This window comes from Procambarus clarkii, chromosome 45, assembly GCF_040958095.1.
Source record: "Procambarus clarkii isolate CNS0578487 chromosome 45, FALCON_Pclarkii_2.0, whole genome shotgun sequence".
Classification (NCBI taxonomy): domain Eukaryota; kingdom Metazoa; phylum Arthropoda; class Malacostraca; order Decapoda; family Cambaridae; genus Procambarus; species Procambarus clarkii.
In genome coordinates, this window is record NC_091194.1 from 30163785 (window position 1) to 30235873 (window position 72089).

Below are 72089 nucleotides of genomic sequence, written 5' to 3' on the forward strand. Positions count from 1 at the left end.
TTAAAGCGGTTTTACGTGTACATCTTCCATCGGTAATATAAACGGAAAATCAGGAACATTTTAGTTAATTCTAATGAAAACACTCTGGTTTTTATCATTTGTATTGGAAACAACATTGTCATATGTCTTTTCTTGGATCTAAATAATACAAAACCTCGCACTATGATTTGAAGTTAAAATCCTCAAATATGGCAAAATAGTGACTTTTTTCACGTTTTTCATGTAGTTTGATATTACGTAAATATATTAATTTTTACCAATATTTCGATACTATTTCATGTAGTATCACGATATGTGATTTGGCCTTCAAATCTCAGAATTTCGCATAATATTGCATTTTAAGCAAGTTTTCTTGCATTTTGTTTCGTACGAAAAATCATCGAATTTAGCAATATTTTGACGTTTATCATCCCCTTTTCCTTTATGTGATTTAAACAAAATATCATCGAATTAGGCAATATTTTGCCGTTTTTCCACGCTTTTGTGAATTTTCAGTTTATGGGTATTGATTCATTATATATACGATAAAAATGATGCAAACACATAATTGATTAGATAATAAGCTTAAATACTTCCTTTTCAATCAACTATTTGTTTCTCGTTAAAATACTAAGTAAGATATTGAAAAGGGGAGAAATTCTGTTTTTATTGCATATATCGACGTTTCAGCCGGAATTGAGCGGTTTTCGTGTACATCTTCTATCGGTAATATAAACGGAAAATCAGGAACATTTTAGTTAATTCTAATGAAAACACATTGTTTTTTATCATTTGTATTGGAAACACCATTTTCATATGTCTTTTCTTGGATCTAAATAATACGAAACCTCGCTCTATGATTTCAAGTTAAAATCCTCAAATATGGTAAAATAGTGAATTTTTCACGTTAATCATGTTGTTTGATATTACGTAAATATATTCATTTTTACCAATATTTCGATACTATTTCATGTAGTATAACAATATGTGATTTGGCCTTCAAATCTCAGAATGTCGTATAATATTGCATTTTAATTCTAATGAAAACACATTGATTTTTATCATTTGTATTGGAAATAACATTTTTATATTTCTTTTCTGTGATCTAAATAATACGAAACCTCGATTTATGATTTGAAGTTAAAATCCTCAAATATGTGGTGTGACTTCACGTGAATATATTCGTTTTTACCAATATTTCGATACTATTTCATGTAATATCACGATATGTGATTTGGTCTTTAAACATCAGAATTTTGCATAATATTGCATTTTAAGCAAGTTTTCTTGCATTTTGTTTCGTACTAAAAATCATCGAATATAGCAATATTTTGACGTTTATCATCCCCTTTTCCTTTATGTGATATAAACAAAATATCATCGAATTAGGCAATATTTTGCTGTTTTTCCACGTTTTTATGAATTTTCAGTATTAATTCATTATATATACGATAAAAATTATGCAAACACATAATTGATTAGATAATAACATTAAATATTTAATTTTCAATCAACTATTTGTTTCTCGTTAAAATACTGAGTAAGATATTGAAAATGGGAGAAGTTCTGTTTTTATTGCATATATCGACGTTTCAGCCGGAATAGAGATGTTTTCGTGTACATCTTCCATCGGTAATATAAACGGAAAATCAGGAACATTTTAGTGAATTCTAATGAAAACACATTGATTTTTATCATTTTTATTGGAAACAACATTGTCATATGTCTTTTCTTGGATCTAAATAATACGAAACCTCGCTCTATGATTTGAAGTTAAAATCCTCAAATATAGTTATATAGTGACTTTTTTCACGTTTTTCATGTAGTTTGATATTACGTATATATATTCATTTTTACCAATATTTCGATACTATTTCATGTAGTATTACGATATGTGATTTTGCCTTCAATTCTCAGAATTTTGCATAATAAAGCATTTTAAGCAAATTTTCTTGCATTTTGTTTCGTACGAAAAATCATCGAATTTAGCAATATTTTCACGTTCATCATCCCCTTTTCCTGTATGTGATATAAACAAAATATCATCGAATTAAGCAATATTTTGCCGTTTTTTCACGTTTTTGTGAATTTTCAGTTTATTGTTATTAATTCATTAAATATACGATAAAAATGATGCAAACACATAATTGATTAGAAATTAACCTTAAGTACTTTATTTTCAATCGACCATTTGTATCTCGTTAAAATACTGAGTAGGATATTGAAAAGGGGAGAAGTTCGGTTTTTATTGCATATATCGACGTTTCAGCCGGATTAAAGCGGTTTTACGTGTACATCTTCCATCGGTAATATAAACGGAAAATCAGGAACATTTTAGTTAATTCTAATGAAAACACTCTGGTTTTTATCATTTGTAATGGAAACAACATTGTCATATGTCTTTTCTTGGATCTAAATAATACAAAACCTCGCACTATGATTTGAAGTTAAAATCCTCAAATATGGCAAAATAGTGACTTTTTTCACGTTTTTCATGTAGTTTGATATTACGTAAATATATTAATTTTTACCAATATTTCGATACTATTTCATGTAGTATCACGATATGTGATTTGGCCTTCAAATCTCAGAATTTCGCATAATATTGCATTTTAAGCAAGTTTTCTTGCATTTTGTTTCGTACGAAAAATCATCGAATTTAGCAATATTTTGACGTTTATCATCCCCTTTTCCTTTATGTGATTTAAACAAAATATCATCGAATTAGGCAATATTTTGCCGTTTTTCCACGCTTTTGTGAATTTTCAGTTTATGGGTATTGATTCATTATATATACGATAAAAATGATGCAAACACATAATTGATTAGATAATAAGCTTAAATACTTCCTTTTCAATCAACTATTTGTTTCTCGTTAAAATACTAAGTAAGATATTGAAAAGGGGAGAAATTCTGTTTTTATTGCATATATCGACGTTTCAGCCGGAATTGAGCGGTTTTCGTGTACATCTTCTATCGGTAATATAAACGGAAAATCAGGAACATTTTAGTTAATTCTAATGAAAACACATTGTTTTTTATCATTTGTATTGGAAACACCATTTTCATATGTCTTTTCTTGGATCTAAATAATACGAAACCTCGCTCTATGATTTCAAGTTAAAATCCTCAAATATGGTAAAATAGTGAATTTTTCACGTTAATCATGTTGTTTGATATTACGTAAATATATTCATTTTTACCAATATTTCGATACTATTTCATGTAGTATAACAATATGTGATTTGGCCTTCAAATCTCAGAATGTCGTATAATATTGCATTTTAATTCTAATGAAAACACATTGATTTTTATCATTTGTATTGGAAATAACATTTTTATATTTCTTTTCTGTGATCTAAATAATACGAAACCTCGATTTATGATTTGAAGTTAAAATCCTCAAATATGTGGTGTGACTTCACGTGAATATATTCGTTTTTAGCAATATTTCGATACTATTTCATGTAATATCACGATATGTGATTTGGTCTTTAAACATCAGAATTTTGCATAATATTGCATTTTAAGCAAGTTTTCTTGCATTTTGTTTCGTACTAAAAATCATCGAATATAGCAATATTTTGACGTTTATCATCCCCTTTTCCTTTATGTGATATAAACAAAATATCATCGAATTAGGCAATATTTTGCTGTTTTTCCACGTTTTTATGAATTTTCAGTATTAATTCATTATATATACGATAAAAATTATGCAAACACATAATTGATTAGATAATAACATTAAATATTTAATTTTCAATCAACTATTTGTTTCTCGATAAAATACTGAGTAAGATATTGAAAATGGGAGAAGTTCTGTTTTTATTGCATATATCGACGTTTCAGCCGGAATAGAGATGTTTTCGTGTACATCTTCCATCGGTAATATAAACGGAAAATCAGGAACATTTTAGTGAATTCTAATGAAAACACATTGATTTTTATCATTTTTATTGGAAACAACATTGTCATATGTCTTTTCTTGGATCTAAATAATACGAAACCTCGCTCTATGATTTGAAGTTAAAATCCTCAAATATAGTTATATAGTGACTTTTTTCACGTTTTTCATGTAGTTTGATATTACGTATATATATTCATTTTTACCAATATTTCGATACTATTTCATGTAGTATTACGATATGTGATTTTGCCTTCAATTCTCAGAATTTTGCATAATAAAGCATTTTAAGCAAATTTTCTTGCATTTTGTTTCGTACGAAAAATCATCGAATTTAGCAATATTTTCACGTTCATCATCCCCTTTTCCTGTATGTGATTTAAACAAAATATCATCGAATTAAGCAATATTTTGCCGTTTTTTCACGTTTTTGTGAATTTTCAGTTTATTGTTATTAATTCATTAAATATACGATAAAAATGATGCAAACACATAATTGATTAGAAATTAACCTTAAGTACTTTATTTTCAATCGACCATTTGTATCTCGTTAAAATACTGAGTAGGATATTGAAAAGGGGAGAAGTTCGGTTTTTATTGCATATATCGACGTTTCAGCCGGATTAAAGCGGTTTTACGTGTACATCTTCCATCGGTAATATAAACGGAAAATCAGGAACATTTTAGTTAATTCTAATGAAAACACTCTGGTTTTTATCATTTGTATTGGAAACAACATTGTCATATGTCTTTTCTTGGATCTAAATAATACAAAACCTTGCACTATGATTTGAAGTTAAAATCCTCAAATATGGCAAAATAGTGACTTTTTTCACGTTTTTCACGTAGTTTGATATTACGTAAATATATTAATTTTTACCAATATTTCGATACTATTTCCTGTAGTATCACGATATGTGATTTGGCCTTCAAATCTCAGAATTTCGCATAATATTGCATTTTAAGCAAGTTTTCTTGCATTTTGTTTCGTACGAAAAATCATCGAATTTAGCAATATTTTGACGTTTATCATCCCCTTTTCCTTTATGTGATTTAAACAAAATATCATCGAATTAGGCAATATTTTGCCGTTTTTCCACGCTTTTGTGAATTTTCAGTTTATGGGTATTGATTCATTATATATACGATAAAAATGATGCAAACACATAATTGATTAGATAATAAGCTTAAATACTTCCTTTTCAATCAACTATTTGTTTCTCGTTAAAATACTAAGTAAGATATTGAAAAGGGGAGAAATTCTGTTTTTATTGCATATATCGACGTTTCAGCCGGAATTGAGCGGTTTTCGTGTACATCTTCTATCGGTAATATAAACGGAAAATCAGGAACATTTTAGTTAATTCTAATGAAAACACATTGTTTTTTATCATTTGTATTGGAAACACCATTTTCATATGTCTTTTCTTGGATCTAAATAATACGAAACCTCGCTCTATGATTTGAAGTTAAAATCCTCAAATATGGTAAAATAGTGAATTTTTCACGTTAATCATGTTGTTTGATATTACGTAAATATATTCATTTTTACCAATATTTCGATACTATTTAATGTAGTATCAGTGTACTTAATTAATTACTTAATTAATGTAGTACAATATGTGATTTGGCCTTCAAATCTCAGAATGTCGTATAATATTGCATTTTAATTCTAATGAAAACACATTGATTTTTATCATTTGTATTGGAAATAACATTTTTATATTTCTTTTCTGTGATCTAAATAATACGAAACCTCGAATTATGATTTGAAGTTAAAATCCTCAAATATGTGGTGTGACTTCACGTGAATATATTCGTTTTTACCAATATTTCGATACTATTTCATGTAATATCACGATATGTGATTTGGTCTTTAAACATCAGAATTTTGCATAATATTGCATTTTAAGCAAGTTTTCTTGCATTTTGTTTCGTACTAAAAATCATCGAATATAGCAATATTTTGACGTTTATCATCCCCTTTTCCTTTATGTGATATAAACAAAATATCATCGAATTAGGCAATATTTTGCTGTTTTTCCACGTTTTTATGAATTTTCAGTATTAATTCATTATATATACGATAAAAATTATGCAAACACATAATTGATTAGATAATAACATTAAATATTTAATTTTCAATCAACTATTTGTTTCTCGTTAAAATACTGAGTAAGATATTGAAAATGGGAGAAGTTCTGTTTTTATTGCATATATCGACGTTTCAGCCGGAATAGAGATGTTTTCGTGTACATCTTCCATCGGTAATATAAACGGAAAATCAGGAACATTTTAGTGAATTCTAATGAAAACACATTGATTTTTATCATTTTTATTGGAAACAACATTGTCATATGTCTTTTCTTGGATCTAAATAATACGAAACCTCGCTCTATGATTTGAAGTTAAAATCCTCAAATATAGTTATATAGTGACTTTTTTCACGTTTTTCATGTAGTTTGATATTACGTATATATATTCATTTTTACCAATATTTCGATACTATTTCATGTAGTATTACGATATGTGATTTTGCCTTCAATTCTCAGAATTTTGCATAATAAAGCATTTTAAGCAAATTTTCTTGCATTTTGTTTCGTACGAAAAATCATCGAATTTAGCAATATTTTCACGTTCATCATCCCCTTTTCCTGTATGTGATTTAAACAAAATATCATCGAATTAAGCAATATTTTGCCGTTTTTTCACGTTTTTGTGAATTTTCAGTTTATTGTTATTAATTCATTAAATATACGATAAAAATGATGCAAACACATAATTGATTAGAAATTAACCTTAAGTACTTTATTTTCAATCGACCATTTGTATCTCGTTAAAATACTGAGTAGGATATTGAAAAGGGGAGAAGTTCGGTTTTTATTGCATATATCGACGTTTCAGCCGGATTAAAGCGGTTTTACGTGTACATCTTCCATCGGTAATATAAACGGAAAATCAGGAACATTTTAGTTAATTCTAATGAAAACACTCTGGTTTTTATCATTTGTATTGGAAACAACATTGTCATATGTCTTTTCTTGGATCTAAATAATACAAAACCTCGCACTATGATTTGAAGTTAAAATCCTCAAATATGGCAAAATAGTGACTTTTTTCACGTTTTTCATGTAGTTTGATATTACGTAAATATATTAATTTTTACCAATATTTCGATACTATTTCATATAGTATCACGATATGTGATTTGGCCTTCAAATGTCAGAATTTCGCATAATATTGCATTTTAAGGGGGCGATAGTTAGGGTTCATAAAAGTTGTTCTAGTGCAATGAAAATTTATTGACGTGTTACACGTGAAGAGGGCTGCAAGTGGTCCAAGTTTCAGCATCGCAGCCTAAATAGAGAGGGAGAAAAAAAAAAAAAACTTTTTTTAACCATTTTTTTACATGTTTTAAAGTTGATATAACAAATACAAATATCAACTGATATTATTTCTATGATACTCAGCTATCACAATACTATATAATAAAGGTTGTCTAGTGGCATTATTATCCCAAACCTATTTAGTGCAATAATACAAATTTTCAAAGTTCACCCAAAAAATTATGCAACAAAATGATGTTTATAAATATATATAAAATCAATAAATGATCTTAGGGGAAATATATAACTTGAGTTTTTAGAGGCACAGACTCTACATATAATGTGCAAGTTCCATGTAAATTGAATAATAAATAAAAAAGTTATTCAACCATATAGTTGCAAATTAGTTACCTGTAAAAAATGAAGGTCAAAGTTCAGCCACCTTTGGCTGAGGTTGATGAACTACCAATTTCAATCAAAATTACCACCCTTGTAGATTGGCATTCCTTCAGTAAGGTGTGTAAGTTCCATGAAGATTGCCTGATAAAAAAAAAAAAAAAAAAATATTAAAAAAAAAAAATTAAAAAAAAAAAATAAAAAAAATTAAAAAAAAGACAGCAGCTTTATATTTACAATTATTTATGATATAGTATCAAGATATAAAACATAATACATACTAACCTAATATAATTGGTCTGAAATATGCAACATCTTGCAACATCAAGAGGGAGAACGTCTTGAGTTGCAGGTCTAAGATCTTGAGTGGCAGGTGCCGCAGGTGGTGTGGCAGGTGCCGCAGGTGGTGTGGCATGTGCAGCAGGAGGTGTGGCAGGTGCCACAGAGGTGTGGCAGGTGCCACAGGAGGTGTGGGTGCCTGGGTGTGAGGCGAGGTAGTGTGTTGTGGGGGCGGGAGGCTGCCCTCTCTCTTCACTCAAGGGAACTCTTGTTTTGCCTCAGTGTGGCTTTACGCTCCTTCTTTACTTGGCTAACGCGTAGAGCTCTTGCCTTTAGAGCTTTCTTCTTGTCCGATACTATATCCATTGTGCAGTATATGCAAGAAAATACGATCTGTGCGAGCGCGTCAGGCATGCGACCGCCGGCACAGACACTGAGAGGGTGACTAAGCCAGTAAATCGGATTATAGCCCCTCCCTCTCACAGAAGACAGTTGCCAGCGAGTGTGTTTATAATTTGTATATGCATAACAAGATATTCTCCACTCTATTGCGAAATACTAGACGCTTACAACGTATGACGCATCACCCTACGGCGCACCCGAGCCGCGAGGACCAGATTTCGGGCAATTGCGGCTGGAAAATTTGCTGTAATTACGTTATTTATTATCATAACATTAAACGGTTTGCACCACGGTGTTGCCAGAACGTTGTAGTATTTTTATAAATTTTTCGTGTTTGGCCGAATTTTTTCGGCCAAACAATGATAACGCCCTCTTAAGCAAGTTTTCTTGCATTTTGTTTCGTACGAAAAATCATCGAATTTAGCAATATTTTGACGTTTATCATCCCCTTTTCCTTTATGTGATTTAAACAAAATATCATCGAATTAGGCAATATTTTGCCGTTTTTCCACGTTTTTGTGAATTTTCAGTTTATGGGTATTGATTCATTATATATACGATAAAAATGATGCAAACACATAATTGATTAGATAATAAGCTTAAATACTTCCTTTTCAATCAACTATTTGTTTCTCGTTAAAATACTAAGTAAGATATTGAAAAGGGGAGAAATTCTGTTTTTATTGCATATATCGACGTTTCAGCCGGAATTGAGCGGTTTTCGTGTACATCTTCTATCGGTAATATAAACGGAAAATCAGGAACATTTTAGTTAATTCTAATGAAAACACATTGTTTTTTATCATTTGTATTGGAAACACCATTTTCATATGTCTTTTCTTGGATCTAAATAATACGAAACCTCGCTCTATGATTTGAAGTTAAAATCCTCATATATGGTAAAATAGTGAATATTTCATGTTAATCATGTTGTTTGATATTACGTAAATATATTCATTTTTACCAATATTTCGATACGATTTAATGTAGTATAACAATATGTGATTTGGCCTTCAAATCTCAGAATGTCGTATAATATTGCATTTTAATTCTAATGAAAACACATTGATTTTTATCATTTGTATTGGAAATAACATTTTTATATTTCTTTTCAGTGATCTAAATAATACGAAACCTTGCTTTATGATTTGAAGTTAAAATTCTCAAATATGTGGTGTGACTTCACGTGAATATATTCGTTTTTACCAATATTTCGATACTATTTCATGTAATATCACGATATGTGATTTGGTCTTTAAACATCAGAATTTTGCATAATATTGCATTTTAAGCAAGTTTTCTTGCATTTTGTTTCGTACTAAAAATCATCGAATATAGCAATATTTTGACGTTTATCATCCCCTTTTCCTTAATGTGATATAAACAAAATATCATCGAATTAGGCAATATTTTGCTGTTTTTCCACGTTTTTGTGAATTTTCAGTATTAATTCATTATATATACGATAAAAATGATGCAAACACATAATTGATTAGATAATAACATTAAATATTTAATTTTCAATCAACTATTTGTTTCTCGTTAAAATACTGAGTAAGATATTGAAAATGGGAGAAGTTCTGTTTTTATTGCATATATCGACGTTTCAGCCGGAATAGAGATGTTTTCGTGTACATCTTCCATCGGTAATATAAACAGAAAATCAGGAACATTTTAGTTAATTCTAATGAAAACACATTGATTTTTATCATTTTTATTGGAAACAACATTGTCATATGTCTTTTCTTGGATCTAAATAATACGAAACCTCGCTCTATGATTTGAAGTTAAAATCCTCAAATATAGTTATATAGTGACTTTTTTCACGTTTTTCATGTAGTTTGATATTACGTATATATATTCATTTTTACCAATATTTCGATACTATTTCATGTAGTATCACGATATGTGATTTTGCCTCCAATTCTCAGAATTTTGCATAATAAAGCATTTTAAGCAAATTTTCTTGCATTTTGTTTCGTACGAAAAATCATCGAATTTAGCAATATTTTCACGTTCATCATCCCCTTTTCCTGTATGTGATTTAAACAAAATATCATCGAATTAAGCAATATTTTGCCGTTTTTTCACGTTTTTGTGAATTTTCAGTTTATTGTTATTAATTCATTAAATATACGATAAAAATGATGCAAACACATAATTGATTAGAAATTAACCTTAAGTATTTTATTTTCAATCGACCATTTGTATCTCGTTAAAATACTGAGTAGGATATTGAAAAGGGGAGAAGTTCGGTTTTTATTGCATATATCGACGTTTCAGCCGGATTAAAGCGGTTTTACGTGTACATCTTCCATCGGTAATATAAACGGAAAATCAGGAACATTTTAGTTAATTCTAATGAAAACACATTGATTTTTATCATTTTTATTGGAAACAACATTGTCATATGTCTTTTCTTGGATCTAAATAATACGAAACCTCGCTCTATGATTTGAAGTTAAAATCCTCAAATATAGTTATATAGTGACTTTTTTCACGTTTTTCATGTAGTTTGATATTACGTATATATATTCATTTTTACCAATATTTCGATACTATTTCATGTAGTATCACGATATGTGATTTTGCCTTCAATTCTCAGAATTTTGCATAATAAAGCATTTTAAGCAAATTTTCTTGCATTTTGTTTCGTACGAAAAATCATCGAATTTAGCAATATTTTCACGTTCATCATCCCCTTTTCCTGTATGTGATTTAAACAAAATATCATCGAATTAAGCAATATTTTGCCGTTTTTTCACGTTTTTGTGAATTTTCAGTTTATTGTTATTAATTCATTAAATATACGATAAAAATGATGCAAACACATAATTGATTAGAAATTAACCTTAAGTATTTTATTTTCCATCGACCATTTGTATCTCGTTAAAATACTGAGTAGGATATCGAAAAGGGGAGAAGTTCGGTTTTTATTGCATATATCGACGTTTCAGCCGGATTAAAGCGGTTTTACGTGTACATCTTCCATCGGTAATATAAACGGAAAATCAGGAACTTTTTAGTTAATTCTAATGAAAACACTCTGGTTTTTATCATTTGTATTGGAAACAACATTGTCATATGTCTTTTTTTGGATCTAAATAATACGAAACCTCGCTCTATGATTTGAAGTTAAAATCCTCAAATATGGCAAAATAGTGACTTTTTTCACGTTTTTCATGTAGTTTGATATTACGTAAATATATTCATTTTTACCAATATTTCGATACTATTTCATGTAGTATCACGATATGTGATTTGGCCTTCAAATCTCAGAATTTCGCATAATATTGCATTTTAAGCAAGTTTTCTTGCATTTTGTTTCGTACGAAAAATCATCGAATTTAGCAATATTTTGACGTTTATCATCCCCTTTTCCTTTATGTGATTTAAACAAAATATCATCGAATTAGGCAATATTTTGCCGTTTTTCCACGTTTTTGTGAATTTTCAGTTTATGGGTATTAATTCATTATATATACGATAAAAATGATGCAAACACATAATTGATTAGAAATAACCCTTAAATACTTTATTTTCAATCAACCATTTGTTTCTCGTTAAAATACTGAGTAGGATATTGAAAAGGGGAGATGTTCGGTTTTTATTGCATATATCGACGTTTCAGCCGGATTAGAGCAGTTTTACGTGTACATCTTCCATCGGTAATATAAACGGAAAATCAGAAACATTTTAGTCAATTCCATTGGTTTTTATCATTTGTATTGGAAACAACATTGTCATATGTCTTTTCTTGAATCTAAATAAAATGAAATCTCGCTCTATGATTTGAAGTTAAAATCCTCAAATATTGGTAAATAGTGATTTTTTCACGTTTTTCATGTAGTTTGATTTTACGTAAACACATTAATTTTTACCAATATTTCGATACTATTTCATATAGTATCACGATATGTGATTTGGCCTTCAAATCTCAGAATTTCGCATAATATTGCATTTTAAGCAATATTCTTGCATTTTGTTTCGTACGAAAAATCATCGAATTTAGCAATATTTTGACGTTTATAATCCCCTTTTCCTTTATGTGAATTAAACAAAATATCATCGAATTAGGCAATAATTGCTGTTTTTCCACGTTTTTGTGAATTTTCAGTATTAATTCATTATATATGCGATAAAAATGATGCAAACACATAATTGATTAGATAATAACATTAAATACTTCATTTTCAATCAACTATTTGTTTCTCGTTAAAATACTGAGTAAGATATTGAAAAGGGGAGAAGTTCTGTTTTTATTGCATATATCGACGTTTCAGCCGGAATAGATATGTTTTCGTGTACATCTTCCATCGGTAATATAAACGGAAAATCAGGAATATTTTAGTTAATTCTAATGAAAACACATTGATTTCTATCATTTTTATTGGAAACAACATTGTCATATGTCTTTTCTTGGATCTAAATAATACGAAGCCTCGATCTATGATTTGAAGTTAAAATCCTCAAATATAGTGACTTTTTTCACGTTTTTCATGTAGTTTGATATTACGTATATATATTCATTTTTACCAATATTTCGATACTATTTCACGATATGTGATTTGGCCTTCAAATCTCAGAATTTCGCATAATAATGCATTTTAAGCAAGTTTTTTTGCATTTTGTTTCGTACGAAAAATCATCGAATTTAGCAATATTTTGACGTTTATCATCCCCTTTTCCTTTATGTTATTTAAACAAAATATCATCGAATTAGGCAATATTTTGCCGTTTTTCCACGTTTTTGTGAATTTTCAGTTTATTGTTATTAGTTCATTAAATATACGATAAAAATGATGCAAACACATAATTGATTAGATAATAACCTTAATACTTCATTTTCAATCAACCATTGGTTTCTTGTTAAAATACTGAGTAGGATATTGAAAAGGGGAAAAGTTCAGTTTTTATTGCATATATCGACGTTTCAGCCGGATTAGAACGGTTTTACGTGTACATCTTCCATCGGTAATATAAACGGAAAATCAGAAACATTTTAGTTAATTCCATTGGTTTTTATCATTTGTATTGGAAAAAACATTGTCATATGTCTTTTCTTGGATCTAAATAATACGAAACCTCGCTCTATGATTTGAATTTAAAATCCCCCAAATACGGTAAAATAGTGACTTTTTCACGTTTTTCATGTAGTTTGATATTACGTAAATATATTCATTTTTACCAATATTTCGATACTATTTCATATAGTATCACGATATGTGAGTTGGCCTTCAAATCTCAGAATTTCGCATAATATTGCATTTTAAGCAAGTTTTCTTGCATTTTGTTTCGTACGAAAAATCATCGAATTTAGCAATATTTTCACGTTTATTATCTTTTTTTCCTTTATGTGATTTAAACAAAATATAATCGAATTAGGCAATATTTTGCAGTTTTTCCACGTTTTTGTGAATTTTCAGTCTATGGGTATAAATTCATTATATATACGATAAAAATGATGCAAATACATAATTGATTAGATAATAACCTTAAATACTTCATTTTCAATCATCTATTTGTTTCTCGTTAAAATACTAAGTAAGATATTGAAAATTGAAGTTCAGTTTTTATTGCATATATCGACGTTTCAGCCGGATTAGACCGGTTTTACGTGTACATCTTCCATCGGTAATATAAACGGAAAATCAGGAACATTTTAGTTAATTCCATTGGTTTTCATTATTTGTATTGGAAACAACATTGTCATATGTCTTTTCTTGGATCAAAATAATACGAAACCTCGCTCTATGATTTGTAGTTAAAATTCTCAAATATGGTAAAATAGTGACTTTTTCACGTTAAATATTTAGTTTGATATTACGTAAATATATTAATTTTACCAATATTTCGATACTATTTCATGTATTATCACAATATGTGATTTGGCCTTCAAATTTCAGAATGTCGCATAATATTGCATTTTAAGCAAGTTTTCTTGCATTTTGTTTCGTACGAAAAATCATCGAATTTAGCAATATTTTGACGTTTATCATCTCCTCTCCCTTTATGTTATTTAAACAAAATATCGTCTAATAAGGCAATATTTTGCCGTTTTTCCACGTTTTTGTGAATTTTCAGTTTATTGTTAATAATTCATTATATATACGATAGAAATGATGCAAACACATAATTGATTAGAAATTAACCTTAAATACTTTATTTTCAATCAACCATTTGTTTCTCGTTAAAATACTGAGTAAGATATTGAAAATTGGAGAAGTTCGGTTTTTATTGCATATATCGACGTTCCAGCCAGAATAGAGCTGTTTTCGTGTACATCTTTCATCGGTAATATAAATGGAAAATCAGGAACATTTTAGTTAATTCTAATGAAAACACATTGATTTTTATCATTTGTATTGGACACAATGTCATATGTCTTTTCTTGGATCTAAATAATACGAAACCTCGCTCTATGAATTGAAGTTAAAATCCTCTAATATGGTTAAATAGTGACTTTTTTCACGTTTTTCATGTAGTTTAATATTACGTAAATATATTCATTTTTACCAATATTTCGATACTATTTCATGTAGTATCAAGATAAGTGATTTGGCCTTCATATCTCAGAATTTCGTATAATAATGCATTTTAAGCAAGTTTTCTTGCATTTTGTTTCGTACCAAAAATCATCGAATTTAGCAATATTTTGACGTTTATCATTCCCTTTTCTTTATGTTATTTAAACAAAATATCATTGAATTAGGCAATATTTTGCCGTTTTTCCACGTTTTTGTGAATTTTCAGTATCATTTTCTCAAACATTGGTAAATAGTGATTTTTTCACGTTTTTCATGTAGTTTGATATTACGTAAATACACTAATTTTTACCAATATTTCGATACTATTTCATGTAGTATCACGATATGTGATTTAACCTTCAAATCTCAGAATTTCGTATAATATTGCATTTTAAGCAATATTCTTGCTTCTTGTTTCGTACGAAAAATCATCGAATTTAGCAATATTTTGATGTTTATTATCCCCTTTTCCTTTATGTGAATTAAACAAAATATCATCGAATTAGGCAATATTTTGCTGTTTTTCCACGTTTTTGTGAATTTTCAGTATTAATTCATTATATATACGATAAAAATGATGCAAACACATAATTGATTAAATAATAACATTAAATACTTAATTTTCAATCAACTATTTGTTTCTCGTTAAAATACCGAGTAAGATATTGAAAAGGGGAGAAGTTCTGTTTTTATTGCATATATCGACGTTTCAGCCGGATTAGAACGGTTTTACGTGTACATTTTCCATCGGTAATATAAACGGAAAATCAGAAACATTTTAGTTAATTCCATTGGTTTTTATCATTTGTATTGGAAATAACATTGTCATATGTCTTTTCTTGGATCTAAATAATACGAAACCTCGCTCTATGATTTAAAGTTAAAATCCTCAAATATGGTAAAATAGTGACTTTTTCACGTTTTTCATGTAGTTTGATATTACGTAAATATATTCATTTTTACCAATATTTCGATACTATTTCATGTAGTATCACGATATGTGAGTTGGCCTTCAAATATCAGAATTTCGCATAATATTGCATTTTAAGCAAGTTTTCTTGCATTTTGTTTCGTACGAAAAATCATCGAATTTAGCAATATTTTGACGTTTATTATCTTTTTTTTCCTTTATGTGATTTAAACAAAATATCATCGAATTAGGCAATATTTTGCCGTTTTTCCACTTTTTTTGTGAATTTTCAGTCTATGGGTATAAATTCATTATATATACGATAAAAATGATGCAAATACATAATTGATTAGATAATAACCTTAAATACTTCATTTTCAATCACCTATTTGTTTCTCGTTAAAATACTGAGTAAGATATTGAAAATTGGAGAAGTTCGGATTTTATTGCATATATCGACGTTACAGCCGGATTAGAGCGGTTTTACGTGTACATCTTCCATCGGTAATATAAACGGAAAATCAAGAACATTTTAGTTAATTCTAATGAAAACACATTGCTTTTTATCATTTGTATTGGAAACACCATTCTCATATATCTTTTCTTAGATCTAAATAATACGAAACCTCGCTCTATGATTTGAAGTTAAAATCATCATATATGGTAAAATAGTGACTTTTTCACGTTAATCATTTAGTTTGATATTACGTAGATATATTCATTTTTACCAATATTTCGATACTATTTCATGTAGTATCACAATAAGTGATTTGTACTTCAAATCTCAGAATGTCGCATAATATTGCATTTTAAGCATGTTTTTTTGCATTTTGTTTCGTACAAAAAATCATCGAATTTAGCAATATTTTGAGGTTTATCATCTCCTCTTCTTTTATGTGATTTAAACAAAATATCATCGAATTAGGCAATATTTTGCCGTTTTTCCACGTTTTTGTGAAATTTCAGTTTATTGTTAATAATTCATTAAATATACGATATAAATGATGCAAACACATAATTAATTAGATAATAACCTTAAATACTTCATTTTCAATCATCTATTTCTTTCTCGTTAAAATACAGAGTAAGATATTGAAAAGGGGAGAAGTTCTGTTTTTATTGCATATATCGACGCTTAAGCCGGATTAGAGCGTTTTTCGTTTACATCTTCCATCGGTAATATAAACGGAAAATCAGGAACATTTTAGTTAATTCTAATGAAAACACATTGATTTTTTATAATTTTTATTAGAAACAACATTGTCATATGTCTTTTCTTGGACCTAATAATACGAAACCTCGCTCTATGATTTGAAGTTCAAATCCTCATATATGGTAAAATAGTGATTTTTTTCACGTTTTTCATGTAGTGTGATTTTACGTAAATATATTCGTTTTTACCAATATTTCGATACTATTTCATGTAGTATCACGATATGTGATTTTGCCTTCAATTCTCAGAATTTTGCATAATAATGCATTTTAAGCAAATTTTCTTGCATTTTGTTTCGTACGAAAAATCATCGAATTTAGCAATATTTTCACGTACATCATCCCCTTTCCTGTATGTGATTTAAACAAAATATCATCGAATTAAGCAATATTTTGCCGTTTTTCCACGTTTTTGTGAATTTTCAGTTTATTGTTATTAATTCATTAAATATACGATAAAAATGATGCAAACACATAATTGATTAGAAATTAACCTTAAGTACTTTATTTTCAATCAACTATTTGTATCTCGTTAAAATACTGAGTAGGATATTGAAAAGGGGAGAAGTTCGGTTTTTATTGCATATATCGACATTTCAGCCGGATTAAAGCGGTTTTACGTGTACATCTTCCATCGGTAATATAAACGGAAAATCAGGAACATTTTAGTTAATTCTAATGAAAACACTCTGGTTTTTATCATTTGTATTGGAAACAACATTGTCATATGTCTTTTCTTGGATCTAAATAATACGAAACCTCGCTCTATGATTTGAAGTTAAAATCCTCAAATATGGCAAAATAGTGACTTTTTTCACGTTTTTCATGTAGTTTGATATTACGTAAATATATTAATTTTTACCAATATTTCGATACTATTTCATGTAGTATCACGATATGTGATTTGGCCTTCAAATCTCAGAATTTCGCATAATATTGCATTTTAAGCAAGTTTTCTTGCATTTTGTTTCGTACGAAAAATCATCGAATTTAGCAATATTTTGACGTTTATCATCCCCTTTTCCTTTATGTGATTTAAACAAAATATCATCGAATTAGGCAATATTTTGCCGTTTTTCCACGTTTTTGTGAATTTTCAGTTTATGGGTATTAATTCATTATATATACGATAAAAATGATGCAAACACATAATTGATTAGATAATAAGCTTAAATACTTCCTTTTCAATCAACTATTTGTTTCTCGTTAAAATACTAAGTAAGATATTGAAAAGGGGAGAAATTCGGTTTTATTGCATATATCGACGTTTCAGCCGGAATTGAGCGCTTTTCGTGTACATCTTCCATCGGTAATATAAACGGAAAATCAGGAACATTTTAGTTAATTCTAATGAAAACACATTGTTTTTTATCATTTGTATTGGAAACACCATTTTCATATGTCTTTTCTTGGATCTAAATAATACGAAACCTCGCTCTATGATTTGAAGTTAAAATCCTCAAATATGGTAAAATAGTGAATTTTTCACGTTAATCATGTAGTTTGATATTACGTAAATATATTCATTTTTACCAATATTTCGATACTATTTCATGTAGTATAACAATATGAGATTTGGCCTTCAAATCTCAGAATGTCGTATAATATTTTATTTTAATTCTAATGAAAACACATTGATTTTTATCATTTGTATTGGAAATAACATTTTTATATTTCTTTTCTATGATCTAAATAATACGAAACCTCGCTTTATGATTTGAAGTTAAAATCCTCAAATATGTGGTGTGACTTCACGTGAATATATTCGTTTTTACCAATATTTCGATACTATTTCATGTAGTATCACGATATGTGATTTGGTCTTTAAACATCAGAATTTTGCATAATATTGCATTTTAAGCAAGTTTTCTTGCATTTTGTTTCGTACTAAAAATCATCGAATATTGCAATATTTTGACGTTTATCATCCCCTTTTCCTTTATGTGATATAAACAAAATATCATCGAATTAGGCAATATTTTGCTGTTTTTCCACGTTTTTTGTGAATTTTCAGTATTAATTCATTATATATACGATAAAAATGATGCAAACACATAATTGATTAGATAATAATATTAAATATTTCATTTTCAATCAACTATTTGTTTCTCGTTAAAATACTGAGTAAGATATTGAAAATGGGAGAAGTTCTGTTTTTATTGCATATATCGACGTTTCAGCCGGAATAGAGATGTATTCGTGTACATCTTCCATCGGTAATATAAAAGGAAAATCAGTAACATTTGAGTTAATTCTAATGAAAACACATTGATTTTTATCATTTTTATTGGAAACAACATTGTCATATGTCTTTTCTTGGATCTAAATAATACGAAACCTCGCTCTATGATTTGAAGTTAAAATCCTCAAATATAGTTATATAGTGACTTTTTTCACGTTTTTCATGTAGTTTGATATTACGTATATATATTCATTTTTACCAATATTTCGATACTATTTCATGTAGTATCACGATATGTGATTTTGCCTTCAAGTCTCAGAATTTTGCATAATAAAGCATTTTAAGCAAATTTTCTTGCATTTTGTTTCGTACGAAAAATCATCGAATTTAGCAATATTTTCACGTTCATCATCCCCTTTTCCTGTATGTGATTTAAACAAAATATCATCGAATTAAGCAATATTTTGCCATTTTTTCACGTTTTTGTGAATTTTCAGTTTATTGTTATTAATTCATTAAATATACGATAAAAATGATGCAAACACATAATTGATTAGAAATTAACCTTAAGTATTTTATTTTCAATCGACCATTTGTATCTCGTTAAAATACTGAGTAGGATATTGAAAAGGGGAGAAGTTCGGTTTTTATTGCATATATCGACGTTTCAGCCGGATTAAAGCGGTTTTACGTGTACATCTTCCATCGGTAATATAAACGGAAAATCAGGAACATTTTAGTTAATTCTAATGAAAACACATTGATTTTTATCATTTTTATTGGAAACAACATTGTCATATGTCTTTTCTTGGATCTAAATAATACGAAACCTCGCTCTATGATTTGAAGTTAAAATCCTCAAATATAGTTATATAGTGACTTTTTTCACGTTTTTCATGTAGTTTGATATTACGTATATATATTCATTTTTACCAATATTTCGATACTATTTCATGTAGTATCACGATATGTGATTTTGCCTTCAATTCTCAGAATTTTGCATAATAAAGCATTTTAAGCAAATTTTCTTGCATTTTGTTTCGTACGAAAAATCATCGAATTTAGCAATATTTTCACGTTCATCATCCCCTTTTCCTGTATGTGATTTAAACAAAATATCATCGAATTAAGCAATATTTTGCCGTTTTTTCACGTTTTTGTGAATTTTCAGTTTATTGTTATTAATTCATTAAATATACTATAAAAATGATGCAAACACATAATTGATTAGAAATTAACCTTAAGTATTTTATTTTCCATCGACCATTTGTATCTCGTTAAAATACTGAGTAGGATATCGAAAAGGGGAGAAGTTCGGTTTTTATTGCATATATCGACGTTTCAGCCGGATTAAAGCGGTTTTACGTGTACATCTTCCGTCGGTAATATAAACGGAAAATCAGGAACTTTTTAGTTAATTCTAATGAAAACACTCTGGTTTTTATCATTTGTATTGGAAACAACATTGTCATATGTCTTTTTTTGGATCTAAATAATACGAAACCTCGCTCTATGATTTGAAGTTAAAATCCTCATATATGGCAAAATAGTGACTTTTTTCACGTTTTTCATGTAGTTTGATATTACGTAAATATATTCATTTTTACCAATATTTCGATACTATTTCATGTAGTATCACGATATGTGATTTGGCCTTCAAATCTCAGAATTTCGCATAATATTGCATTTTAAGCAAGTTTTCTTGCATTTTGTTTCGTACGAAAAATCATCGAATTTAGCAATATTTTGACGTTTATCATCCCCTTTTCCTTCATGTGATTTAAACAAAATATCATCGAATTAGGCAATATTTTGCCGTTTTTCCACGTTTTGGTGAATTTTCAGTTTATGGGTATTAATTCATTATATATACGATAAAAATGATGCAAACACATAATTGATTAGAAATAACCCTTAAATACTTTATTTTCAATCAACCATTTGTTTCTCGTTAAAATACTGAGTAGGATATTGAAAAGGGGAGATGTTCGGTTTTTATTGCATATATCGACGTTTCAGCCGGATTAGAGCAGTTTTACGTGTACATCTTCCATCGGTAATATAAACGGAAATTCAGAAACATTTTAGTCAATTCCATTGGTTTTTATCATTTGTATTGGAAACAACATTGTCATATGTCTTTTCTTGAATCTAAATAAAATGAAATCTCGCTCTATGATTTGAAGTTAAAATCCTCAAATATTGGTAAATAGTGATTTTTTCACGTTTTTCATGTAGTTTGATTTTACGTAAAAACATTAATTTTTACCAATATTTCGTACTATTTCATGTAGTATCACGATATGTGATTTGGCCTTCAAATCTCAGAATTTCGCATAATAATGCATTTTTAGCAAGTTTTCTTGCATTTTGTTTCGTACGAAAAATCATCGAATTTAGCAATATTTTGACGTTTATCATCCCCTTTTCCTTTATGTTATTTAAGCAAAATATCATCGAATTAGGCAATATTTTGCCGTTTTTTCCACGTTTTTGTGAATTTTCAGTTAATTGTTATTAATTCATTATATATACGATAAAAATGATGCAAACACATAATTGATTAGAAATAACCCTTAAATACTTTATTTTCAATCAACCATTTGTTTCTCGTTAAAATACTGAGTAGGATATTGAAAAGGGGAGATGTTCGGTTTTTATTGCATATATCGACGTTTCAGCCGGATTACAGCGGTTTTACGTGTACATCTTCCATCGGTAATATAAACGGAAAATCAGAAACATTTTAGTCAATTCCATTGGTTTTTATCATTTGTATTGGAAACAACATTGTCATATGTCTTTTCTTGAATCTAAATAATATGAAATCTCGCTCTATGATTTTAAGTTAAAATCCTCAAATATTGGTAAATAGTGATTTTTTCACGTTTTTCATGTAGTTTGATTTTACGTAAACACATTAATTTTTACCAATATTTCGATACTATTTCATATAGTATCACGATATGTGATTTGGCCTTCAAATCTCAGAATTTCGCATAATATTGCATTTTAAGCAATATTCTTGCATTTTGTTTCGTACGAAAAATCATCGAATTTAGCAATATTTTGACGTTTATAATCCCCTTTTCCTTTATGTGAATTAAACAAAATATCATCGAATTAGGCAATAATTGCTGTTTTTCCACGTTTTTGTGAATTTTCAGTATTAATTCATTATATATGCGATAAAAATGATGCAAACACATAATTGATTAGATAATAACATTAAATACTTCATTTTCAATCAACTATTTGTTTCTCGTTAAAATACTGAGTAAGATATTGAAAAGGGGAGAAGTTCTGTTTTTATTGCATATATCGACGTTTCAGCCGGAATAGATATGTTTTCGTGTACATCTTCCATCGGTAATATAAACGGAAAATCAGGAATATTTTAGTTAATTCTAATGAAAACACATTGATTTCTATCATTTTTATTGGAAACAACATTGTCATATGTCTTTTCTTGGATCTACATAATACGAAACCTCGATCTATGATTTGAAGTTAAAATCCTCAAATATAGTGACTTTTTTCACGTTTTTCATGTAGTTTGATATTACGTATATATATTCATTTTTACCAATATTTCGATACTATTTCACGATATGTGATTTGGCCTTCAAATCTCAGAATTTCGCATAATAATGCATTTTAAGCAAGTTTTTTTGCATTTTGTTTCGTACGAAAAATCATCGAATTTAGCAATATTTTGACGTTTATCATCCCCTTTTCCTTTATGTTATTTAAACAAAATATCATCGAATTAGGCAATATTTTGCCGTTTTTCCACGTTTTTGTGAATTTTCAGTTTATTGTTATTAGTTCATTAAATATACGATAAAAATGATGCAAACACATAATTGATTAGATAATAACCTTAATACTTCATTTTCAATCAACCATTGGTTTCTTGTTAAAATACTGAGTAGGATATTGAAAAGGGGAAAAGTTCAGTTTTTATTGCATATATCGACGTTTCAGCCGGATTAGAACGGTTTTACGTGTACATCTTCCATCGGTAATATAAACGGAAAATCAGAAACATTTTAGTTAATTCCATTGGTTTTTATCATTTGTATTGGAAAAAACATTGTCATATGTCTTTTCTTGGATCTAAATAATACGAAACCTCGCTCTATGATTTGAAGTTAAAATCCCCCAAATACGGTAAAATAGTGACTTTTTCACGTTTTTCATGTAGTTTGATATTACGTAAATATATTCATTTTTACCAATATTTCGATACTATTTCATATAGTATCACGATATGTGAGTTGGCCTTCAAATCTCAGAATTTCGCATAATATTGCATTTTAAGCAAGTTTTCTTGCATTTTGTTTCGTACGAAAAATCATCGAATTTAGCAATATTTTCACGATTATTATCTTTTTTTCCTTTATGTGATTTAAACAAAATATAATCGAATTAGGCAATATTTTGCAGTTTTTCCACGTTTTTGTGAATTTTCAGTCTATGGGTATAAATTCATTATATATACGATAAAAATGATGCAAATACATAATTGATTAGATAATAACCTTAAATACTTCATTTTCAATCATCTATTTGTTTCTCGTTAAAATACTAAGTAAGATATTGAAAATTGAAGTTCAGTTTTTATTGCATATATCGACGTTTCAGCCGGATTAGACCGGTTTTACGTGTACATCTTCCATCGGTAATATAAACGGAAAATCAGGAACATTTTAGTTAATTCCATTGGTTTTCATTATTTGTATTGGAAACAACATTGTCATATGTCTTTTCTTGGATCAAAATAATACGAAACCTCGCTCTATGATTTGTAGTTAAAATTCTCAAATATGGTAAAATAGTGACTTTTTCACGTTAAATATTTAGTTTGATATTACGTAAATATATTCATTTTACCAATATTTCGATACTATTTCATGTATTATCACAATATGTGATTTGGCCTTCAAATTTCAGAATGTCGCATAATATTGCATTTTAAGCAAGTTTTCTTGCATTTTGTTTCGTACGAAAAATCATCGAATTTAGCAATATTTTGACGTTTATCATCTCCTCTCCCTTTATGTTATTTAAACAAAATATCGTCTAATAAGGCAATATTTTGCCGTTTTTCCACGTTTTTGTGAATTTTCAGTTTATTGTTAATAATTCATTATATATACGATAGAAATGATGCAAACACATAATTGATTAGAAATTAACCTTAAATACTTTATTTTCAATCAACCATTTGTTTCTCGTTAAAATACTGAGTAAGATATTGAAAATTGGAGAAGTTCGGTTTTTATTGCATATATCGACGTTCCAGCCAGAATAGAGCTGTTTTCGTGTACATCTTTCATCGGTAATATAAATGGAAAATCAGGAACATTTTAGTTAATTCTAATGAAAACACATTGATTTTTATCATTTGTATTGGACACAATGTCATATGTCTTTTCTTGGATCTAAATAATACGAAACCTCGCTCTATGATTTGAAGTTAAAATCCTCTAATATGGTTAAATAGTGAATTTTTCACGTTTTTCATGTAGTTTAATATTACGTAAATATATTCATTTTTACCAATATTTCGATACTATTTCATGTAGTATCAAGATAAGTGATTTGGCCTTCATATCTCAGAATTTCGTATAATAATGCATTTTAAGCAAGTTTTCTTGCATTTTGTTTCGTACCAAAAATCATCGAATTTAGCAATATTTTGACGTTTATCATTCCCTTTTCTTTATGTTATTTAAACAAAATCTCATTGAATTAGGCAATATTTTGCCGTTTTTCCACGTTTTTGTGAATTTTCAGTATCATTTTCTCAAACATTGGTAAATAGTGATTTTTTCACGTTTTTCATGTAGTTTGATATTACGTGAATACACTAATTTTTACCAATATTTCGATACTATTTCATGTAGTATCACGATATGTGATTTAACATTCAAATCTCAGAATTTCGTATAATATTGCATTTTAAGCAATATTCTTGCTTCTTGTTTCGTACGAAAAATCATCGAATTTAGCAATATTTTGATGTTTATTATCCCCTTTTCCTTTATGTGAATTAAACAAAATATCATCGAATTAGGCAATATTTTGCTGTTTTTCCACGTTTTTGTGAATTTTCAGTATTAATTCATTATATATACGATAAAAATGATGCAAACACATAATTGATTAAATAATAACATTAAATACTTAATTTTCAATCAACTATTTGTTTCTCGTTAAAATACCGAGTAAGATATTGAAAAGGGGAGAAGTTCGGTTTTTATTGCATATATCGACGTTTCAGCCGGATTAGAACGGTTTTACGTGTACATCTTCCATCGGTAATATAAACGGAAAATCAGAAACATTTTAGTTAATTCCATTGGTTTTTATCATTTGTATTGGAAATAACATTGTCATATGTCTTTTCTTGGATCTAAATAATACGAAACCTCGCTCTATGATTTGAAGTTAAAATCCTCAAATATGGTATAATAGTGACTTTTTCACGTTTTTCATGTAGTTTGATATTACGTAAATATATTCATTTTTACCAATATTTCGATACTATTTCATGTAGTATCACGATATGTGAGTTGGCCTTCAAATATCAGAATTTCGCATAATATTGCATTTTAAGCAAGTTTTCTTGCATTTTGTTTCGTACGAAAAATCATCGAATTTAGCAATATTTTGACGTTTATTATCTTTTTTTCCTTTATGTGATTTAAACAAAATATCATCGAATTAGGCAATATTTTGCCGTTTTTCCACTTTTTTTGTGAATTTTCAGTCTATGGGTATAAATTCATTATATATACGATAAAAATGATGCAAATACATAATTGATTAGATAATAACCTTAAATACTTCATTTTCAATCACCTATTTGTTTCTCGTTAAAATACTGAGTAAGATATTGAAAATTGGAGAAGTTCGGATTTTATTGCATATATCGACGTTACAGCCGGATTAGAGCGGTTTTACGTGTACATCTTCCATCGGTAATATAAACGGAAAATCAAGAACATTTTAGTTAATTCTAATGAAAACACATTGCTTTTTATCATTTGTATTGGAAACACCATTCTCATATATCTTTTCTTAGATCTAATTAATACGAAACCTCGCTCTATGATTTGAAGTTAAAATCATCATATATGGTAAAATAGTGACTTTTTCACGTTAATCATTTAGTTTGATATTACGTAGATATATTCATTTTTACCAATATTTCGATACTATTTCATGTAGTATCACAATAAGTGATTTGTACTTCAAATCTCAGAATGTCGCATAATATTGCATTTTAAGCATGTTTTTTTGCATTTTGTTTCGTACAAAAAATCATCGAATTTAGCAATATTTTGAGGTTTATCATCTCCTCTTCTTTTATGTGATTTAAACAAAATATCATCGAATTAGGCAATATTTTGCCGTTTTTCCACGTTTTTGTGAAATTTCAGTTTATTGTTAATAATTCATTAAATATACGATATAAATGATGCAAACACATAATTAATTAGATAATAACCTTAAATACTTCATTTTCAATCATCTATTTCTTTCTCGTTAAAATACAGAGTAAGATATTGAAAAGGGGAGAAGTTCTGTTTTTATTGCATATATCGACGCTTAAGCCGGATTAGAGCGTTTTTCGTTTACATCTTCCATCGGTAATATAAACGGAAAATCAGGAACATTTTAGTTAATTCTAATGAAAACACATTGATTTTTTATAATTTTTATTAGAAACAACATTGTCATATGTCTTTTCTTGGACCTAATAATACGAAACCTCGCTCTATGATTTGAAGTTCAAATCCTCATATATGGTAAAATAGTGATTTTTTTCACGTTTTTCATGTAGTGTGATTTTACGTAAATATATTCGTTTTTACCAATATTTCGATACTATTTCATGTAGTATCACGATATGTGATTTTGCCTTCAATTCTCAGAATTTTGCATAATAATGCATTTTAAGCAAATTTTCTTGCATTTTGTTTCGTACGAAAAATCATCGAATTTAGCAATATTTTCACGTACATCATCCCCTTTCCTGTATGTGATTTAAACAAAATATCATCGAATTAAGCAATATTTTGCCGTTTTTCCACGTTTTTGTGAATTTTCAGTTTATTGTTATTAATTCATTAAATATACGATAAAAATGATGCAAACACATAATTGATTAGAAATTAACCTTAAGTACTTTATTTTCAATCAACTATTTGTATCTCGTTAAAATACTGAGTAGGATATTGAAAAGGGGAGAAGTTCGGTTTTTATTGCATATATCGACATTTCAGCCGGATTAAAGCGGTTTTACGTGTACATCTTCCATCGGTAATATAAACGGAAAATCAGGAACATTTTAGTTAATTCTAATGAAAACCCTCTGGTTTTTATCATTTGTATTGGAAACAACATTGTCATATGTCTTTTCTTGGATCTAAATAATACGAAACCTCGCTCTATGATTTGAAGTTAAAATCCTCAAATATGGCAAAATAGTGACTTTTTTCACGTTTTTCATGTAGTTTGATATTACGTAAATATATTAATTTTTACCAATATTTCGATACTATTTCATGTAGTATCACGATATGTGATTTGGCCTTCAAATCTCAGAATTTCGCATAATATTGCATTTTAAGCAAGTTTTCTTGCATTTTGTTTCGTACGAAAAATCATCGAATTTAGCAATATTTTGACGTTTATCATCCCCTTTTCCTTTATGTGATTTAAACAAAATATCATCGAATTAGGCAATATTTTGCTGTTTTTCCACGTTTTTGTGAATTTTCAGTTTATGGGTATTAATTCATTATATATACGATAAAAATGATGCAAACACATAATTGATTAGATAATAAGCTTAAATACTTCCTTTTCAATCAACTATTTGTTTCTCGTTAAAATACTAAGTAAGATATTGAAAAGGGGAGAAATTCGGTTTTATTGCATATATCGACGTTTCAGCCGGAATTGAGCGCTTTTCGTGTACATCTTCCATCGGTAATATAAACTGAAAATCAGGAACATTTTAGTTAATTCTAATGAAAACACATTGTCTTTTATCATTTGTATTGGAAACACCATTTTCATATGTCTTTTCTTGGATCTAAATAATACGAAACCTCGCTCTATGATTTGAAGTTAAAATCCTCAAATATGGTAAAATAGTGAATTTTTCACGTTAATCATGTAGTTTGATATTACGTAAATATATTCATTTTTACCAATATTTCGATACTATTTCATGTAGTATAACAATATGAGATTTGGCCTTCAAATCTCAGAATGTCGTATAATATTTTATTTTAATTCTAATGAAAACACATTGATTTTTATCATTTGTATTGGAAATAACATTTTTATATTTCTTTTCTATGATCTAAATAATACGAAACCTCGCTTTATGATTTGAAGTTAAAATCCTCAAATATGTGGTGTGACTTCACGTGAATATATTCGTTTTTACCAATATTTCGATACTATTTCATGTAGTATCACGATATGTGATTTGGTCTTTAAACATCAGAATTTTGCATAATATTCCATTTTAAGCAAGTTTTCTTGCATTTTGTTTCGTACTAAAAATCATCGAATATTGCAATATTTTGACGTTTATCATCCCCTTTTCCTTTATGTGATATAAACAAAATATCATCGAATTAGGCAATATTTTGCTGTTTTTCCACGTTTTTTGTGAATTTTCAGTATTAATTCATTATATATACGATAAAAATGATGCAAACACATAATTGATTAGATAATAATATTAAATATTTCATTTTCAATCAACTATTTGTTTCTCGTTAAAATACTGAGTAAGATATTGAAAATGGGAGAAGTTCTGTTTTTATTGCATATATCGACGTTTCAGCCGGAATAGAGATGTATTCGTGTACATCTTCCATCGGTAATATAAAAGGAAAATCAGTAACATTTGAGTTAATTCTAATGAAAACACATTGATTTTTATCATTTTTATTAGAAACAACATTGTCATATGTCTTTTCTTGGATCTAAATAATACGAAACCTCGCTCTATGATTTGAAGTTAAAATCCTCAAATATAGTTATATAGTGACATTTTTCACGTTTTTCATGTAGTTTGATATTACGTATATATATTCATTTTTACCAATATTTCGATACTATTTCATGTAGTATCACGATATGTGATTTGGCCTTCAAATCTCAGAATTTCGCATAATAATGCATTTTAAGCAAGTTTTCTTGCATTTTGTTTCGTACGAAAAATCATCGAATTTAGCAATATATTGACGTTTATCATCCCCTTTTCCTTTATGTTATTTAAGCAAAATATCATCGAATTAGGCAATATTTTGCCGTTTTTTCCACGTTTTTGTGAATTTTCAGTTTATTGTTATTAATTCATTATATATACGATAAAAATGATGCAAACACATAATTGATTAGAAATAACCCTTAAATACTTTATTTTCAATCAACCATTTGTTTCTCGTTAAAATACTGAGTAGGATATTGAAAAGGGGAGATGTTCGGTTTTTATTGCATATATCGACGTTTCAGCCGGATTAGAGCGGTTTTACGTGTACATCTTCCATCGGTAATATAAACGGAAAATCAGAAACATTTTAGTCAATTCCATTGGTTTTTATCATTTGTATTGGAAACAACATTGTCATATATCTTTTCTTGAATCTAAATAATATGAAACCTCGCTCTATGATTTGAAGTTAAAATCCTCAAATATTGGTAAATAGTGATTTTTTCACGTTATTCATGTAGTTTGATTTTACGTTAAAACATTCATTTTTACAAATATTTCGATACTATTTCATGTAGTATCACGATATGTGATTTGGCCTTCAAATCTCAGAATTTCGCATAATATTGCATTTTAAGCAATATTCTTGCATTTTGTTTCGTACGAAAAATCATCGAATTTAGCAATATTTTGACGTTTATATTCCCTTTCCCTTTATGTGAATTAAACAAAATATCATCGAATTAGGATATATTTTGCTGTTTTTCTACGTTTTTGTGAATTTTCAGTATTAATGCATTATATATACGATAAAAATGATGTAAACACATAATTGATTAGATAATAACAATAAATACTTCATTTTCAATCAACTATTTGTTTCTCGTTAAAATACTGAGTAAGATATTGAAAAGGGGAGAAGTTCTGTTTTTATTGCATATATCGACGTTTCATCCGGAATAGATATGTTTTCGTGTACATCTTCCATCAGTAATATAAACGGAAAATCAGGAACATTTTAGTTAATTCTAATGAAAACACATTGATTTTTATCATTTTTATTGGAAACAACATTGTCATATGTCTTTTCTTGGATCTAAATAATACGAAACCTCGATCTATGATTTGAAGTTAAAATCCTCAAATATTGTGACTTTTTTCACGTTTTTCATGTAGTTTGATATTACGTATATATATTCATTTTTACCAATATTTCGATACTATTTCACGATATGTGATTTGGCCTTCAAATCTGAGAATTTCGCATAATAATGCATTTTAAGCAAGTTTTCTTGCATTTTGTTTCGTACGAAAAATCATCGAATTTAGCAATATTTTGACGTTTATCATCCCCTTTTCCTTTATGTGATTTAAACAAAATATCATCGAATTAGGCAATATTTTGCCGTTTTTCCACGTTTTTGTGAATTTTCAGTTTATGGGTATTAATTCATTATATATACGATAAAAATGATGCAAACATATAATTGATTAGAAATAACCCTTAAATACTTTATTTTCAATCAACCATTTGTTTCTCGTTAAAATACTGAGTAGGATATTGAAAAGGGGAGATGTTCGGTTTTTATTGCATATATCGACGTTTCAGCCGGATTAGAGCGGTTTTACGTGTACATCTTCCATCGGTAATATAAACGGAAAATCAGGAACATTTTAGTCAATTCCATTGATTTTTATCATTTGTATTGGAAACAACATTGTCATATGCCTTTTCTTGAATCTAAATAATATGAAATCTCGCTCTATGATTTGAAGTTAAAATCCTCAAATATTGGTAAATAGTGATTTTTTCACGTTTTTCATGTAGTTTGATTTTACGTAAACACATTAATTTTTACCAATATTTCGATACTATTTCATGTAGTATCACGATATGTGATTTGGCCTTCAAATCTCAGAATTTCGCATAATATTGCATTTTAAGCAAGTTTTCTTGCATTTTGTTTCGTACGAAAAATCATCGAATTTAGCAATATTTTGACGTTTATCATCCCCTTTTCCTTTATGTGAATTAAACAAAATGTCATCGAATTAGGCAATAATTGCTGTTTTTCCACGTTTTTGTGAATTTTCAGTATTAATTCATTATATATGCGATAAAAATGATGCAAACACATAATTGATTAGATAATAACATTAAATACTTCATTTTCAATCAACTATTTGTTTCTCGTTAAAATACTGAGTAAGATATTGAAAAGGGGAGAAGTTCTGTTTTTCTTGCATATATCGACGTTTCAGCCGGAATAGATATGTTTTCGTGTACATCTTCCATCGGTAATATAAACGGAAAATCAGGAACATTTTAGTTAATTCTAATGAAAACACATTGATTTTTATCATTTTTATTGGAAACAACATTGTCATATGTCTTTTCTTGGATCTAAATAATACGAAACCTCGGTCTATGATTTGAAGTTAAAATCCTCAAATATAGTGACTTTTTTCACGTTTTTCATGTAGTTTGATATTACGTATATATATTCATTTTTACCAATATTTCGATACTATTTCACGATATGTGATTTGGCCTTCAAATCTCAGAATTTCGCATAATATTGCATTTTAAGCAAGTTTTCTTGCATTTTGTTTCGTACGAAAAATCATCGAATTTAGCAATATTTTGACGTTTATCATCCCCTTTTCCTTAATGTTATTTAAACAAAATATCATCGAATTAGGCAATATTTTGCCGTTTTTCCACGTTTTTGTGAATTTTCAGTTTATTGTTATTAATTCATTAAATATACGATAAAAATTATGCAAACACATAATTGATTAGATAATAACCTTAATACTTCATTTTCAATCAACCATTGGTTTCTTGTTAAAATACTGAGTAGGATATTGAAAAGGGGAGAAGTTCAGTTTTTATTGCATATATCGACGTTTCAGCCGGATTAGAACGGTTTTACGTGTACATCTTCCATCGGTAATATAAACGGAAAATCAGAAACATTTTAGTTAATTCCATTGGTTTTTATCATTTGTATTGGAAAAAACATTGTCATATGTCTTTTCTTGGATCTAAATAATACGAAACCTCGCTCTATGATTTGAAGTTAAAATCCCCCAAATATGGTAAAATAGTGACTTTTTCACGTTTTTCATGTAGTTTGATATTACGTAAATATATTCATTTTCACCAATATTTCGATACTATTTCATATAGTATCACGATATGTGAGTTGGCCTTCAAATCTCAGAATTTCGCATAATATTGCATTTTAAGCAAGTTTTCTTGCATTTTGTTTCGTACGAAAAATCATCGAATTTAGCAATATTTGGACGTTTATTATCTTTTTTTCCTTTATGTGATTTAAACAAAATATAATCGAAATAGGCAATATTTTGCCGTTTTTCCACGTTTTTGTGAATTTTCAGTCTATGGGTATAAATTCATTATTTATACGATAAAAATGATGCAAATACATAATTGATTAGATAATAACCTTAAATACTTCATTTTCAATCATCTATTTGTTTCTCGTTAAAATACTAAGTATGATATTGAAAATTGAAGTTCAGTTTTTATTGCATATATCGACGTTTCAGCCGGATTAGAGCGGTTTTACGTGTACATCTTCCATCGGTAATATAAACGGAAAATCAGGAACATTTTAGTTAATTCCATTGGTTTTCATTATTTGCATTGGAAACAACATTGTCATATGTCTTTTCTTGGATCAAAATAATACGAAACCTCGCTCTATGATTTGTAGTTAAAATCCTCAAATATGGTAAAATAGTGACTTTTTCACGTTAAATATTTAGTTTGATATTACGTAAATATATTCATTTTTACCAATATTTCGATACTATTTCATGTAGTATCACAATATGTGATTTGGCCTTCAAATTTCTGAATGTCGCATAATATTGCATTTTAAGCAAGTTTTCTTGCATTTTGTTTCGTACGAAAAGTCATCGAATTTAGCAATATTTTGACGTTTATCATCTCCTCTCCCTTTATGTGATTTAAACAAAATATCATCTAATAAGGCAATATTTTGCCGTTTTTCCACGTTTTTGTGAATTTTCAGTTTATTGTTAATAATTCATTATATATACGACAGAAATGATGCAAACACATAATTGATTAGAAATTAACCTTAAATACTTTATTTTCAATCAACCATTTGTTTCTCGTTAAAATACTGAGTAAGATATTGAAAATTGGAGAAGTTCGGTTTTTATTGCATATATCGACGTTTCAGCCAGAATAGAGCTGTTTTCGTGTACATCTTTCATCGGTAATATAAATGGAAAATCAGGAACATTTTAGTTAATTCTAATGAAAACACATTGATTTTTATCATTTGTATTGGACACAATGTCATATGTCTTTTCTTGGATCTAAATAATACGAAACGTCGCTCTATGATTTGAAGTTAAAATCCTCTAATATGGTTAAATAGTGACTTTTTTCACGTTTTTCATGTAGTTTAATATTACGTAAATATATTCATTTTTACCAATATTTCGATACTATTTCATGTAGTATCAAGATAAGTGATTTGGCCTTCATATCTCAGAATTTCGTATAATAATGCATTTTAAGCAAGTTTTCTTGCATTTTGTTTCGTACCAAAAATCATCGAATTTAGCAATATTTTGACGTTTATCATTCCCTTTTCCTTTTTGTTATTTAAACAAAATATCATTGAATTAGGCAATATTTTGCCGTTTTTCCACGTTTTTGTGAATTTTCAGTATCATTTTCTCAAACATTGGTAAATAGTGATTTTTTCACGTTTTTCATGTAGTTTGATATTACGTAAATACACTAATTTTTACCAATGTTTCGATACTATTTCATGTAGTATCACGATATGTGATTTGGCCTTCAAATCTCAGAATTTCGTATAATATTGCATTTTAAGCAATATTCTTGCTTCTTGTTTCGTACGAAAAATCATCGAATTTAGCAATATTTTGATGTTTATTATCCCCTTTTCCTTTATGTGAATTAAACAAAATATCATCGAATTAGGCAATATTTTGCTGTTTTTCCACGTTTTTGTGAATTTTCAGTATTAATTCATTATATATACGATAAAAATGATGCAAACACATAATTGATTAGATAATAACATTAAATACTTAATTTTCAATCAACTATTTGTTTCTCGTTAAAATACTGAGTAAGATATTGAAAAGGGGAGAAGTTCAGTTTTTATTGCATATATCGACGTTTCAGCCGGATTAGAGCGGTTTTACGTGTACATCTTCCATCGGTAATATAAACGGAAAATCAGGAACATTTTAGTTAATTCCATTGGTTTTCATCATTTGTATTGGATACAACATTGTCATATGTCTTTTCTTGGATCAAAATAATACGAAACCTCGCTCTATGATTTGTAGTTAAAATCCTCAAATATGGTAAAATAGTGACTTTTTCACGTTAAATATTTAGTTTGATATTACGTAAATATATTCATTTTTACCAATATTTCGATACTATTTCATGTAGTATCACAATATGTGATTTGGCCTTCAAATTTCAGAATGTCGCATAATATTGCATTTTAAGCAAGTTTTCTTGCATTTTGTTTCGTACGAAAAATCATCGAATTTAGCAATATTTTGACGTTTATCATTCCCTTTTCCTTTATGTTATTTAAACAAAATATCATTGAATTAGGCAATATTTTGCCGTTTTTCCACGTTTTTGTGAATTTTCAGTATCATTTTCTCAAACATTGGTAAATAGTGATTTTTTCACGTTTTTCATGTAGTTTGATATTACGTAAATACACTAATTTTTACCAATATTTCGATACTAATTCATGTAGTATCACGATATGTGATTTGGCCTTCAAATCTCAGAATTTCGTATAATATTGCATTTTAAGCAATATTCTTGCTTCTTGTTTCGTACGAAAAATCATCGAATTTAGCAATATTTTGATGTTTATCATCTCCTCTCCCTTTATGTTATTTAAACAAAATATCATCGAATAAGGCAATATTTTGCCGTTTTTCCACGTTTTTGTGAATTTTCAGTTTATTGTTATTAATTCATTAAATATACGATATAAATGATGCAGACACATAATTAATTAGATAATAACCTTAAATACTTCATTTTCAATCAACTGTTTGTTTCTCGTTAAAATACTGAGTAAGATATTGAAAAGGGGAGAAATTCTGTTTTTATTGCATATATCGACGTTTCAGCCGGAATAGAGATGTTTTCGTGTACATCTTCCATCGGTAATATAAACAGAAAATCAGGAACATTTTAGTTAATTCTAATGAAAACACATTGATTTTTATCATTTTCATTGGAAACAACATTGTCATATGTCTTTTCTTGGACCTAATAATACGAAACCTCGCTCTATGATTTGAAGTTTAAATCCTCATATATGGTAAAATAGTGACTTTTTTCACGTTTTTCATGTAGTGTGATTTTACGTAAGTATATTCGTTTTTACCAATATTTCGATACTATTTCATGTAGTATCACGATATGTGATTTTGCCTTCAATTCTCAGAATTTCGCATAATATTGCATTTTAAGCAAGTTTTCTTGCATTTTGTTTCGTACGAGAAATCATCGAATTTAGCAATATTTTTACGTTTATCATCCCCTTTTCCTTAATGTGATTTAAACAAAATATCATCGAATTAGGCAATATTTTGCCGTTTTTCCACGTTTTTGTGAATTTTCAGTTTACTGTTAATAATTCATTATATATACGATAGAAATGATGCAAACACATAATTGATTAGAAATTAACCTTAAATACTTTATTTTCAATCAACCATTTGTTTCTCGTTAAAATATTGAGTAAGATATTGAAAATTGGAGAAGTTCGGTTTTTATTGCATATATCGACGTTTCAGCCGGAGTAGAGCGGTTTTACGTGTACATCTTCCATCGGTAATATAAACGGAAAATCAGAAACATTTTAGTTAATTCCATTGTGTTTTATCATTTCTATTGGAAAAACAACCCGTTCTCACACAAGACAGCACATATATGAATTAGTGCTTAAAGTCAATATGTGGAATGTGATTTAGTACATATGTGATATATTCCCAGTTAACTTTTTTGCCAAGGCTCAAACTCCTCCTCACGTACCAATTTACGTCTCACAGTACTCGTCCATCAACGTAGATAGCTGAATAGTCATGATTGGTTCAATTATAACGAAAATTGTAGTTTTCAGGTCCCACATGGGTTGTGAAATTTACCTACTATTGTCCATGCTCTTATAATATTACAGATCAGCTACATCCTATTGAAGGCTCGTAGTTTTGTTTTGAGAAATATTAGTTGTTCTTAGTAAATTATAATAAGCACAATAAATTATTACATAGAATAACAGTGCTTCACCAATCAATATTATATACCATAGTTTGTGCTTTAGAAATCTTTAAAGAATGTTTTGTAGGAACGCTAACAGAAAACGATGTTATTTTGGAATGTATATAGGGTAAACTACTGCAAACAGGATGGTATGGTGTGGATTATAGGAAACTATAGGATTAGTATAGGGTCCACTACCACCTGTTAGGTGGGTAAGGGGTCCAATAACACCCGCAGGATGAGTATGGGGGTCACATCCACCCACAGGAATGGTATGGGGATCACTTCCACCCACAGGAAGGGTATGGGATCCAATACCATCCACTGGATGTGTATGGCGTCCACTACCACCGACAGGATGGGTATGGGCTCACAACCACCCACAGGATGGGTATGGGGTCCAATACCACCCACAGGATGAGTATGGGGTCCACTATAACCCACAGGATGGGTATGGGGCTCTAACCACCCACAGAATAAGTATGGGGTCCAATAACACCCACTGGATGTGTATGGCGTCCATTGCCCCCACAGGATGACTATAGGGTACAGTATCGCCCACAGGATTAGTATATAGGGTTCACTGCCGCCCACAGGGTCGGTATGGGGTCCACCGCCACCCACAGGGTCGGTATGGGGTCCACTACCGCCCACAGGGCCGCTATGAAGTCAACTACCGTCCACAGGGTCGGTAGGGGTCCACTACCGCCCACAGGGTCGGTAGGGGGTCCACTGCCACCCACAGGGTCGGTAGGGGGTCCACTGCCGCCCACAGGATCGATAGGGGGTCCACTGCCGCCCACAGGGTCGATAGGGGGGGGGTCCACTACCGCCCACAGGATCGATAGGGGGTCCACTGCCGCCCACAGGGTCGGTAGGGGGTCCACTGCCGCCCACAGGTTCGGTAGGGGTCCACTGCCGCCCACAGGGTCGGTAGGGGGTCCACTGCCGCCCACAGGGTCGATAGGGGGTCCCTTACCGCCCACAGGGTCTCTATGAAGTCAACTACCGCCCATAATGTTTGTATAGTGTCCACTATCGCCCATAGTGTTATTATGGGGTCCACTACCCCTCATAGGGTCGGTATGGGGGTCCATTACTACCCACAGGGTGTGTCTGGGGTCTATTTTGGCAATACTGCTTTTCCAATCTCATTTGTTGTTCAATGTAAAATATTTATTGCTCGACTTGCAACAATTTATATATATATTTATATATATATATATATATATATATATATATATATATATATATATATATATATATATATATATATATATATATATATATACATATATATATATATATATATATATATATATATATATATATATATATATATATATATATATATATATAGTATAGTGCCTTTGCAATAATGTACCAATGTGTGTATTTTCATAACTCGTTTTAAATTGTTGAAAAATAAATAACTTCATTGTGAATGCAAGTCAATGTTTACATGCTAAATCAGAGTTGCCAGATTCCGCTTAAAATAGCAAATTGTGCTTATTTTCAAAGCTTGAGAATTTAGCTTTAAAGTAGTTAAAGCTACGAATTTCGCCATTTGCTATGTACTTTAGTGTACTATTTTAAAATAAGGTTGGTTTTTAAGCTGCAAGTCATATGAATCTCAAAAAAGTATATTATTAACAATCTTATCTCCATAGTTCACTAGTTTCTGTAAATCAGATCTGGTAACTGTAGGCCAAGTACTGGAAGACTCAAGACACAATGTGTGTGGAAGCTATTAGTCTCTTTGAAGAAGTCATCTCGACAGGATCTTCCAGCTCCAGCTATAAAACTTCACACATGGATCTACCGGGTACATCAAACGGTAAGAAATTACTAAACTGTACAAAGTTTTATGCTCGAACATTTGTTACAGTCCCCTGTTCAATGTGTACTCCATCACATAGTGACGGAGTATGTGGGAATAATTTTGTTGACACTGTCCATTTTGTCAATTCTACAACAGCAGATAATACGAATTCCCAGATATATTTGTAACTTGAGATACTTGGTTTGGTTTGGTTAAGTTAGGTTAGGTTAGGTTAGGATAGATTAGGTTATGTTAGGTTAGGTTATGTCAGCCTAATCTAACATATCATATTTATTCATTACTAACGTATTGCCAGGAATTTTCGTGAAGCTTGTGTAGCTTGTGGTAGCTTGTGGTAATTAGACGGACCCCTTGTAACCTTGTGGAAAATTGAAACAGAAATTTCCTTAAGTACTTTCATATATTAATACATGACTTCTTCTGAATGAAGATGTATTAATATAAGGAAATTTGTTTCAATTTTCCTCCGTGGTCTGACACTGTCATATATATATATATATATATATATATATATATATATATATATATATATATATATATATATATATATATATATATATATATATATATATATATATATATATATATATATATATATAACTGAAAACTCACACCCCAGAAGTGACTCGAACCCATACTCCCAGAAGCAACGCAACTGGTATGTACAAGACGCCTTAATCCACTTGACCATCACGACCGGACAAAATGAGGTGATAGCCGAGGCTATATGAACCACCCCACCGCCGGCACTCGGATAGTTATCTTGGGCATAGCATTTTACCAAATCACCTCATTCTTAGGGGCACACGTGAGGAACACAAATGCGAACAAGCCAGAATGGTCCAAATGAGTTTTCAGTTGCATTTGGACCATTCTGGCTTGTTCGCATTTGTGTTCCTCACGTGTGCCCCTAAGAATGAGGTGATTTGGTAAAATGCTATGCCCAAGATAACTATCCGAGTGCCGGCGGTGGGGTGGTTCATATAGCCTCGGCTATCACCTCATTTTGTCCGGTCGTGATGGTCAAGTGGATTAAGGCGTCTTGTACATACCAGTTGCGTTGCTTCTGGGAGTATGGGTTCGAGTCACTTCTGGGATGTGAGTTTTCAGTTGCATATTGTCCAGGGGACCATTCTGGCTTGTTCGCATATATATATATATATATATATATATATATATATATATATATATATATATATATATATATATATATATATATATATATATTATATATATATGAGGGGTACCCCCTCTGGTGCAAGTGTAGGGACCCATAGCCTCGGAGAAGAAAATAAAGAGTACTCAAAGACCTTGTGGATCCTCACTGAACACTTTCATATTTTCTTCTCCTACCACCCCTATTCTTTTGGTATGTGTGTATATTTATCTAACTTTATTTGAAAACGTCATTACACAAAAAAAGTTACAATATTGATTATATATATATATATATATATATATATATATATATATATATATATATATATATATATATATATATATATATAATTTTTTTTTTCTTCCAATAATATAGTATTCGCTTGAAATTAACAGCCTGGTCAATCAGGCTGTTGGATGCAACTCCTCTCAGTTTTGTTATACGAGTTACAGCATGGTTAATCACATCCAAAATTAAAGTTATTTCCAGATGCAGTCCTAAAATTTTTAACATTGCTCTCACTAGTGTTAATGTAGATTATTTCATAATTTAAATAATATATTTAATTACTGTAGTACATTTTAACAACAATTTAACTTATAATTTTTGCAGCATAGGTCATTTGAATATAAGTATTTTATTAGAAATTATTTCCTTCACCTCTTCAGGGAAAATTCTTGAGGAGATGCACAAACTGCAAACAATGTGTGCATGTCCGAAGCAATGTTTGCAAGTTCTGCCAGTGTGACTTCCGAAACAGTAGAGAATTAATGAAGAAAGAAGAGGAAGCCCGTTTTCTACTTAAAGGCAAGAAGGCTTTAGAACGAAATACAGCAAGCCGGGTTCTACGAAGGATTGAAAATCAGGTATTGAAGTTTGTCTACATCTGTTGTATTCATTTGTATTCTTCTTATGCTGAACTTGCTTGATAAGGTATAGAATCAACATGAATAATACTGTACAGTACTTACATACTATTTGTTTATTTATTTATATACAAGATAGCACACTGGGATTATGAGAGTACATAGCATTGATGTTTTTACATTCTTGTAAAGCCACTAGCACACATAGTGTTTTGGGCAGGTCCTTAATCTAACATATAATTTTAAATAGGCAATTTAAAGCAAAAATGGAAAAAATTGGCTGGTACATTGTAAGAAAGTATCACAAAGATTACTATGTACATTAAAGTAAAATTTGAGGGTTATCAACATATAAATTGTAGCATAATTTGAGGAATATTTCAAGGTATAATATAGTAAGATATGCATTCAATATAACAGTCATGATATAAGGTGATAGCAATGATTACAATGGAAAAGTTGTATGGTTTAGGCACATATATTCTGGCATTGGATTTCATAAGATACAGTGCGAGTTTAATGCACTAGTTAGGAAACTATCAAGATAAAATTAGGTACTTTTTGGTTTTATTTTTTAAAACGGCAGAAGTTGGACAGTTTTTAAATTTGTTAGCGAGTGAGTTCCATAGACAAGGTCCCTTTATTTGCATAGAGTATTTACACAGAATAACTTTGACTCTGGGGATATCAAAGATATTTATTTCTGGTATTGTGATTCTATTATGGGTTCTATTGTACATGCCCAGCTATGCTTCAAACATTTATTTTGTTGCATTTTCCCAGATAGTGTTATTGTTTAAATATTATTTGCTTTTCAGCTAACATATCTGCGTGGCTGTGGGTATGAATCAATCGTTATCTATTACAAGAAAGGACCAGCACGGGTGACACATGGTATCCTACCAAAAAACGTAATACAAGAAGAGGACAAGAAGATCTTCACCACTAACTTCTTTTTGTGTAAGTAGTTCACATAATATATAAATATATCACCACCTATTATTTTCTCTCATATATATATATACATATATATATATATATATATATATATATATATATATATATATATATATATATATATATATATATATATATATATATATATATATATATATAATTTCAATTCAATCATTTCTGTCGTTGATGTATATGGCAAAAAGTGTGTGGCCCAATACAGCACTATGTCTTAACGTAATGGGTCCAAGGGCCCATAAGGTCTCGACAGCATTAAGGGCCCTTTAGCAAACCAGTGTGCTGGGGCCCCTATGACACCCATGATGTCTTTGTATCATTTCAAGTTTGTACATGTACTTCTTAAGATATGGGCACCATACAACTGCTGCATATTCTAGCTTTTGTCTAAAAAAATCATGAACAATTTATTTATTATTTATCCATGAATGCCAGAACTAAACCCTGTGGTACTCCACTCGTGACATTTCTCCAGTCCAATACATTGCCTCTGATTACTGCCCTCATTTTTCTATCAGTTTGAAATTTTTTAATCCATGTTAGAAGCTTACCTGTCACCCCTCCAATATGTTCCAGTTTCCAGAACAAACTCTTATGTGGAATTCTGTTGAATGCCTTTTTAGGTCCAGATAGATGCAGTCAACCCAACCATCTCTTTCCTGTAAAATTTCTGCGGCTCGATCATAGTAACTGATTAAATTTGTTACACAGGATCTTCCATTTCGAAATTTTTTATTTTTTATTTTTATTTTTTTTTCCAGCACGCACAAGGAAGCTTGATGCAGATAAACTTACATTAGGATCAGAAGGTGATAGCGATAATGACCTGGAAAAAAATCATGACGACCTACAAGTGCAGCAGGTGCATCAAGTCCAAAAAGTACCGCAGGTGCAAGAAATTCAACAAGTACAAAAAGTTCCGCAGGTGGAACATTTACAAAAAGTTCCGCAGGTGCAACAAGGGCTACCATTATCAATCATTCAGAAACAGCAAGAAGTTCAAGTAGTAAAATTTGAACCACAGGGAACTACACCAGGAAAACAGTGTAGTAACAACGGAATGGGAATTTTAAAATACCTGAGGAAACAGGTAAAAAAGGACAAACAATAGAAATGGTTCCTTACACCTTATTATTTGGTAGTTTATAGGTATTTTACTTATAATACTTTATATTATGTCTACAGTTTATAATTTAGTTTACAGTTAATTTACTTTTCAACTTCCATATCTTACATGAAGGATTTTTACTGTTTCTCATTTTTAAAACCTTATTAGTATCATTTATAGTTTAGTGTCAATTCACTTATAATACAATATATGGAATAATTTACTAAATTCATTTAACTATAATAAATTTAAATAAACATTTTTACCCCAGGATGAGTTTCAGTCACCCTACCCAAAAAATTAATGTTTCTTTATTACTAATCTTGTGAGAGGTAGCTTATTGTGCAGCCCATACTCATTCTGTGAGTGTTAGTTTATTGTGCACCCCATAGTCATCATGTCACCCAAGCCTGCTGCAGCTGCACCTGAGGGGTGGTGTAGGGAACCATTAGTGTACTATTATGATTTGAGAGAGAGAATGCTCTGTGGACAGAGCATCAATATGGCTTAAGGCATTGAGCTTTGCCTCAAGATGAAGCTTGGGCTGATCTCTGATTTGCTTCTTGGGAGTCTTCATTTACGTGCACCCCATACTCAACCACTTTGTAGTAATTAATTGTGCAACCCATACTCATCCTGTTACCAGTAGCTTGTGCAACCCATACTTATCCTGTGATCCCTATCCCTCTACTTCAAGTCCCTCAAGGGGCGCACGAATTCAGTTTGGCATACTTCATCCTGCCTTCCCATCCCTAGCTACTGACCCATCACAATATTTTATTTTATTTTATTTATATATATACAAGTAGGTACATTGGGTTTGTGAGAATACATTGAATAGTACAGTATTTACAATCTTGTAAAGCCACTAGTATGCGCAGCGTTTCAGGCAGGTCCTTAATCTAACAGATAATTTTAAGTAGGTAATTTCTATCAGAATTGATAAATGATAATAAATACATTGTTTACATACATACATTACAAATACATACATATAAGCTCAAAAGCTTCATTGAAGGTTGTAACAGAACCCATGAGCACCACACCAGAAATAAATACAGTTTTGATATTCCAAGAGTACGACTTAATCAAACTAGAAATGCTCTACAAATCAAGGGACCCAGAATGTGGAATGATCTTCCCAACCATGTTAAAGACTGTACCTCTCTCAACCAGTTTAAGATAAAAACTAAACACTACCTAATAAATTCACTAACCTACCTTACCCCTCTATTGTCAACCCATCTCTGTTATTTTTTTTTTTTTTTAATCGACACTGTTTGTCAACCTATTGTATTTGTGCTGCTTTTTCAGTCATGTTCCCCCTTTTTTTTATCTTTATTTGTATTTGTTCTCAACACATTTTATTCTTTATGCTCAATTAGTATTAAGTTCTAGATATTAATGTTTTTCCTGCCCGAAACGCGTTGCGTAATAGTGGCTTTAGGCATTGTATGTACTAGCTCTATCTATATATCGATCCATTAATGTAACATTACTTGTATGTATGTACCTTACCTGAATAAACATATTTATTTATTTATTTATTTATTTATACAAGTTTAACTCTGGGGATATCAAAGAGATATTTATTTCTGGTGTGGTGATAATGGATCCTATTACATCTGTCCAGGAAGAGTTTCAGAGCAGGATTTGCATTTAAGAACAGGGTTTTGTAAATGTAGTTGACACAAGAGAATTTATGGAGTGAGATTATGTTTAGCATGTTTAGGGAGTTAAACAAGGGGGCTGAGTGTTGTCTGAAAGCAGAATTTGATATTATTCTGATAGCAGATTTTTGCTGGGTGATGATGGACTTGAGATGGTTTGCAGTGGTTGAACCCCATGCACAGATACCATAGTTGAGATAGGGATAGATTAGTGTATAATATAGAGAGATGAGAGCAGGGTTAGGTACATAATAACTGATTTTGGAGAGTATACCAACTGTTTTAGAGACTTTCTTAGTTATGTGTTGTATGTGGGTACTGAAGTTGAGTCTCTTGTCTAAGAATAGACCAAGAAACTTTCCATCATTGTTATTGCTAATGTTTACATTGTCATCTGAAGCTGAATTGCATTTGTAGATTTGCTTCCAAATAAGATGTAGTAGGTCTTTTCTATGTTAAGTGTTAGTTTGTTGGTTAACATCCATAAGTGGACTTTTTTTAGTTCATTATTAACAACATTACAGTATTTAGTGTATGTGGGTTGGGGTTGGAGTAGATGAGTGTAGTATCATCAGCAAACAATATAGGTTTCAGAATGTTAAGAACATATACATCCTGCCTTCCCATCCCTAGCTACTGACCCATCACAATATACATCCTGCCTTCCCATCCCTAGCTACTGACCCATGACAATATACATGTAGTAGAGTGTTTTCTGTAGGCAATTTTCTAATTATACAATCATATGTTGCCCTCAGCTCTCCTATTTCATACATACTTTTTTTCTTTTGCAAGGGAGTAATTACTACATCTACATTACAATCCTCCCATGGTGGTGTGAATTTTCTCTTGGACACAGCAATACACTCTGTAATAACATCATACTTAATAACATTAGAACATAAGGTATTCATATATGCTCTTTTCTTCATCATACATTGTTCAGTACTTCCCACCTTTTGAACTGAGAGGACCAATTCATTAGGTCCCCCACCTCTCATTAATCTAATGGCAGAAGCTACATTTATCTCTGCAATTCTATCCCCAATACTCTGCAGATTCAACTCCATCCTCATTTTCTCAATCATAGCATTTCTTGGGCATCCTAAGATAATTCTCATGGCTTCATTTTGTACCTTCTCCAACTTGCCCATCCTACCTTTACTAAAACAAGAAATAACAGGTGCAGCATAATCAATAAGAGATCTTACAGTACTCAAGTATATCATTCGTAGCACAGGGACTCCCACTCCCTTTCCACAGCATGCCAAGGCCTTCAGAGGTTGTAATCTCTTTCGACATTGACCCAACAGTCTGTTCATCTCAGCTTCCAAACTCTCATGGGTATATCCAACATATATGCCTAAATATTTATATATATTAACACACTCTATATTTTTACCGTTTATTTTCAATATAATGGGCCTCCGACTTCTACATTCAAACTTAGTTTTGTCTTCATTAACAACCAGTCCCATATGGTGACACAGGTTTCCGAACTTATCCACCACTAGTTTATAAAGCCACTGGTTTGCCTTGTAAAGCAAACTAGTGGCTTTAAAAGATTGTAAACACATCATGTTATGTACTTTCATAAACCCAATGTAACTTATTGAATATATATATAAATAAATAAATAAATAGTTTCTTGTGTAATCCATACTCATCCTATATGTGTGGTATTTCATGTGTACTCCATATTCATCATCAAGAAGTGTATTCTACCAGCATGGTAATATAAATTAAGAAAAAAGACTTCATTTTATTACGGACCCATAATCAAAATAAGAGCCATCACTAATTATCATGACAAATGGCCTATATAGGCTCCACTTCCGCGTTCGACAAGCAGCCGCCGGATGTGTGTTGTTTATTGCGCACTCCGGCACCCCCAGCCCTGGGAAGGGGGGCATTGAAATGTGGACATGTGCGCTCGCAATACTGAAAAGTTTATACTCTTTTTCGGTCTGCTGACCTTAATTAATTTTGGTATCAATTTGTTCGCAAGGAAATGCTCTAGAAATGCCCCTATCTTGTGTGTGTATACTCACCTAGTCTCACCTAGAATATCTTGTGTGTAAGTACTCAACTAGTACTCACCTAGTATACCTTGTGTGTGTGTATTCACCTAGTATATCTTGTTTCTGGGTGTACTAACCTAGTATATGTTGCGTGTGTGTGTATACTCACCTAGTCTCACCTAGAATATCTTGTGTAAGTACTCAACTAGTACTCACCTAGTATACCTTGTGTGTGTGTATTCACCTAGTATATCTTGTTTCTGGGTGTACTAACCTAGTATATGTTGTGTGTGTGTGTATACTCACCTAGACTATCTTGTGTGTGTATACTCACCTAGTCTCACCTAGAATATCTTGTGTGTAAGTACTCAACTAGTACTCACCTAGTATACCTTGTGTGTGTTTATTCACCTAGTATATCTTGTTTCTGGGTGTACTAACCTAGTATATGTTGCGTGTGTGTGTATACTCACCTAGTCTCACCTAGAATATCTTGTGTGTAAGTACTCAACTAGTACTCACCTAGTATACCTTGTGTGTGTTTATTCACCTAGTATATCTTGTTTCTGGGTGTACTAACCTAGTATATGTTGCGGTGTGTGTATACTCACCTAGACTATCTTGTGTGTGTATACTCACCTAGAATATCTTGTGTGTGAGTACTCACCTAGTATACCTTGTGTGTGTGTACGATCATATGTGGCATTCTTCCAAGAAAAGGAGTTGGAAATGAAACGGTATAATCAGATCCTTTTATACAACACATTGAGAAAGAATAAAGGTTAAGTGTGGTATCAGTAAGATTTACACACTAGTCCACACTTGCGTGGTATACAATATGTGTGTGTACAATGTAAGTGGAGGCAGAGTTGGAGGGAGGGAAATGTAGTTGGTGGACCTGTGGTCAGGGTGGCTCCAGAGGTAGGGTGTCAAATTTCAGTGTTTATGGCAGGGTAAGGGAATGGTCGTCGGTGGTCTTGTGATTCAATATTTTCTTGTTGTCGCTAAGTTACACTTTTTCAGGTCTATATAGTACAATGGCCAGTCCTCATGTACCTAGTAATCCTTATTTCTTTATTGTGTATTATTCTAATCTGCTTTTGTGTCAAAATTTTCTTCAATGTACCTGTAAACATTTTTTGTCAATTTTTTTTGTTAATTTATCTAAAATTTTCTGTTAGTTTAAGGACTTGCCCGAAACGCTATGCGTGCTAGTGGCTTTTAGAATGTAAATTCAACTTCATTTCTATATTCTCTGTTAACCCCAATGTATATATTTCTTGTATATAAATAAATAAATACAGTATTCTCTGTGGTTATAGTGTCAGTTGGGGGTTAATGGGCCAGGCCGAGCGTGCCTGTGCCCCACAAATATCACCCTTATTGCTGACTAGTTGGTATAACGGCTTTTCCCAAACCTCTCTCTCGCCAGAATTATACTGGCATGTGAATATCTTTGGCAGTTGATGAATCCTAAATATAAATAATAAATTAATAAATGTTTATTTAGGTAAGGTACATACATACAAGAAATTTTTACAAAGATTGGTGGACTTATAGATAGATTCATACGTTCATTTAGCTAAGCAAATAACAATGTTTGACGCTAGTTACAAAATTATTAATGTTGTATACACATGTACATACACACTCATACATACATATATATATATATATATATATATATATATATATATATATATATATATATATATATATATATATATATATATATATGTATATATATACATATACATATATATATATATATATATATATATATATATATATATATATATATATATATATATATATATATATATATATATATATATATACCAGTATAATCTAATAATATATACTGGTCTAATAAAATAATTAGACCAGTTAATACTCTCACTCGTTGTGTTAGGATATGTTAGCTTGATAAAACTGACTGTTCATTGTTGAGAAATGTGTTAACAAACAATATATCTGACTTATCAAGACTGCAGCTTGCTTAGCAAAAGGAACTTTTTTTAAATTTGGGTTCAGTTTAACTACCGCTCAAGGGATGAGTAATTGGGGCATAATAAAGGAACTAAGCTGATAAAATGAAAGATGGGAAAACAACATTAGAAAGATAAACTCGAGAGACGTTTTCATGTTAACCCGAAAATTATTTGAGGAGCAAGACAGACTGCGGGTCAAGCAATTGGTCTTTATGCTATCGTGATGGGGGATCAGCCATTACACGTGTTAATGACTCTTGTATAGTTGTGTAGTTAAGGACATCAGGGTAAAGGGGTAATGGGCATTGTGGTTGATTGTTCTACCTGGGAATCCTCCACTGTTTTATATCTTATGTATGTATGTATGTACTAACCTAGTTGTGGTTGCAAGGGTTGAACTTTGGCTCTTTGGTCCCGCCTCTCAACCGTCAATCAACTGATGTACAGATTCCTGAGCCTACTGGGCTCTGTCATATGTACACTTGAAACTGTGTATGGAATCAGCTTCCACCACATTACTGCCTAAAGCATTCCATTTATTAACTACTCTGACACTGAAAAGTTCTTTCTATAATCTCTCTGTGGCTCATTTGGGTACTCAGCTTCCACCTGTGTCCCCTTGTGCGTGTACCACATGTGTTAAATAAATGTATGTATGTATGTATGTATGTATGTATGTATGTATGTATGTATGTATGTATGTATGTAGAGAGAGAGAGAGAGAGAGAGAGAGAGAGAGAGAGAGAGAGAGAGAGAGAGAGAGAGAGAGAGAGAGAGAGAGAGAGAGAGAGAGAGAGAGAGAGAGAGAGAGAGAGAGAGGGAGAGAGGGAGAGAGAGAGAGAGAGAGAGAGAGAGAGAGAGAGAGAGAGAGAGAGAGAGAGAGAGAGAGAGAGAGAGAGAGAGAGAGAGAGAGAGAGAGAGAGAGAGAGAGAGAGAGAGAGAGAGAGAGAGAGAGAGAGAGAGAGAGAGAGAGAGAGAGAGAGAGAGAGAGAGAGAGAGAGAGAGAGAGAGAGAGAGAGAGAGAGAGAGAGAGAGAGAGAGAGAGAGAGAGAGAGAGAGAGAGAGAGAGAGAGAGAGAGAGAGAGAGAGAGAGAGAGAGAGAGAGAGAGAGAGAGAGAGAGAGAGGAGAGAGAGAGAGAGAGAGAGAGAGAGAGAGAGAGAGAGAGAGAGAGAGAGAGAGAGAGAGAGAGAGAGAGAGAGAGAGAGAGAGAGAGAGGAGAGAGAGAGAGAGAGAGAGAGAGAGAGAGAGAGAGAGAGAGAGAGAGAGAGAGAGAGGGAGAGAGAGAGAGAGAGAGAGAGAGAGAGAGAGAGAGAGAGAGAGAGAGAGAGAGAGAGAGAGAGAGAGAGAGAGAGAGAGAGAGAGAGAGAGAGAGAGAGAGAGATGAAGATCGAGACATTGAAATAGATATAGACAGAGTCAGGGAGAGAATGTTAGACACAGAGACGTATAGATAAGGATATGCAAAGTCAGTGAGAGAATGACAGAGATAGAGCGAGGAAAGAGACAGAGAGATAGGCTGACACAGAGAATGTCAGAAACGAGGAGAGGCGAAGACAGAGGGACAGGGACAGACGGACAGGACCAGAGGAGGGACGGGGGAACAGAGGGGGAGCAGTGGGACAGGGAGGGAGACAGGGACAGAGAGGGGGACATAGACAGAGACAGAGGGACAGGAACAGAGGGACAGAGACAGAGGGACAGGGTCAGAGAGGGGGACCGGGGGACAGAGGGAGGAGAGGGGGGCAGGAGACCAAGAGAGAGGGGACAGAGGAGAGACAGGGGATAGAAAGAGTGGGCAGGGGGACAGAGGGAGGGACAGGGACAGACAGAGAAGGACAGGAACAGAGGGACAGAAAGGGCGGACAGGGGGACAGAAAGGGTGACAGAGAGAGGGACAGGGGGCAGAGATAGGGACAGGGGAAGAGAGACAGGGACAAGGGGACAGAGATGGATAGGGGGACTGGAGGAAAGGGAGGGGGACAGATGATGGACAGCGGACAGAAAGAGTGGGCAGGGGGACAGAGAGGTACAGGGGACAGAGAGATGGACAGGGGGACATAGAGGAACAGGGGGACAGAGAGTGACAGGGGGACATAGAGAGGAACAGGAGGACAGAGAAGAACAGGGGGACAGAGAGAGACAGGGGGGACAGAGAGAGGGACAATGGGATAGAGAGGGACAGGGGGACAGAGAGATGGAAAGGGGGGACAGGGGGGACAGAGAGGGGGACAGGGGACAGAGAGGGGGACAGGGGACAGAGAGGGGAAAAGGGATCTGGGACAGAGGACAGAAAATGTGGGCAAGGGGACAAAGTGAGGGACATGGGACAAAGATGGACAGGGGGACAAAGATGGACAAGGGGGACAGGGGGGACAGGAGGAAAGGGGGGAGATGTATGAGGGGAAATGTTTGCGGAAGATGGAGAAGTGGTATTTAGAACCGTAAGTTAGAGAGGGGGCAACTAAGGCCCATCATTGAAAAACAAATGAGCATCATTGCAATAGCAGGAGCCACGCACATCTTTAGCCTGCGTTGTTGAGACATTGTCAATTAAGCGGTGTCCAATAGCAGTATCTTCGGTATTTTACCTTAAAAAATACTGGAAATATTGAAAGATATTAATCCAGATATTAATCCCCTTGTGCAACGCACACAAGAGGCAACAGCTTCTAGCTCTACAAGCGGCAATATAAAATAGAGAATAGGCGATTGTTTTCACTCATAGTGTAATAAACCCACGGACCCACCCACCCGCTGAAGCCGTAAATGCCAAGACATTACTTCCGTTTAAAATTAAGCCGGAATAATCCTCAGGTATGTGGAGGATGTGGGAGGCCTTTGATCAACCGCCGACTTCCTGCCCCGTCGACGGGGCCATCAGCCCTCAGTGTGCCCTCAGCCAAAATAATGTGAAACATGTATGTGGGTGTATTAAATATTTTAATTTATTATTTCCAAGATTTAGCTGTTAGCTCTTGGACCCCGCCTTTCTAAGCGTCGGTCGTCTAATGTACCAACTCTCGGCCTCTTTTCCTCCATCATATCTAAACAACATATATTTTTATCTAACACACTCACACATCCCCAAGATGCAGCCTTTAGCAGCTTCCTGACTTTCAGGTTCCTATTTACTGCAAGGTGAATAGAGGCATTAGTGTGTGTATGTTTGTGTCTGTGTGTGTGTGTGTACGTGTGTGTGTTTGTGTGTATACTCACCTAGTTGTGGTTGCGGGGGGTTAAGCTCTGGCTCTTTGGTCCCACCTCTCAACTGGCAATCAACTGATGTACAGATTCCTGAGCCTACTGGGCTCTATCATATCTGCATTTGAAACTGTGTATGGAGTCAGCCTCCACCACATCACTGCCTAATGCATTCCATCTATTAACTACTCTGACACTGAAAAAGTTCTTTCTAACATCCCAGTGGCTCATTTGGGTACTAAGTTTCCACCTGTGTCCCCTTGTTCGCCTACCACCCGTGTTAAACAGTTTATCTTTATGTACCCTATCAATTGCTCTGAGAATTTTGTAGGTAGTGATCATGTCTTCTCTTACTCTTCTGTCTTCCAGTGTCATGAGGTGCATTTCTCGCAGCCTGTCCTCGTAACTCATGCCTCTTAGTCCTGGGACTAGCCTATTGGCATACCACTAAACTTTTTCAAGCTTCGTCTTGTGCTTGACAAAGTGTGTGTGTGTGTGTGTGTGTGTACATGTGTAACACACACGTACTTATGTGGTACGTATGTACTACATAATTGTAAGGCGTTTGCTGAATTAGAAAAGTCGGCTAGCAGTCCACCCTTAACGACACAATTAACTCATTACCTAAAAAAATACGTGGCTGTGCAACAGTGTGTGGGAATTGGGGAACTGGTGTGCATTTAGACGACTGGTGAGGACCAACAATGACGTAGAAGGATGGCACCAGCGTCTCTATCAAAGGGCAGTGAGGGACAACTTGGCTTTATATATTTTAATCCCCTTACTATACCGTGAGGCGTCCCTGATAACCTTGCAATACCAACTGGTTTCTGATCAAAAGCTAAAGTCCAGTCGCCGCAAGGGCAATAAAGAGAAACAGGAACATTTGTGGAAGCTTTGGGACCGTTACGAGGAAAAACCTAGTCTCACCTAGAATATCTTGTGTGTAAGTACTCAACTAGTACTCACCTAGTATAAGCCTTACGCAGGTCCACAAATAACCCAACAGGGAACTCATTTTTATCAAGAGCTGCATGAATCAAGTTAATCATACTAATAAGTGCATCGTTAGTGCTTTTTTTGGGGTCTGAAGCCATATTGGCAAGAACTAAGTATATTGTGTTTGGCTAGATAAGAGTAAAGCTGCTTGTAGATTAGTTTTTCAAAAAATTTTGACAAGTTAGGCAGGATTGATATAGGTCTGTAGTTGTTAACATCTGTGAGATCACCACATTTGTGGACAGGGGTAACTCGCTTTTTTTAGGATAACTGGAAAGGTTTGGAGTTCAAGTGACCTGTTGAAGAGCAATGCAATAGCAGGGGCTAAAGTTCTGGAGGCTTTTTTGTAAATTGATGGATAATACCTGATTTTATTTACCATGTATTTAAGTTACTTGTAAATGACTTAGGTTTAGGTTAGGTTTTTTTAATTTAACTAGCCAGGATGAGTGAAGCCATGAAGGGCATTTTTATTAATTAAAACACCCAAATGTTGGGTGCTTCAGGTGGTGTTCCTCTTGGATGATCTTGTTCCTCTCTGTCTCACACCTGTAAGAATGAGTGATATGGTTAAGGGGGAAACAAAGTGCAGGCAAGGCAATGGAGGCCAGTAGTAATCTTAGGGCTAGGATAATTAGAAATTAGAGAAATTAAGTTAGAGAAATTAGTAAGAGAAATCAGGTAAAATTTATTATACTTAACTTTTGTATCATCAGTTTAGTAGTAAATCTTCATCTTCATCATCATCATCTTCACTGTCACAAAGCTCCAGGTAGGGCTCGGAAACATCAACATCCTCTTCCTGGTATCCAAATAAACGCTTTGCATCACTCAGCTTGTCAGAACACAACTTTTGCCCTTGCTTCAAAAGAGCCAAGATTCCACTCTTATTTTTGGTTGATAGGTGCTTCTCTTCAATAGTGTACTTGTTAGGATCCTGTAATATATAGACTATTTAATGGGGTTTAAGACATTTACAAATTTCCCTGAAAATACTAAAGAAATTAGAATAAATAAATAAAGTTTTCGGTAAAAGTTCAAATATATGTAAAACACACCAGTACAGTATATGAAAACCATGGAATTGTCTACCTGTCAAAGTTGTAAATAGCAAGACTTTACTCAAGTATAAAATTCTGCTGGATAAATGTTTATGAAGAACTGAATTGCAACACACATTTAGGCTGTTAGCTTACCTTGCTTAGGGCAATAAAGGAAAAGGAAAAATTCCACATAACAACTCTTCAGTATGTTCGGTAAAAATCTCTCTCTTATTCTTGTAATATGCGAGATAATGCAGCATTTCTTGAACAGTGTGTTGTTGCTCTTCTCTGGATCTCTTCTGAAGCTCCACATCTTCTACTGCCTTCTTTTTTTGAGCAAGGGACACTAATAAAAGAGGAAAATTATATTTACTGCAAGTAAACTACAACTCAATTTAATGTAATTACAGTTTAGGTACTTGCATTATACATACTATACATAGTTTATTGTGCAGTATCAACCTGATAAAAACCTACGGATTATGATACTGCACCTATTTTACAAACAGTAGTGATGATATTTTACTTCAAAAATAAGTAAAGCTTATCCATTATGCATGCTAAATGTTAGTTATCTTGATAAGGCCGAATTGTAACCCCTGATAAAATGAGATGTAGTTACATACCATTTTGGCTATGATGAGGCAATAAATTGTGCCATGGCAGGATACCTTCTATTGCATCCTTTTCACTGAGAATTTCAGAGTTTTCACTATTGTAGATTTTTATGAAGCCTTGAAGCTTTTTCCTATCACACTCATTTCTGTGCCGGAGTGAAGAGCGCATTTTACTGGATGCTGCAAATAAAGTTTTTTGGCTGAAAGTTTTAAAGTTGTTAAAAAAATTTCCTCATCATTTACCTACATAGAAATTATAGACAAGAGCTAAATAGAAATTGCTTCAGAGTTAACAAAGAAATAGTAAGCCTACCTGCATCAGTGGCAATCAGATTTTTGCGATGCCTGATAGAGTCTGCAACTGCCTCGATAGAATATTTTATGTTCTTCGAGGTTGTTCCAGTGTTTAACTCTAACTCCTTACAAATCATTTGTAGGTCAGATCGCCATTCTTGAATCAATGACTTTTGAACATCAAGTTTGTCGATCTCATTTGAAACTGTTATTTCCGTCTCTCTGGCCTATTTGAAAATATAATAAATTTAATGAACAAATCACATTAACCGTGATGATTGGTTCGAACCTATGGGCTTGGCATTCCCAGATGCTTGCTGTAGTTGAATGCGCCACAACATGGTCAAAAGAATTGCAACCTAGGGTACTAATGCACCCACAATTCAATTTTTGTTAATTATGCACCCCCATACCCATTCCATGGGCGGTTGTGCATGCAGTTTCCCATGTACTTGGTCTGTGTCCTCCAGTAGTTTTACCTCTGATGGCCCTTTCAATACACATAGAATTCATATTATTGTGATATATCAATACATGGAGAAAGACATTGAAATGGGGGCATCAAAGGCAGAACTACTGAATGACAGAGACCGAGTTCATGGGGGAATTGTGTGAAACCTGGTTTGGCTTCAGTGGAAGCCTTGGGATCCTTGTGGGTGCAGTAGTACTCCAAGTTGCAATTCATCTGACCATGTCGTGGCGTAGTGAACTAGAGCATGCATCTGAGAACACTCAGTGCATGGGGTTCAAACCCTCATCACAGTTCCCGTGATATATCACGATACTGTGATTTCTCTGTGAACACATTTGATATAACTCGGAATCATACATTTAGGTTAATTAAATTAAATACTATATACTTTATACAAATTAGCCTTATTGTTATATTGAAAAAGTTCAAGCAGTTAATTCAAGGAAATGGTCGCTAATTTATAATGGAAAATATATGTAGTACATGATCTGAACACATAACTAACCTATAAATGCATTATAATACCTTTCACATATAAATGCATTATAATAAGTTTCAAAATAAATACAAATAAATAAAATAAATATATATTATTTTTAGTACCTTTCTGAGTCGAGTAACTAATGCACGAGCCAGTCCATCAATTTTTCGATGGTTCCAAAAGACTGCACCCTCTGTGAGTTCTTCTGTTCTTTCTGAGAAAAATATTTATAGCAATGAACATCTTGAAGAGCATAGATTAATAACAGTTTCATAACATACCTTTACTCACCACGACCAACTCAAGTTTGACCAATATGTTTTCATTCTTTTATTGATTATTTGAGGGAGTTGATACTTATTGAATACTGAATACAAATCGCATTATACTGATTACAGGGCAGGTAAAATAATAAAAAACTTGATCAGATGAACCATATAAACAAATACCAGCTTTCAGCATGTTTTTAGTTGTAGAGTTGTATCGTGAGAGGTATGCAAACACTTGCTCTGCCTCTTCCCCTAAAGTCATGCCACTTCCTTCTTGCCACCGCCCTCCATACAATACCTTTAACATAAAAGTATACAGTAAAAAAAAATTCAAATTACTGTACAAAAATTAAAAGCCTCCTACTATATTAAATGATACGTATATCATTAATCTTAAACAATCAGAAATCTTAATTTTTTTTACACAAACTGTACTTATTATATTTAATGTAATGTATACATTACATTAAATTTAATTAGTATACATAAATGTATACATTAGTATACATAAATGTAATGTTATATTTTTATTTACCTGACAATACCAAGCATGTCCTTTTGCATGTAGGACTCCTAAAAATGGCTTTGCTTGACCAATGTGAAAATGTGATTGTTTCTGAGCCACAGTTAAGGCCCATGGCCAATATTTGCAAATTATGTCTTGACAAATAAACTTTACGTATTTGAAATACATAATTTGCAAATAGTGGGCATAACTGTACAGCTCTCCTTGATACATATTCAAGGTGTGGAGGATAATACCATGTCGACAGGAGGCCATGCTGATTCCTGTTTCATCCAAACTTTGGAATGAAAGAGGCTTATTTTGAGCAGCTTTCCATGTAGACACTCCACACGTGTGCTTACTCTGTTAAACAAAAATATTTATAGTAACTAAATAACCAGTTGGTGAGCATGATTATAATTATGTAGGACGGGTAGAAGGTAGAGATTATTTTGCGCGATAGGCATTGTTGTTGCACATAAGAATTTCTATGGGTTATATTTCCTTATTCAATATATATAAACTATAATGAAAAAATACAAAAATGGCCACCATATGTTATAGTCGCCAAACAGTTATTAGGTAAAATTGAAGGTTTCTCAATATATAATAAAACTCACCTTAGTTTTCAAGCTCTGAATAGTGCCAACATGAGCTTGAATATCTTCATCTTTGCTGAAGATACTATCAGAATAATAGGGGTTTCTGATACCTCTGCAATGATAATTCAGAAATAATTATTTATTGTCTGTAACCACTATAATATTAAACAATGGGTAATGGGGTATCAAAAAATGTTTTATATGAAGAATTCTGATGCACTGCTAAATTTTACATAAAACAAAAATTTACATGGTGTTAGATAAATAAAATGATGATATGGATGCAATTGAAAGGCAAACTATAAAGACATACTCAGTTAAAAAATATGTCATATGACAATGTATATTTATATGTGCATACTTTATTTATAAGAACATTAATTTGAAGACAATATAATTCATTATAATATAGTGTGTGTAGAGAACAAAAGAATACTATACATTAAGTATCTGTAAAGCACATTTTATTACCTCCCAACTTTGTTGTAACGATACAGCTTCTTGTTGCCATCAATATGTACTGCTAAAGGCGTTTTATCACAAGCAGGACACTCATTGTCAGCTTCTCCTCTAATTTTTCTCAGCTCATATTGCTGGAATCGCCATTCGAAGAACACTCTCTTCGAAGTTATATAATTAATGGGTCCAATCTAGGAATAGAATTTTTTAGATGGTGACATTTAAAATGCATATTATGACATAAGATAAATAAACAAAAAAAGCATTCCATTTTGTGTTTGAACAAAATTAAAAACTAATTATTAATAAATGAAAATACATTACTACAAAATTTTGATAATTTTTGTATTGAAATATAAAACTGAAAATATTAAGAATAACGGTATCAAAACATACACGCCCACGAGAAGCACCAAAGGATTCCAGTGCAGTGACTAATGCCCGAAATGATGTTCCGGGACAATTTCTTTTTATATGGTGCCATGATTCAAGCAGACTGGTGCTGTAGAATGTGCTGCTCTTTCCTAATGATGAATAGAAACCAGACTTGTGCATGGTCTTGCCTAGTTGTTGATGCTCATATCCACAGTAGCATGTATAGATTGGAGTATAGAGGTCATACCTTCCTGTAGTTTAAAATACAGTGCATTGAGTGGTGTGGCGACTTGCTAAAATAGTGATGTAAAAATTAACATTTATAGCAACAAAAATTTCAAAATGTATTGTGATTCAGGAATATCCGGTAATGGAAATAAAAGGGTAAATTTTAAAGTATATTTACCCATTATAGTGATGAAGATGCAGAGATTGCTGGAGCTTGAAATTTTAAACTTGCAATCTGTGCAGTTGGGGCAAGAATTTGGTGGTTGGGCTGGTACAACAGGTTCTGGTAACAAAGAAAAGGAAGACAGTTTGACAAAATGAGTTTTATGGAAAAGAATTTCAGACTGAATATTTCATTGTTTCTTGATTGTTCAAAATATTGACATTATTCTCCAGATAATGACTGAGAAATTCACAGAAAAGAAACAATCAGACGATTAAATCAATCTATAAAACCAAGTGTCAGGTTTAAACTTTAAGACTTCTCCAAATGTTGTAATGACTGAAATGAAACATGTATTCATTTTATTTTGTTATACCAAGATAATCGTAGCTCTAGACTGGGATTGGGAAGTAGAAGTAATCTCGGAACAAAGTACGGATTTTATACAGGTATCGTATACTTACTCCAGTGAAAGATATTTCCTTCAGGGCACACAGTTTGTGTCGGGTCTAATGGCTCATAAAAGCCATTTTTCCAATATAATCTGTGGTGGAAAGGCATGAGAAAATGTTGCATTTGGTCACAAATGTGACACAAAAATGCAAAACAGCCTTCACATTTGATGCTTGCCTCACAATTTGTACATTGTACACAAACTTTACCTGATGAAAAAAGGGGTAATTATTTATACTAATTTTAAATACTGTATACCTAACATTTTAAACAATCTGAAGTCTAAATGTATTAATAGAGTGTCATTAATTTGCATATGATGCTTATTATACAGTATAACCTTAATGAACACAGCAATATTTAATTTACCTTTATCTGGAACACCCAACTCAGACAATGTCCAATCGAACAGCATTGCCCTGCTTTCTCCCCAATTAATCTCTGCATTTTTTCTTCTTTTTTGCCAGTCAGAAACACTTGGCTGAGAATCTTTAATTTGTTCAAGTTCTGCAGCAAGTACTTTGAAATATGGGATTACAAATTAGTAAGAAAAATTTGTAAGTGAAAGGAATGATTAGTATAATATGTTAAACAAAATTTCATAGGCATTAAGCACAATTTTTGTACATAATATTTATGACGTGTGTCCATTAAATAAACCCTCATTTAAATACCAACAAATGATGTTGGGACATACCAACATCAAATGATTCCAAAGTTTCTTCACCAGCTGCCAAATAACTTTGAGTGTACGTTCTGCCACTAGTAGAATAGCCCGCATTTTGAATGTGTGGTGGTGAAAGTATAGCAGGCAGAATGTCTGGGTGGCACATTTGAAGATTTAAGCATGGTACATAATTGCAAATTGTATACAAGTATTAATATTTTCAGACAAATCTCAAGATATTACTATAACTAACTTTATGCTACCAAGTTGTTCAGTGTTATAGTAATTTAATCTCCATAATTGTCTAGCATACACTTAAAAATAGGCAACAAATATTATTGGAAAGTACACAAATAACAGCTGTAGAAATATTGTTAAAAAAATAATAGAAGATTACCATCAGATTGGGGTGCAGCTGGTCTTTGTTTTGAATTAATGTGTGATACATCCTGTATGTTATCTTTTTTCTGTTTCTTGTTTGTCACCTTTATTGAGTTTGGTTCCTCCACGTTTAAGAGTCTCTTCAAGTACTCATTTCTTTGTATCATTGCAGCACGTGCTTTCTGGTACTCACGTTCAAGATGTTCTCTAGTCATCACTGCTATTCTCCGGTGAAATTCTGAAGAGAAAATAATAGTGTTCGAAGGAAAAGTACAAGAACAAAACAAGAAAATTATGCTTATGCAAAATTATGCTACAATGTACCTATTAATAATCTTAAAATTTGCTACAAATTACCTACTTATAATTATGTGTTAAATTATGGACTTTCCCATAATGATATGCATGTTAGTGGCATTACCTATACTGCCTACCTGGAGCCCCCTAGAGAGATAGTGACACAAGTTAAGGTAATCCCTTTAGTAAGGTGCTGGGTCAACATAAATAAGCTATAACTAATAAGGACACAAATCAATATGTTCATTTAACAGTGGTATTAACATTTATATAAATATAGCTAAGAATAAGTTTTTACAAGTGTAACAAAGTGAAAGAAATGTATGAAAATTTTGATGATATATTAAAATGCTCATTGATTGAACCTGTCTTCCTATATATAAAGTATAAAAATAGTAAACACAGTACCATTATTGTTGTCTGTAGTTATTTTTGGAACATCTGGTATGTACAGCATACTGTCAAAATCCGATGATCTATCTGAAAAATAGATTGGTAGCGTAAATATTTGAATTCATTGCATAGCCTTTTATACAAACAAAAAAGAAAAATTGTACAGAAAAGCTAACACAACATTATAACATCTTTCTGTGGTACTTTCTATGGTACAAAAGAAAACAAACCTTAATTATAAAGGAAAATAAACAGACAGAAGAACTATGCATACTGCTGAAAATACTTTCCACAAAATATCTGAACCAAGGGATAGTACCCCGAGATTTTAAATATGAAAATTTCACCCTTACAGTATTTAAAAAAAAAGCAGAAAGAGTTAAGCACAAAACTAATGTCCGATCAGCTAGGTATAACACATCTGCAAGCTCATGGCGAAAATCCTAAGGGAGGGAATCATTTACCATCTTTCAGTGAACAATCTTATTCAATCGACACACCATGGTCTTCTTAAAAACAGATGCTACCTTATAAACCTCCTCACTTTTGGGACATGGTAACATGGTACTCAGATAAAGGGTTTCCGGTGGATGTAGTATACATGGATTATGCTAAAGACTTTAATAAGGTACCACATGGAAGACTAGCAAGGAAATTACAGGTTCATGAAAAAAATTGTAAAGTGCACAAAACAATAGTTAAAACAAAGAGAGCAAAAGGTCATACTAAATGGGAATGAATATGAAGAAATGTGGTAAGTTGAGTACCTCAGGGGTCCATTTTTAAGTCTAAAATATTTTTCATATATTGAACATCTATGATATAGAAAAGAATATAATATAATCAACCACATCCTCATATTTGCAAATGCCTGGCATTTCACGAGCACTTTGTCCGGGGTTTATATTCTAGCAGGGGAGGATTTACTGGGTTAGGCTAACCTAACCTAACCTAACTTAACCAAACCAAACCAAGTATCTCAAGTTACAAATATCTCTGGGAATTCATATTATCTGCTGTTGTAGAATTGACAAAATGGACAGTGTCAACAAAATTATTCCCACATACTCCGTCACTATGCGATGGAGTACACATAGAATAGGGACTGAATTGTCCCTGACAGGGACAATTCTGTAACAAATGTTCTAGCATAAAACTTTGTACAGTTTAGTAATTTCTTACCGTTTGATGTACTAGGTAGATCCATGTGTGGTGAAGTTTTATAGCTGGAGCTGGAAGATCCTGTCGAGATGACTTCTTCAAAGAGACTAATAGCTTCCACAAACATTGTGTCTTGAGTCTTCCAGTACTTGGCCTACAGTTACCAGATCTGATTTACAGAAACTAGTAAACTATGGAGATAAGATTGTTAATAATATACTTTTTTTGAGATTCATATGACTTGCAGCTTAAAAACCAACCTTATTTTAAAATAGTACACTAAAGTACATAGCAAATTGCGAAATTCGTAGCTTTAACTACTTTAAAGCTAAACTCTCAAGCTTTGAAAATAAGCACAATTGCTATTTTAAGCGGAATCTGGCAACTCTGATTTAGCATGTAAACATTGACTTGCATTCACAATGTAGTTATTTATTTTTCAACAATTTAAAACGGGTTATGAAAATACACACATTGGTACATTATTGCAAAGGCACTATACTATATATATATATATATATATATATATATATATATATATATATATATATATATATATATATATATATATATATATAAATTGTTGCAAGTCGAGCAACAAATATTTTACATTGAACAACAAATGAGATTGGAAAAGCAGTATTGCCAAAATAGACCCCAGACACACCCTGTGGGTAGTAATGGACCCCCATACCGACCCTATGAGGGGTAGTGGACCCCATAATAACACTATGGGCGATAGTGGACACTATACAAACACTATGGGCGGTAGTTGACTTCATAGCGACCCTGTGGGCGGTAGTGGACCCCCTATCGACCCTGTGGGCGGCAGTGGACCCCCTATCGATCCTGTGGGCGGCAGTGGACCCCCTACCGACCCTGTGGGCGGCAGTGGACCCCTACCGAACCTGTGGGCGGTAGTGGACCCCTATCGACCCTTTTGGACGGTAGTTGACTTCATAGCGACCCTGTGGGCGGTAGTGGACCCCATACCGACCCTGTGGGTGGCGGTGGACCCCATACCGACCCTGTGGGCGGCAGTGAACCCTATATACTAATCCTGTGGGCGATACTGTACCATATAGTCATCCTGTGGGGGCAATGAACGCCATACACATCCAGTGGGTGTTATTGGACCCCATACTTATTCTGTGGGTGGTTGGAGCCCCATACCCATCCTGTGGGTTATAGTGAACCCCATACTCATCCTGTGGGTGGTATTGGACCCCATACCCATCCTGTGGGTGGTTGTGAGCCCATATCCATCCTGTCGGTGGTAGTGGACGCCATACACATCCAGTGGATGGTATTGGATCCCATACCCTTCCTGTGGGTGGAAGTGATCCCCATACCATTCCTGTGGGTGGATGTGACCCCCATACTCATCCTGCGGGTGTTATTGGACCCCTTACCCACCTAACAGGTGGTAGTGGACCCTATACTAATCCTATAGTTTCCTATAATCCACACCATACCATCCTGTTTGCAGTAGTTTACCCTATATACATTCCAACATAACATCGTTTTCTGTTAGCGTTCCTACAAAACATTCTTTAAAGATTTCTAAAGCACAAACTATGGTATATAATATTGATTGGTGAAGCACTGTTATTCTATGTAATAATTTATTGTGCTTATTATAATTTACTAAGAACAACTAATATTTCTCAAAACAAAACTACGAGCCTTCAATAGGATGTAGCTGATCTGTAATATTATAAGAGCATGGACAATAGTAGGTAAATTTCACAACCCATGTGGGACCTGAAAACTACAATTTTCGTTATAATTGAACCAATCACGACTATTCAGCTATCTACGTTGATGGACGAGTACTGTGAGACGTAAATTGGTACGTGAGGAAGAGTTTGAGCCTTGGTAAAAAAGTTAACTGGGAATATATCACATATGTACTAAATCACATTCCACATATTGACTTTAAGCATTAAGTCATATATGTGCTGTCTTGTGTGAGAACGGGTTGTGGAAAAAACATTGTCATATGTCTTTTCTTGGATCTAAATAATACGAAACCTCGCTCTATGATTTGAAGTTAAAATCCTCAAATATGGTAAAATAGTGACTTTTTCACGTTTTTCATGTAGAAAAGTGAGTAATCGATATTACGTAAATATATTCATTTTTACCAATAGTTCGATACTGTTTCATATAGTATCACGATATGTGAGCTGGCCTTCAAATCTCAGAATTTCGCATAATATTGCATTTTAAGCAAGTTTTCTTGCATTTTGTTTCGTACGAAAAATCATCGAATTTGGCAATATTTTGACGTTCATCATCTCCTCTCCCTTTATGTGATTTAAACAAAATATCATCGAATTAGGCAATATTTTGCCGTTTTTCCACATTTTTGTGAATTTTCAGTTTATTGTTAATAATTCATAAATATACGATATAAATGATGCAAACACATAGTTAATTAGATAATAACCTTAAATACTTCATTTTCAATCATCTATTTCTTTCTCGTTAAAATACTGAGTAAGATATTGAAAAGGGGAGAAGTTCTGTTTTTATTGCATATATCGACGTTTAAGCCGGATTAGAGCGTTTTTCGTGTACATCTTCCATCGGTAATATAAACGGAAAATCAGGAATATTTTAGTTAATTCTAATGAAAACACATTAATTTTTATCATTTTTATTGGAAACAACATTGTCATGTCTTTTCTTGGACCTAATAATACGAAACCTCGCTCTATGATTTGAAGTTTAAATCCTCATATATGGTAAAATAGTGACTTTTTTCACGTTTTTCATGTAGTGTGATTTTACGTAAATATATTCGTTTTTACCAATATTTCGATACTATTTTATGTAGTATCACGATATGTGATTTTGCCTTCAATTCTCAGAATTTCGCATAATATTGCATTTTAAGCAAATTTTCTTGCATTTTGTTTCGTACGAAAAATCATCGAATTTAGCAATATTTTCACGTTCATCATCCCTTTTTCGTTTATGTGATTTAAACAAAATATCATCGAATTAGGCAATATTTTGCCGTTTTTCCACGTTTTTGGGAATTTTCAGTTTATTGTTATTAATTCATTAAATATACGATAAAAATGATGCAAACACATAATTGATTAGATAATAACCATAAATACTTCATTTTCAATCATCTATTTGTTTCTCGTTAAAATACTGAATACAACATTGTCATGTCTTTTCTTGGATCTAAATAATACGAAACCTCGCTCTATGATTTGAAGTTAAAACCCTCAAATATGGTAAAATAGTGACTTTTTCACGTTAATCATGTAGTTTGATATTACGTAATTATATTCATTTTTACCAATATTTCGATACTATTTCATGTAGTATCAAGATATGTGATTTGGCCTTCAAATCTCAGAATTTCGCATAATATTGCATTTTAAGCAAGTTTTCTTGCATTTTGTTTCATACGAAAAATCATCCAATTTAGCAATATTTTGACGTTTATTATCTCCTTTTCCTATATATGATATAAACAAAATATCATCGAATTAGGCAATATTTTGCCGTTTTTCCACGTTTTTGTGAATTTTCAGTCTATGGCTTTAAATTCATTATATATACGATAAAAATGATGCAAAACACATAATTGATTAGATAATAACCTTAAATACTTCATTTTCAATCATCTATTTGTTTCTCGTTAAAATACTGAGTAAGGGATTGTAAATTGGAGAAGTTCGGTTTTCATTGCATATATCGACGTTTCAGCCGGATTAGAGCGGTTTTACGTGTACATCTTCATAGGTAATATAAACGGAAAATCAAGAACATTTTAGTTAATTCTAATGAAAACACATTGTTTTTTATCATTTGTATTGGAAACACCATTCTCATATGTCTTTTCTTCGATCTAAATAATACGAAACCTCGCTCTATGATTTGAAGTTAAAACCCTCAAATATGGTAAAATAGTGACTTTTTCACGTTAATCATGTAGTTTGATATTACGTAATTATATTCATTTTTACCAATATTACGATACTATTTCATGTAGTATCACAATAAGTGATTTGGCCTTCAAATCTCAGAATCTCGCATAATATTGCATTTTAAGCAAGTTTTCTTGCATTTTGTTTCGTACGAAAAATCATCGAATTTAGCAATATTTTGACGTATATCATCTCCTCTCCCTTTATGTGATTTAAACAAAATATCATCGAATTAGGCAATATTTTGCCGTTTTTCCACGTTTTTGTGAATTTTCAGTTTATTGTTAATAATTCATTAAATATACGATATAAATGATGCAAACACATAATTAATTAGATAATAACCTTAAATACTTAATTTTCAATCATCTATATCTTTCTCGTTAAAATACTGAGTAAGATATTGAAAAGGGGAGAAGTTCTGTTTTCATTGCATATATCGACGTTTAAGCCGGATTAGAGCGTTTTTCGTTTACATCTTCCATCGGTAATACAAACGGAAAATCAGGAACATTTTAGTTAATTCTAATGAAAACACATTGATTTTTATTATTTTTATTGAAAACAACATTGTCATATGTCTTTTCTTGGACCTAATAATACGAAACCTCGCTCTATGACTTGAAGTTCAAATCCTCATATATGGTAAAATAGTGACTTTTTTCACGTTCTTCATGTAGTGTGATTTTACGTAAATATATTCGTTTTGACCAATATTTCGATACTATTTCATGTAGTATCACGATATGTGATTTTGCCTTCAATTCTCAGAATTTCGCATTATATTGCATTTTAAGCAAGTTTTCTTGCATTTTGTTTCGTACGAAAAATCATCGAATTTAGCAATATTTTCACGTTCATCATCCCCTTTTCCTTTATGTCATTTAAACAAAATATCATCGAATTAGGCAATATTTTGCCGTTTTTCCACGTTTTAGTGAATTTTCAGTTTATTGTTATTAATTCATTAAATATACGATAAAAATGATGCAAACTTATAATTGATTAGAAATTAACTTTAAATACTTTATTTTCACTCAACCATTTGTTTCTCGATAAAATAATGAGTAGGATATTGAAAAGGGGAGAAGTTCGGTTTTTTATTGCATATATCGACGTTTCAGCCGGATTAGAGCGGTTTTACGTGTACATCTTAAATCGGTAATATAAACGGAAAATCAAGAACATTATAGTTAATTCTAATGAAAACACATTGTTTTTTATCATTTGTATTGGAAACAACATTGTCATATGTCTTTTCTTGGATCTAAATAATACGAAATCTCGCTCTATGATTTGAAGTTAAAATCCTCAAATATGGTAAAATAGTGACTTTTTCACGTTAATCATGTAGTTTGATATTACGTAAATATATTCATTTTTACCAATATTTCGATACAATTTCATGTAGTATCAAGATATGTGATTTGGCCTTCAAATCTCAGAATTTTGCATAATATTGCATTTTAAGCAAGTTTTCTTGCATTTTGTTTCGTACGAAAAATCATCAAATTTAGCAATATTTTGACGTTTATCATCCCCCTTTTCCTTTATGTGATTTAAACAAAATATCATCGAATTAGCCAATATTTTGCCGTTTTTCCACGTTTTTGTGAATTTTCAGTTTATTGGTATTAATTCATTATATATACGATAAAAATGATGCAAACACATAATTGATTTCACGTTTTTCATGTAGTTTAATATTACGTAAATATATTCATTTTTACCAATATTTCGGTACTATTTCATGTAGTATCAAGATATGTGATTTGGCCTTCAAATCTCAGAATTTTGCATAATATTGCATTTTAGGCAAGTTTTCTTGCATTTTGTTTCGTTCCAAAAATCATCGAATTTAGCAATGTTTTGACGTTTATCATCCCCTTTTATTTTATGTTATTTAAACAAAATATCATCGAATTAGGCAATATTTTGCCGTTTTTCCACGTTTTTGTGAATTTTCAGTTTATTGTTATTAATTCATTATATATACGATAAAAATTATGCAAACACATAATTGATTAGAAAGTAACCTTAAATACTTTATTTTCAATCAACCATTTGTTTCTCGTTAAAATACTGAGTAGGATATTGAAAATGGGAGATATTCGGTTTTTATTGCACATATCGGTGTTTCAGCCAGATTAGAGCGGTTTTACGTGTACATCTTCCATCGGTAATATAAACGGAAAATCAGGAACATTTTAGTTAATTCCATTGGTTTTCATCATTTGTATTGGAAACAACATTGTCATATGTCTTTTCTTGGATCTAAATAATATGAAACCTCGCTCTATGATTTGAAGTTAAAATCCTCAAATATGGGTAAATAGTGATTTTTTCACGTATTTCATGTAGTTTGATATTACGTAAATACATTCATTTTTACCAATATTTCGATACTATTTCATGTAGTATCACGATATGTGATTTGGCCTTCAAATCTCAGAATTTCGCATAATATTGCATTTTAAGCAAGTTTTCTTGCATTTTGTTTCGTACGAAAAATCATCAAATTTAGCAATATTTTAACTACCTTGTTCACTACCTTTGGCTTGGTGTTTACTACCCTTGACTTGGTGTTCACTACCATTTGCATGGTGTTCACTATCCTTGGCGTGGTCTTCACTACCCTTGGCGTGGTGTTCATTACCATTGGCATGGTGTTCACTACCCTTGCATAGTGTTCACTACCCTTGGCGTGGTGTTCACGACCCCTGGCGTGGTGTTCACTACCCTTGACGTGGTGTTCACTACCCTGGGCGTGGTGTTCACTCCCTATGGCGTGGTGTTCACTACCTTTGGCTTGGTGTTTACTACCCTTGGCTTGGTGTTCACTACCATTTGCATGGTGTTCACTATCCTTGGCGTGGTCTTCACTACCCTTGGCGTGGTGTTCATTACCATTGGCATGGTGTTCACTACCCTTGCATAGTGTTCACTACCCTTGGCGTGGTGTTCACGACCCCTGGCGTGGTGTTCACTACCCTTGACGTGGTGTTCACTACCCTGGGCGTGGTGTTCACTACCTATGGCGTGGTGTTCACTACCCTTGGCGTGGTATTCACTGAACGTGGCGTGGTGTTCACTGAACTTGGCGTGGTGTTCACTACCCCTGACATGGTTTTCACTACCCTTGGTGTAGTGCTCACTACCTTTAGCGTCATGTTCACTACCCTTGGCGTGGTGTTCACTACCCCTTGCGTGGTGTTCACCACCCTTGGCATGGTGTTCACTACCTTTTGCTTGGTGTTCACTACCATTTGCATGGTGTTCACTCCCCTTGGCATGGTGTTCAATACCCTTGGCGTGGTGTTCACTACCCCGGACGTGGTGTTCACTACCCTTAACGTGGTGTTCAATACCCTTCACGTCATGTTCACTACCCATGGCGTGGTGTCCTATCCTTGGCGTGATGGTCACTTCCCATGGCATGGTGTTCAATACCAATTGGGTGCTGTTTATTACCCTTGGCGTAGTGTTCACTACCCTTGGCGTCATGTTCACTACCCTTGGCGTGGTGTTCACTATTCTTGGCTTGGTGTTCACTACCCTTGGCTTGGTGTTCACTACCAATGGCATGGTGTTCACTACCCTTGGCATGGTGTTCACTACCCTTAGCGTGTTGTTCACTACCCTTGGTGTGGTGTTTACCACCCTTTGCGTGGTGTTCACTACCCTTAGCGTGGTGTTCACTACCATTGCTTATGTGTTCACTACCCTTTACATGGTGTTCACTACCCTTGGGGTGGTGTTCACGACCCCTGGCGTTGTGTTCACTACCCTTGACGTGGTGTTCACTACCCTGGGCGTGGTGTTCACTACCCTTCGCGTGGTATTCACTGAACGTGGCGTGGTGTTCACTGAACTTAGCTTGGTGTTCACTACCCTTGACATGGTTTTCACTTCCCTTGGTGTGGTGCTCACTACACTTCGCGTGGTGTTCTCTAACCTTGGCGTAATGTTCACTACTCTTGGCGTGGTGTTCACTTCCCATGGTGTGGTGTTCACTACCCATGAGGTGGTGTTCACTACTCTTAGCGTGGTGTTCACTACCCTCTGCGTGGTGTTCACTAAGCTTGGCATGGTGTTCACTACCCTTAGCATGGTTTTCGCTAACCTTGACGTGGTGTTCACTACCCTTAGCGTGGTGTTCACTACCCTTCGCGTGGTCTTCACTACCCTTGGCATGGTGTTCACTACCCTTAGCATGGTTTTCACTAACCTTGACGTGGTGTTCACTACCCTTAGCGTGGTGTTCACTACCCTTTGTGTGGTGTTCACTACCCTTGGTGTGGTGTACACTACCCTTGACGTGGTGTTCATTACCCTTGGTGTGGTGTTCATTACCCTTGGCGTGATGTTCACTACCCTTGGCATGGTGTTCACTACGTTTGACGTGGTGTTCACTACCCTTCATGTGGTGTTCAGTACTCTTCGCGTGGTGTTCAGTACCCTTAGCGTGGTGTTCACTAAACATGGCGTGGTATTCACTACCCTTGGCATGTTGTTCACTACCCTTGGCGTAGTGTTCCCTACCCTTAGCATGGTGTTCACTACCCATTGCGTAGTGTTCAATGCCCTTGGCGTGGTGTTCACTACCCTTGACGTGGTATTCACTGAACATGGCGTGGTGTTCACTGAACTTGGCGTGGTGTTCACTACCCTTCACATGGTTTTAACGACCCTTGGTGTGGTGCTCACTACCTTTGGCGTAGTGTTCACTACCTTTGGCGTAATGTTCACTACTCTTAGCGTGGTGTTCACTACCCTTGGCGTGGTTTTCACTACCCTTGGCGTTGTGTGCACTACCCTTGGTATGGTGTTCATTACCCATGGCATGGTGTTCACTACCCTTGACGTGGCGTTCACTACTCTTGGCGTGGTGTTCACTACCCTTAGTGTGGTGTTCACTACCCTTGGCGTGGTGTTCACTACCCTCAGCGTGTTGATCACTAACCTAGGCGTTGTGTTCACTACCCTTGGCGTGTTGTTCGCTACCCTTGGCATGGTGTTCATTACCCTTGGCGTGGTGTTCACTGCGCTTGGTGTAGTGTTCACTACCCATGACGTGGTGTTCACTACTCTTAGCAGTGGTGTTCACTACCCTTCGTGTGGTGTTCACTACCCTGGGCGTGGTGTTCACTACCTCTAATATGGTGTTCACTACCCTTAGTGTGGTGCTCACTACCCTTAGTGAGGTGTTCACTACCCTTAGCGTGGTGATCACTACCCTTGGCGTTGTGTTAACTACCCTTGGCGTGGTGTTCACTACCCTTTACATGGCGTTCAATACCCTTGACGTGGTGTTCACTACCCTTTGCGTGAGGATCATTACCCTTGGTGTGGTGTTCACTACCCTTGGCATGATGTTCACTTCCCTTTGCATGGTGTTCACTACCCTTGGCTTGGTATTTACTAACCTTGGCGTGGTGTTCATTACCCTTGGCCTGGTGTTCACTACCCTTCATTTGGCGTTCACTTCCCTTGGCGTGGTGTTCACCACCCCCAGCGAGGTGTTCACTACCCTTCGCATAGTGTTCACTACGTTTGGTATAGTGTTCACTTCCCTTGGCATGGTGTTCACTACCCTTAGCAAGGTTTTCACTAACCTTGACGTGGTGTTCACTACCCTTGGCGTGGTGTTCACTACCCATGGCATGGTGTTCACTACCCATGGCATGGTGTTCACTACCCATGGCGTCATGTTCACTACCCTTGGCGTGTTGTTCACTACCCTTGACGTGGTATTCACTGAACGTGGCGTGGTGTTCACCGAACTTGGCGTGGTGTTCACTACCCTTGACATGGTTTTCATTATCCTTGGTGTGGTGCTCACTACCTTTAGCGTAGTGTTCAGTACCCTCTATGTAATGTTCACTTCTCTTGGCGGGGTGTTCACTTCCCTTGGCTTGGTGTTCACTACCCATGACGTGGTGTTCACTACTCTTAGCGTGGTATTTACTACCCTTGGCGTGGTTTTCACCACCCTTAGCGTGGTGTTCACTACCCTTGGCATGGTGTTCACTACCCATGGCGTGGTGTTCACTACCCTTGACGTGGTGTTCACTACTCTTGGCGTGGTGTTCACTACCTTAGTGTGGTGTTGACTACCTCTGGCGTGGTGTTCACTTCCCGTAGCGTGGTGATCACTAACCTAGGCGTTGTGTTCACTACCCTTGGCATTTTGTTTGCTACCCTTGGCATGGTGTTCATTACCCATGGCGTGGTGTTCACTACTCTTGGCGTGGTGTTCACTACCCTTGGCATGGTGTTCACTACCCTTTACGTGGTGTTCACTACCCTTGGCGTGGGGTACATTACCCTTGGCGTGGTGTTCACAACCCCTGGCATGGTGTTCACTTCCCTTTGCATGGTGTTCACTACCCTTGGCTTGGTATTTACTAACCTTGGCGTGGTGTTCACTACCCTTGGCATGGTGTTCACTACCCTTCATTGGTGTTCACTACCCCTGGCGAGGTGTTCACTACCCTTGGCATGGTGTTCACTACCCTTAGCATTGTGTTCACTAACCTTGACGAGGTGTAAACTAACCTTGACGTGGTGTACACTACCCTTGGCGTGGTGGTCAATACAAATGGTATGGTGTTCACTACTCATAGCGTGGTGTTCACTACCCTTGGCATGGTGTTCACTTCCCTTTTCATGGTGTTCACTAACGTTGGCTTGGTATTTACTAACCTTGGCGTGGTGTTCACTACCCTTGGCATGGT

The 72089-nt window shown here is 32.8% G+C and overlaps 1 protein-coding gene and 2 long non-coding RNA genes across 3 annotated transcripts; 1 reads left to right on the plus strand and 2 right to left on the minus strand.

Moving 5' to 3' along the window:
- Window positions 1-7117: 7117 nt before the first annotated feature.
- On the minus strand, window positions 7118-8653 carry LOC138350368 (uncharacterized). Its single transcript, XR_011222063.1, has 3 exons — window positions 7891-8653; window positions 7621-7749; window positions 7118-7240 (listed from the first exon to the last, which is right to left on the minus strand). It is a non-coding gene; the product is annotated as an uncharacterized lncRNA (long non-coding RNA).
- A 31723-nt stretch (window positions 8654-40376) lies between these two features.
- LOC138350369 (uncharacterized) lies at window positions 40377-42912 on the plus strand. Its single transcript, XM_069300995.1, has 3 exons — window positions 40377-40576; window positions 41395-41536; window positions 42310-42912. The coding sequence occupies exons 1-3, from the start codon at window positions 40481-40483 to the stop codon at window positions 42657-42659; spliced, it is 588 nt and encodes a 195-aa protein (XP_069157096.1). The 5' UTR covers window positions 40377-40480; the 3' UTR covers window positions 42660-42912.
- Window positions 42913-59586: 16674 nt separating this feature from the next.
- On the minus strand, window positions 59587-61518 carry LOC138350370 (uncharacterized). The gene is made up of 3 exons (XR_011222064.1): window positions 61421-61518; window positions 60254-60325; window positions 59587-59786 (listed from the first exon to the last, which is right to left on the minus strand). It is a non-coding gene; the product is annotated as an uncharacterized lncRNA (long non-coding RNA).
- Window positions 61519-72089: the final 10571 nt, after the last annotated feature.

Bases quoted from the DNA above. Each gene is read 5' to 3' on its own strand.
- LOC138350369 (XM_069300995.1), top strand. From the start codon at position 40,481: ATGAAGAAAGAAGAGGAAGCCCGTTTTCTACTTAAAGGCAAGAAGGCT. The intron at 40,577-41,394 runs GTATTGAAGTTT...TTTGCTTTTCAG, and splicing joins TACGAAGGATTGAAAATCAG to CTAACATATCTGCGTGGCTG. The intron at 41,537-42,309 runs GTAAGTAGTTCA...TTTTTTTTCCAG, and splicing joins CACCACTAACTTCTTTTTGT to CACGCACAAGGAAGCTTGAT.